The 72,089-nt window shown below is 33.5% G+C and overlaps 2 protein-coding genes and 1 pseudogene across 2 annotated transcripts; 1 reads left to right on the top strand and 2 right to left on the bottom strand.

The window, feature by feature from the left end:
• Positions 1-15,564: 15,564 nt before the first annotated feature.
• On the bottom strand, positions 15,565-15,927 carry LOC149182155 (cytochrome P450 750A1 pseudogene; annotated as a pseudogene).
• Positions 15,928-28,947: 13,020 nt separating this feature from the next.
• Positions 28,948-29,557, bottom strand: LOC149182156 (putative germin-like protein 2-3). Its single transcript, XM_089414463.1, has 2 exons — positions 29,188-29,557; positions 28,948-29,042 (listed from the first exon to the last, which is right to left on the bottom strand). Exons 1-2 carry the CDS (start codon positions 29,555-29,557, stop codon positions 28,948-28,950), a joined length of 465 nt encoding a protein of 154 aa, XP_089270589.1.
• A 75-nt stretch (positions 29,558-29,632) lies between these two features.
• On the top strand, positions 29,633-30,316 carry LOC149182157 (putative germin-like protein 2-1). Its single transcript, XM_089414465.1, has one exon. It carries the CDS (start codon positions 29,633-29,635, stop codon positions 30,314-30,316), a length of 684 nt encoding a protein of 227 aa, XP_089270591.1.
• Positions 30,317-72,089: the final 41,773 nt, after the last annotated feature.

Raw genomic sequence — 72,089 nt, forward strand, 5'->3', positions numbered from 1 at the left:
TTGTTATTTTCAGTCACCAAATGTATTCATTGTAGGTCTCACTCTTGCAATCCCTCTAACAATTTCATAGTAATTTCGTTGTACTCAAACTCACTTCTCTCTCTCCTTTTCTTAGTCTTTTGTTATCTTAATATCTCCCCCTTTTACATTTTCATTGTATCAACACATTCACCAATTGTTAGCAATGCATCTATATGGCATGAACTCTTCCACAAGTCCTACCTTTACCATGGGTATCAACCCATGATATTTACCCATGGTATTATGCTTTGATTGAGCCCTATGTTGCATAACTTGCCAGTATAGTGGAAAAATTATCTTCACACATACAACCTTGTCTTTGTAGTGCAGTTGGTGGTCTTATGTGTGTTATGGTCAGTACTAGACTATAAATTGCTTAAGAAATGGGAGTCTTGAGCTAGTTCATGGATAATCTTGGACATGAACACTATGCTACAATGAATATGGTATTCAAATATTTGAATGATACTCTAAGTATTCCATTTTTTATCATAGTGATGTTTCAGGCGACCTACACTCAATTGATATAAAGGGTTATGTGGACTCTAATTGAGTAGGGGCTGTAGAGAAAAGGGTATCTACGAGTGGTTATGTTTTTCATGTGTTTGATGGAACAATGAGTTGCATGAACTGGTGACAATTTGTGGTATCAATGTCTACTACAAATACAAAGTACATGGTAACTACTCATGCTTGTAAGGAGGTTACATGGCTAATGAAACTTTCTTTAGAAGTGAAGTAAAAAAAAAATATCATGATTTGATGTGATAATGATTATACCATTTGTCTAGCTAAAAATATAACATTTTATGCAAAGATAAAGCATATAGATATCTAATACCATTTCATTAGGGATATGGTAGAGGATGGAAATATCATAGTTGAGAAGGTTGACACCTCGTAGAATGTTGTAGACGCATTGATGAAAATAGTAAGTACAGATAAGTTTGAGTGATGCTATGTATGAGCCCCAACAATTAGCTTGCACTTTGATGTGTTCTCACATTTTCCCTTGAAAAGTATATGACAAGTGGAAGAATGTTGGGAAATATGTCATACATCGTGCATTGTTGCAAAGAGTTTCTACATCGTTACTAAAAATGATGCAGTGTTATGGAGAACTTCTATATATTTGCTAAAAACCTTGAAATGTTGCAGACAATTTCCACAGTGTTGTGGAGGACATAACAACAATGAAGATAATTTATGTAATGTTGTAGGGATCATTATAATTTTGCATGGAACGTATGCAGTGTTGTGGAGAATTTTATAGTGTGACAAAGAACTTCAATAGAATTATAGAGAGAATTACGATGTTGTGGAGAACTTTTGTAGTACCTCAAAGAATCTTATAGAATTGCAAAGAACTTCTACAATGCCACTAAGAAATTCAACAACTCTTTAATGGTTGTAAAGACGTTGAAAATATTTCATGTATAATGAAAGGAATAATTCAAGGGTTTTGAAGAAATATTGTGAAGGGAATAATTTAATGATTGTTAATAAAATATTTCAATAATGATATTTATTTCAACCATGGGAAGAGGATATTTTAGCAATTATAAAGAAAATATTTCAGCAATGTTATGCAAAGAATATTTTAGCTATTGTGAAGAGAATAATTCAATGTTTGCCAAGAAAATATTTCAGTATTGTTGTGTTCAGAATATTTCAACTATGCAGATAATAATTCCAATAATTATGTAAATAATATTTGAAATTCTATTCAACGTTTGAGAAGAAAATATTTCAGTATTGTTGTGTTCAGAATATTTCCACCATGCAAAGAATAATTCCAATAATTATGTAAATAATATTTGAAATTCTATTCAATGTTTGAGAAGAAAATATTTCAATATTGTTGTGTTCGGAATATTTCTAATATGCAAAGAAAAATTCCAATAATTATGTGAATAATATTTGAGTGATGTTATTAGGAATGTTTTATAAATGTGAAATTAGTAATTTTAGCAGTTGTATAGTAAAAGCCCCAAGAGTTAGCTCAATCGGTCAAATCAAGTGCCTCCCCAATGGGAGGTCACAGGGTCAAATCTCGAAAGCTCTTGGGGTTAGGTCAGTAAATAGGCCTAGGGGTGTTGATGCCCTTCGGGTGGCGTCCACTTAGTGTTTAAAACCTTGGATGTAGCGGCTACCCACTGACCCGGGTATCCGTGAACCAGTAAGTGAAAAAAAGCAGTTGTATAGTAAATATATAAACAATGTTGTAAGGAACATTTTCTAAAAACGTAGAGAATAATTTCAGTGATTGTGTAGTAAATATTTCAACAATGTTGTAAGGAATTTGTCGACAATGTACAAAGAATAATTTCAATAATTGTGTAGTAAATATTTCAACAACATTGTAAAGAATATTTTATCTATGAGTAGTGGCAAAAAATAATCTATTGATAGTTTTCCCTATACAAAAATAGAAAACCATAAGTAGTTTATGATTTTATTATTCATTATAAATTAAGTGTCGAATTGGAAGGAGTCATGAGAGTATTTTTTATTTCATAGTTATGGTGCCAAATTTATCCAAAATTAAGTAATTGTTAAACACTTTTAGAGAAAGTGCACAAAATTTATATTGTAATCATTATTTGATGATTAATATAGAATATACTTTAGAGTCTCGGATTTTTCCCACAAGGGTTTTTGCCAAAATAAATATATTATTATTAATGGTGTGTTATTCATTCTATATTTTTGCAATTGTTTTGATTTGAATTTTCTACTCATTTGATCTCTCATAGATCAACATTTCATATATTTGCAACTATTTCAATTGAATTGTTTATACATTTTATCTCTTATAAATCAAGACATTCTCCAATTCAACTTAATTCAATTATAATTACGCAGGCACTCTCCAACCCAGTATGTAAGAGATGTTGTCATTTGAATTGGTCTAATTACACAAATAAAAAATAAATAACCAAAATAAATTATACTTATAATGATTAATTAAAACATTTTTACTCACTTAAATTATGAGGCCATAGGGATAAAATAAAATTAAAAATAAAAATAAAGTTAAATAAATTAAATTATGGCACTTAGGTTTTGACAATCTATACATGTATTGAGTTTTTAAAACCTTTATATTAAATTATAATTTAGGGTCGAGATTGTGAGCCTCTAAAGAGTTTTTAAAACATTTATATTAAATTATAATTTTAGGGTTAAGGTTGTGAGCCTCGAAAAATTCAACTAGCCGCATATTTCACTTAAAAAAGAATTATAACCTATATATGTATTAAGTTGTCAAAACCCTTATATTAAATTATAATTTTATGGTCACTGTTGTGATCCATGAATAATTCAACCAATTGCATTTTTGGGATAGAAAACACTATAACCTATACATATATTGAGTTTTAAAAATTCTTATATTAAATTATAAATTTATGGGCAAGGTTGTGATCCATGAAAATGCAACATGGCGCAATGTTAAAAGTAAAAAGATTATAAACTATATGTGTATTGAGTTTTTAAAACCTTTATATTAAATTATAATTTTAGAGTTAGGGTTGTGATCCACCAAGAATTCAACAAGCTGCATGTTTCACGTAAAAAACATTATAACATATATGTATATTGAGTTTTTAAAACTGTTATCTTAAATTATAATTTTACTTGAGGTTTGTGATCTGCTAAGAATTTGAGCCACAAATGTATAAAAGTATATGTAGCTTTGTATCCTCCTTAGTTTGTTTATAGGGTTTCATTACACCACAACTAGAATAATAATAATAGGTTCAAACTAATAATACTTTAAGATATTAAATTATAATATCTTTGAGAGGTGCATTCTACAACCCATAGTGATGGGGATGTGACATGACGGGGGTGTGTAAGTATGTCACGTCATGTGTAAGTATGTAAGTCTCCAATAAAATAATAATAAAATATAAAAATTAATGTCGGCCCAAAAAAAATGAAAATAACCATATAAATTTAAAAAATACTGCAATACAATTCAACACTAAGAATCCAAATCTTGCATCATGCTCCAAAATCTTTTAATATTTTTTTAGTTAAACGTTTGCAAAATGAATATTTAAGAGGAAAAACCATATCCTATGAAAACACATGATTGCTTCTACCTTTAGACCTTTGAACACCATTCATAGGTCCCTCAAATCCAAGACTAGTTGGATCCTAAAGACGTGAAAGGTGTCTATTTAATCCCTTGTTCATGTGGAACCCCCTACATTGGAGAAACAAATCACTCTATAAAAGGATTGGTGATCATGTTGTTCATGTTGGATCCCAAAGACATCAAAAGGTGTCTATTTAATCCCTTGTTCATGTGGAACCCCCTACATTGGAGAAACAGACCACTCTATAAAAGGATTGGGGATCATGTTGGTCATATCACACCATGTTTGTTAGGATTGGTGATCATGTTGGTCATATCACACCATGTTTGTTTAGAATATTCCAAAGTCCTTGCAAGGATTTACCACTTCCATCATCAGAGGCTATCGAAGTTGAAAAAATGTCTATCACGAGCTATCGAAATTGAAAATATGTCTATCACAATGAATAGGGATGATATCAAAATTGAAAAAAAAAAAAATCTATGAAGCTAAATAGGGATGATGATTGGAAGATTAGTAGTTGTTGAATCCAGACTCTTTTTCAGTGAATTAGTGTCTTTTGTGCTTGTCTCTCTTATTATTTATACTTATTATTTATTAGTATTATTATTTATTTACTTTTACTTATATATATATATGATCATAACTATAATAACTTATTATTATAAACTATATTTTAAATTTAGTAATTATTTTCTATATTATTGTCTTATAAATGATTTAATGTTTATATTGCTTATTTTATAAATTATTTAATGTTCATTTTTAATTAATTTATTACTTCCTTCAATGTTCATCTTTCGACATGTTTTTCATCTCTAGAAGATATAATTGCATGGTTGGATTAGTACATTCATCTTTGTCTTGATGGTCACCCACACTTCGTGGTTAGAAACCCTTCAGAAGAAATAATTGCAATGTGATATAATTGCATGGTTGGATTAGTACAATGTTTTGCATCTCTACAAGATATAATTGCATGGTTGGATTAGTACATTCATCTTTGTCTTGATGATCACCCACACTTTGTGGTTAGAAACCCTTCGGAAGAATAATTACAATGTGATATAATTGCATGGTTGGATTAGTACATTCATCTTTGTCCTAATGATCGTCCACACTTTGTGGTTAGAAACCCATTGCAATGTGAGATAATTGCATGGTTGGATTAGTACATTCATCTTTGTCCAGATGATTGCCCACGCTTTGTGGTTAGAAACCCATTGAAAAAAATAGTTGCAATGTGATTTACCGAATGATCACCCACACTTTGTAGTTAGAAACCAGAAATAATTGCAATGTGATTTATCGGAAGGATTCTCTTGATAAACATTACAAATATAAATATTTCCACGTCAAAGTCGTAATATTTGAAAATATAAATTTGATGTAGTTTTATTATAAATTTTATTATCGTGCCATGTAAAAAACATCATTAACTCTATTATTATTATTAGATTTAATAACTTTGGATTAATAATTTGAGGAAAGTTTGCATTTCTAGAGATTTGATCATTTTTAACACATGATAAATTCAGAATGAAATAAATCTAAATTGATTTTATTACATCACAAACCTAACTATATCTTAACTATAGCTAAATAAATATCAATACAAACACACTCATAAATATATTATACTAAATCACTATAAATATATATTAAAACCAAATTTTATAGACATTCCATTTTTAACCGTTTAAGAGTTTAACACTGCAATATATAAATGAGTTTAAGAGTTTAGCCGTGAATTAGAGCATAGAATGGAAGTATGCAGTTTCTTTATTAAATTTTTTGAATTGAAATAATCAAGTATATTTATAAATATTTAAGTTTTATTTTATGATTTAAAGAAGTTAATTTTTTTAACAAACAATTATTTTAAAAATGGATAACTCATTGGAATGTTCAATAAATATTAATGATGCCGAGCATAAACAATGTTTAAAGTAAATATTTCCTCTTAAAAAAAAAAATTAATAATAAATACAAATCTCATTTTTCATTATTTAAATATTTCCATTCATTGTTTCATTTAAAAAATATGCTAGTATGTTGTATATTAAATGGGAGTTGTCTTTAGTGCGACTTTTTGGAGATTCCGGTGACAGAATCCGGCGGAAAAAATGAGGTTAAATCTTGATTTGTATTATTTAAAATGGTTTTTTAACTGCATATTTGGATTCAGCACCCTGAAAAACCCTTGGGATGCTTTGATTGTGCAAAAATTAGCTATCAAACTTGCGATTTCAATAAATTGCTGCCGGATTTTGACTAGAAAAACCCACCGGAAAAGCTTCCAAAAAGTCTCTTTAAATACAACTCCTATTAAATGTGATAATCATGACTTTTAAATTAAGAAAAATATTTTATTTATTCCCCTTATTTTATTTTATTTGGGTGGGGTTGGAATTAGAAATCGAAGTCACCTGTCAAGTTTGGCGTTTATAACAGATTGTTAAACGTTTTACCTATTTCAAAGATTTTTGTTGATCGGTAAGTCGGAGCGTTGGTCTGTTAGTCGTATTAAATTACCTTGGAACGGATAATTCCAACCCTCACCTCTTTTATTTTAATACTTTACTAACTTTTGTAAACATGAGAATTTTGAATTTCAGCGAGAATATATAAAACATTTATATATAGTTATTGACATTTTATATCGAGTTTATATGTTAGGTTATATCTGCGAGCACAAGATATAAGGTATTTAGTTTTTCATTAATTTGTTATTAGGTTATTTTATAAAAAAAAAGTTAACTTTATGAAATTAAATTTATTATCTTTAAATAAAATTTATTTCTATTTATCTCAAATATGATTGGTTGAAATGTCTCCCCTCTTATTGTGTAATGATGGCAAGAATTGACTTTTGTGTACTCTATTATTAATTACTATGTACAATGAATATAAATAATTTTGAAAAATAACATTATATATTAATCACTATGTACCATAAACACAAATGGTTTGTATTAAATTCAAAATTTTCATTTTCTCAATGGTGTAAAGTATTGAATATACAATTTTTATGGATTTTATTTTTTAATTTACAAAAAAATAGTTTAAAAAATATAAATTTGAAAAAAATATGTAAAAATAACATGTCTACAATTTGTAACTCTTATTATATCAATCTATACTCTATTGACATGACATGTGTACTATAATATCAGCATACAAAAAAAAAAACCATCATTCAATATTAAATAAATAATTATTAACTTGTTATCATTCTCTTCAATGTCAATTATATATATATATATATATATAACTAACATTTATCTATCCAAAAAAATGTTTAATTATATTTTAAAAATTAATAAAAAAGTTTAAACAAATATTCATATAACTCATTTTACAATTTTATTATTGTTTGGAGTACATACAACACATCATGACATTAAAACATTTTATTAAACTAAGCGATAAGAAACACTAATTACCCTACCTTGTTTACATTTTAAATCCACAGAACCAACTAATATGTTCCATATGTTTAACTCTTGCTTTGAAAGATTCGTTAATATAGAATTGAGGCTTTTCAAAAACCTCAATGTGTGGAACATATTAAGTGGATCTATAGATTTAAAATGCCAATAACCTTTTGATATTGAGAAATATTAATTTATGAAGCGTAATATAAAAGTGGAGAACGTGCTAATCATAGAGATAGAGGTTGACGATGTGTAAGTTTTTGCTTTAATCTACGGGGTCCACCATCTCCACCTTTCAAGTTAGATGTACAATCCAATTTCATGTGGAGCCCACGCATAGATGGAGAATAGTGTAGTGTCCGTTGTATAGCGAAATTTTTGTATGTGGTCCATTGTCTAAGTGGAGTGAGGTAGATTCATGAATGTATAGATGTAGATTCTATAATGTATAAAGGTTAATGGATTTGGGTTAACAGTTTTTATGTCCTTCTCACTTCATGAAGGTATTCACAGTTGGACTAAATCGACCTCTCAGACATCTCAAGGGTGCGGAAACTTGGTTCCAGCATCCCCCCATACTACTTCGGGTGAGACCTCAGTCCATGCTCCACGGACTATTGCTAAAAGGGCCACTAGAGCGAACTCTTGGTCTCATCCAGGTCCTTAGGTACTTTGGTCTTCACTTTTTGTAGGGGGACATAGGCGGGCAGTTTTGTCGCAGGGTGATTCCCGGAATCGCCCCGCCACCCCTGTGGGATGTTGGGCCGCCGGGGTGGGGCGGCGGCTGTCCGCAGCCCTCCGCCCCACCCCGGCGACCCAACGGCCCGCGGGGGTGGAAATTTATATGTGTTGAATAATGTTTAAAGGTAGATTCATGAATACCTTGGTAGAGTGTATAGATGTAGATTCGTAAATATGATTATATTGGTTATCACATTTAAGGTATTTTAGATTTCATTTTCTCTATATACCTTATGTTTTATATTGCAGAGTATATAAAGGTTATTAGATATTGGGTATTGCACTTTGTGGCTTGTATTTATTATTTTTTGTTATTAGGTGTTTAGATATCGTTTTTATGTGGAATTTTTTTCCGCAAGGAAAAATCATAATTTTCATTAATGAAATAGTGAAATTACATGTAGTAGATGTTATGAAGCATATAAAAAACTGTGTTGATCTCTCAACATATCATAATTGTTCATCCAAAATAAAACTGATATATCTAAAATACCTAGCTATATATACATCATCATATATCGGGGCATAATAAGATATATGTCTAAAAAAGTGTGAAAGATATCTGAAAAAGTTATGTGAGTGAAAAAATCTCCATAAAAAATATTAGGATCCCTCTGTTATACCATGCCTTCATCTCTAGAAATATGATCTGTATATGAACGACTGTAATATTGATAGTGTTTTGATCCATTATGCTCGGTAAATAACCAAGCACTAAGGTCTTGTTGTGAGCCCTCTTTGGATAACTGATTAGAAATTGTGTTCCTCTTCCTGTATATATGTAAACAAGAAATATAGTCAAATTGAGATTTAATCATTAAAGTATCATCCAATAGATTTATGTGTGTGTGTGTGTAAGAATGAGACGTCTGATTGAACTATTCTATGACTAGTTTGGAGTCATAAAAAACTTGTAGCTGCAAACACCCTTTTTCGAGGAAAAAGAAAAGTATAAGCTTCAATTTGTACAATTTTGCGAAATTATTTGTTCCAACGACAAAACCAAACTTCATCTTATAAAAATGTTTGTTACTTAGATAAAAAACAACACCTCCCCACATCTCCCTTGTTGTGTTGAGCCATTAAACTATACCCAAAGCTTTGAATGATCAATACTTTCAATGAAAATAATGTGAAGGGGACACATTGGTAATATATATATATATATATATATATACACTCTCTTCAACTTCAATCTTTGTGGAATCATATCAGTCGTAAATGTAATGGAAATATTAGTGTGATAATATCTTAGGTGGATAAAGAAGTGAAAGTTAGTTTAGGTGTATGCACAGTGACTTTTATAAATAAAATTTACTTTGTAAAAAATATCTATGAAATACTCTTCAACTTATCTGATATCTCTGGTTTAATACTTAAGATATATGAAGAAATATATATTATTATATACATATATTATATTATTATATATAATAATATATATATATTATAATACTATACTATATATTATATAATATAATATATATTAATATATAAATTAGTATTATAATATTATATTATATAATAATAAAGTATATATTATAATTAATATATAATAATACGTAATATATGAGTCATTTATTAAATTATTAATATATATTTAATATAATCTAACTCTGAGTGACTAGCCTTGCCCTTGCCACATATCACAAGGTATGGGCTTCTTATGGTGGGGACAAGCCAAATAGAAATTTCCATACTAGTGGTCTATGCATAAGTTTGTTGTTTGTGCCCATATTCTTTAATATATATTTATAATAATCTAATTCTGAGTGACTAGCGTTGCCCTTACTACACATCACAAGGGATGACTTCTTATGGTTAGGACAAGTCACATAGAAATTGGTACACTAGTGGTCTATGTATAAGTATTAAAGTTTGTTGTGTGTCTATATCTTTCAATAAAAAGGTTGTTGCATGACATGTGTCTTTAAAAATATTGTTGCCTGGATTCACCATACATGTGTCTTCAAATTCAGAATTTTACTACATTTTAAGGCAAGGTTGTTGAAGTTACAAATGAACATTTTCTCAAGTCTACCATCATATATAATTACATAATCTATTCAATATGTAAGCTGTAACTAATAGATGGATGTACTTTTTTCTATTTCTCATTTTAAATATATATTAAATAATTAAATTTAATATACACAAGTAAAGAGTGTTTTTGGTTAGAAGATAATTAAAATAAGGAAAAACATTATTTATTTATAGAATTTGTATGGGAGGATTGAACTATCTATCTTAAAAACAAAAAGAAATTAAAAAATAAAATAAATATATATCATATACTATCTTAATAATAAATATATATACTTTTATTATATTTATATTATATTCACTAATGCATATATTATTCTTAAAAAAAATCACGAGTTTGAAGTAGAAAAACTAATTGAAATAATTTTTAGTTTTTTTATTTTTTTATTTTTTGCTTTTAATTTTCTATTTTCAATTTAGTTCCATAAAATTTCAAAAATTTTACTAATAAAATAATATTAAATAAAAATTTTAATATATCATAAAGATAAAAACAATATTTCCCAAATAGTTTACATAAATAAACACATAAATATTTATGGTTAAAATATGACTAATGATGAATCAATTGTTATAATTTTTTTTTCCTTCCAAATAATTAATATGGTAAAATTACTTTATTAAATTTTAAAAGTTAATTTTTTTTTTTTTTTTAATAATATTATCAACATTTAAAATATATTTAAATTTAGTTTAGTTTATATATATATATATATATATATATATATGGAAAATCTTGAGTAAGTCAAAGGTATCACATTTAAGGAACTAAACTAGCAGAGCTTAAGTTTGAGGCATCATGGAAAATTGACTCCATGACCTTCCAATAAAGAAGGTATTTAACAACCATAATTTTTTTATTTTTTTCAGTAAAAGGAACATCAGTTTTGAGCCCAGAGACTTATTCTACAATCCAATAATCATCAAAATTGAAATTTTGCTCATGTCTGTCAAAAAAGAGAAAGAATTAAAAATTAAAAAATCTAAAAGTAAACAAAAAAACACTATTCAAACATTTAAATAATGTAAGCTCATAAAAAAAATTACACGTGAAGAAATTGAATCCATCTTAACTTATGTTAAATCTGTATTTAAGATGAATTTTTCATTAACAAGAATAAAAGATACTTCATATACTAAGAATTTGTAATATCATACTACTACCAAAAATGATCATCGCCCAAAATAAAAAACATTACATATACTAAGAGTCTTTAATGTCATACTACTACTTGAAGCTATCATCGCCAAGAAACTAAAGACGCCAACTTAACAACGAGAACTTCGTCAATTAAAATAGCCACTAAATTTTTATTATTAAAATATACCATTTATAAAAACATATTATTTTTTTTTAATGTTTAGTTGTAAAATAATTATTATTAGTATAATAATACTATTTCCATTAAAGACTGTCCAAAATTTTAAGCAGACACTTGAACCAAAGCAAAATGATAAGAAAATAATGCAAAAACATCTCTAAATATTTTGCCAGAACAGCTTCAAAATTCTTTGTTTCTCAAGTGGAATTCTTTGACGGGATTGTTAACGGACGTGCGTCATGTAAAGTGATGCAAAAATATCTGGAAGGATGTGTGAACAGATAAAAGTAATTGAAGAATATTAGGTTTTCTTGCCGTTGAAAAAAAACACGGAAGAAGCTTTATCTATTTGCGACTGCTGGTGGGACGAAAATCTAGCTTTCAGTAAAAGATACTGTGATTAAGGAATTTGTTTTCCATATGCACCAGTGGTCTAGTGGTAGAATAGTACCCTGCCACGGTACAGACCCGGGTTCGGTTCCCGGCTGGTGCATAATCTGTTTAGGGTTTTATTGAACTTTTATGTTTATTTATTTTGAAAGAAAGAATCGGTTGCACTTTCATATTGTGTGTCTGTAGCCGTGTGGGAATCTGAAGAGTATACACAAACAAAGCAAACCGTCTCCATTGGGAATCGCAATTTGTAAATTTGAGAAGCTGAAGTTATTTTATTTCACACACTTCTGTTGTTGTAGTATAGTGTTGAGCATTCCCGCCTTTCACGCGGGTGACCTGGGTTCGATCCCCGGCAACGGCGATTTATGTTTCTTCAGCTATGCGATATGCTCATCCTTTGTTGACAGCAGCAATCAATTTCAGTTTTATCCTGTTTTGATGAATGCAGTTCTGTTTACTCGGGTGACCCGGGTTCGATCGCCGGCAACGGCGGTTCATTTATTTTTCTGTTATGCGAGCCGCTCATCTTTCGTTGACAGCAGCAATCAACCGAATGGAAATCTCTATATTGTAATGATACATTGCATAACTAACATCAAATTTATAAAGAAAGAGAATTGGGTATGAAACATGTATCAGCGTGTTGTTTAGTAGTCTTCCATACTTGTAAGTACGCACTTAGTTATTCATATCCATGTTGGAGTTAGAGTTTGATGAGAAATTTCATTCATAATCATATTTGCTAACTTATATGCTAAGTTATAGCAAAAGGTTTTGTGGTACCAAATTTTTTTATTAGGAATACATAACATTATTTATGGTATAGAATATTAAATTGAATAATTATCTTTATAAAATGTTTATCAGGTTTATAAATATTTATCAAATGTTTAGTTTACTTGTTTAGTTTTCACGTATTAATTTAATTTAAGTTTTGTTATTATTATTTTTTAAGCGGATTTACTTTAAAACTTGATATGGTATCAAAGAAGGGGTAATGCTCTTACTAAAATCAAGGCACACAATCATGAAATTTGCTAAGGGGTGATACTCTTACTAAAATCAAAGCACACAATCATGAAATTTGTTAAGTTTTGCAGTGACTCTCTTGTTAAAAAAAGACTATCATTGCATGGATTGAATTCTTGGCAAGGTTTAGGTAAATTACATGGGGTGAATTATGACTCTTAGAAAAGTCATTAGTCATAGAATGTACATAATGCAAGAAAATCTCTAAGTGGAGACACAAAAGATATACAATTCTATGCACAATAATACAAGGAAAGAATATATGACAATATACTCTCACAATGGAAGACAAATTGAAATAATGTTTTGGAAAGTGAAGGCTATGAAATTGTAAAACAACTTTGAGTTCTTATGCATCAATAATATGTCCCACATCAACCATCTTGAAATAAAGTTATGCACTATCATGTTTGGTGATTTTGATAGTGTGGAAACATATTTGTCTTGGCGCAATAAAATTTGTATTGGCGTTACATCAATGAGGTAAATGTCAAAGTGGATCCCAACTACATTAGCATGCTTTTCAATGATCTTAGACACGAATATGGAAAATTTATAGTCAACATTCATTCAATTCACCTCTCCATCAAGTCTCTTATAGACTCCACGTTTGAGTAGGTGTGTTAACAAACCATAGTTTGTCTTTGAAATTTAGCAAACTTGCTCTATAAATCAAACTAATACTAGATTTATCACTACCCCACCAATATCATTCATGAGACTGGTGATGTTAATAATATACATAGTAATAACAATAAATGCCTGCATAGGCAAGAATGGGAATGAAAAGGAATCGAAGTCTTCTATGGAAAGGTCAAAAAAGGTAGATAGTGTAGAGAAGATCATGAGATACAAAAAATGCCACAAGAATCATGTGACCAACATTGGGACATTTGAGTCTACATCTATAACTATGTATTATAATAATCTATAATTTTATAATCTAAATCAACAAATGGTTTATATTCTAAATTGAATTAAAATGAAATAAAAAACATACTTTTGAAACAAAAATCATACTTTCGAAGATTGATTTATTTATAAAACAAAATAAATTTCCCATTCATTTAGAGTCCTAGCAACCTGAGTAGTTTGGGAATTTGATCTTGGTATCAATATTTCAATTTGGTTGTTAGAAAATTAACTGAGTAGTTTGGGAATTTGATCTTGGTATCAATATTTCAATTTTGGTTGTTAGAAAATTATTTAGCATTAAGTTCACGTTGCATATTAAAACTCTTTTAATGGTAGAAGGCGTGATTACCTTTCATTTGAAAGTATTTTTTATTTATGGATTTTGACCTATCTCGAGTTAAGAGGAAGAATTCTGGCATGTTAAGATAAATAGAGTATTTTATTGTAAGTTTATAATTCTAATTTACTTATTATAAGAATTATTTAACCATGTATAATTTAAATATAATTTTAAAATGGAAAGTGAAATGTATAGGGAGTAGAAATTAAGTTTATAATTTGTTGGAAAAGTGTGAAAAATATTGTGTAATATATATTTATATAGTTTATTATAAAAAAACTAAGAAAATTGATATTAACTATTAAAAAAATAAACATATTATTAGTGTGATGTAATAAATATAATTTAAAACTTTATGATGATAAAATAAAAATTATCATTAATAAAAGTTTAATGTACAATGGTCCAAATGCAATAATCAATATACTAGAAGTAACAAAATAATTAATGAGCCATAAAAAAAAAACTTGCCTAAGACTATGGTTCATGGATGTGTTTTTATCCATTTAAGATAAATGAGATTTCTAATCATTGAAAAACTTGGTTAAGCTATGTGTATTGAGAAACAAAGAAATTTAAGAAGTAAATATACATATATAAGACAAATGTTTTTTCAACAATACATGCTTAGATGCATAATTTGATAATGAGATAAAGAGTTTAAAATATATATTTAGGATATAAAATCTATGAAGCCATGAAATCTGTAGAAAATATTTTTTTTGCTTGAATAACCCATCACAAATTATATAAAACCTATTTAATTAAAATCCATTACATCTTTAAGATCTATCCATGATCAATATAAATCACCAAAAATCACCTCAAACAGACAAAACCACTTGTATTTACAATCATTTTTATCATAAAAAATTGTTAAATAAATTCTAATTTTCTTAAATAATTTGATTATTCAAACTCTATTATACTACTTTATAATTATTCTCACCCAGATTATTCTGTTATCAAATATTTCTTGCATAAAAAAACAAATACTAAACAATAACCTTGCATATTACACTTATTTAAACATAATGAAAATATCAAAATTACCCTCATATTTGACAGAACAACTAAGCACAATACATCACCAATAGTGATCACATCTCACACAGCCACTCAAAACAATGCATTAAAGAAACTACTAGCCTACGCTAAAGTTGGCGGGAAGACGCAGGCTACTAGAAACCTAGATCTTCTTAATTTTCCAAATTTTAAACACAATTCAATGGCAACCTCAAGTTCGAGAACACAAAGAGAGGGATTTCTCTTGAGAGTGTCATTGCATGCGCTTCCTTCATATCCAGTTGGGACGGATCACCTTCAACTCTCCAGTTAAAAATGTGCAACAGCTGAGCCAATGCAAGCGAAATAGTGGGAATAGCCATAGGGGCCCCTGGGCATCCTCTCCTTCCTGCCCCAAATGGAAGCATCCTCAAGTCTTGTGTACTTGTTATGTCCGTATAATCATTATGTCCACCGAATTCCTCCATAAATCTTTCCGGTTTGAACTCTGAAGCATCTTTTCCCCATACATTAGGATCCCTTCCTATCGCCCACACATTCACCAATAACATTGTTTTCTTAGGTATATGATATCCTTCTACTCCAATAGCGGCGCTCCTGGGTATAATTGCAGAGTCTCTTTCACCACACTGTGGAGGTATTTCATGCTTGCCACATCTGACTGGTTAACTTTACCATGGTTGCCAACTGTACATTCAATTTCTTCCTGTGATCTCTTCATTGCATGGGGATTTCTAAGCAGCTCACTCATTACCCATTCTATGGTAATGGTCGTCGTCTCCATTTCGGCGGCGAACATGTCCCGACAAATTCAATTCATTTCTCATGTTAGTAGAAGGCGTGGAGTGACTGAGTATTAAGAATTAGAAAACTGAAAGAGGGAATGATGCCCGAGAGACTTACAAACATAACTGCCTTGATGGTTTCTCGCATGATTTGGGCGTCCTGTTGCTCATTCTGGATCTGAAGCAGCACATCAACGAAGCTTTTACAATGTTCTGCTTCAACCCCTGGCTAGCCATCAGAGGATGAGTCCATGCGATGCTCCATATGGTCATGTATGAATTTATTAGTGAATGAATCGAATATTTTGTTGGCCTCCTTCATTCATTAATGGATACCTTGCAAATCGAGCCAGTCCAAATATGGAATAAAATTTCTAATGTCAAAAGCTCCCGCTGAAGACACCGCTCTTGCTCTTGCTCTTGTAGAATTGCTCTTGCAGGCGGTTGTCATGGTTTTAGAAGAGCTTGAACCGAACCTAGATGGCAGCGACGGATACCAGAATGCTCACAACCATGATCCCCATCCCCATGGCCATCTCTGCAACAATTATGGGAGTCTGAATTGAGGAACGCTTCTTGGCCCAGACATTTAATGAATCCACCCCACCTCCGAGCAGGGTCTAGTTCCAGTGCAAGCCGAGCAATTGTATATGCATTTCTAGTCACCAGCCGGACTAGGACCCAAAGATTAACACATTCGAGCGAGACTGATACATTCCAGCGAGGCACTCATGGCTATACGACACACAGAGCTTTAGCGATATCTAACAAATACTCTGGTATGCCAGAGATGATGATGAATATTCATAAGTCCCGTAGAGAATTGCAACAAACTAATATCGTTTTTCCCGTAGAGAATTGCAATGAACTAATATCGTTTTTCAATCCGATGGTCAAGGTTATTTCTATCATCTAACACTTGAATCAAACGCTAAGAAAGACACAAGTGAATTCATTTCAGAAGGAAATGCCTTACGGCGTAAATATTATATTATAGAATTTGACAATACTATATATATATAAAATACTGGTTTAATCCAATATTAATAATAATTATGTTAGAATATTTGTATTTATTTTAATACATTATAATTAAAATACTTTATAATGGTCATAGTTTGCCTTAATGGAAACCAAATCTTTTGACTTGAGATGAGAGTTCAAAAAGTACAAAATGATAACCACTGACACTAATTTTTTATGGCAACGAACATAGACTTAACTATGGAAATAAAAGTCAACATCTAGGTGGCGAAACATATTATCAAGAGTCAGATGAAGTAGCCAGAGTTGGGTCTTGAGTGCTTGTTCCAGCTAGTGTAGGAGGTTTTAGTTCACATTGTAGATGGATTTAAGTTGAGCAAGCTAAGCATCCAAACTAGCCAGGCAAGAGTATTGGTATTGCTGCCCCAACTTGATTTCATTCAAAGAAGATATTATATGATTGCAATATTCATGTTTCTCCTTAAGGACCTTGCCTAGGAGTGTTTTCATCTTCCAATGGAGGGTGATGAAGTTCATGTATTAGCTTTGTCTTTTCCTTGGTTTGTCCTAGATTAGAAACCTAATTGGCTACCTTCACTTGAATTTTTGAGTCAAAGTAGACTTGTTACTCACTAGTAACCAAGGCTTGAAGTTGTCAAATTTCCTCTCAAATTGCTGGAGGAGTGGTGGAGTGGAAAATGACTGTGACATCTTAGGTTTCGACTCATGGATGACCCTGATGAGCTATTGATGTGGTGAAATGCACCACCAACAATTATAAGGGGATCTCCCTGGTATGATGTCCTATTTAGACCTCACACCATTTTGGATAGAAACCCCATCCAATATGTGGGCCATACTAACACCATGTTTGTTGATTTCCTCTTGGGTTATGAATGAAGAGATGTTAATTTGAGGTTAAGTTTGAAATATTTGGAGTATGAATATGAAAAAGTTCACATATGATAAACTTGAAATACATAATAAAGTAGTATAAAAACACATCAGTAAGACCAAGTATATCTCAAGAGTTACTTTCCAGGTTCTGAGGCAAGATCTCAATGAAATTAAATATCAGTTTATTTCCTAATTGTTTCTAGAATTTCAAACCATTTCATTTTGTCAAATGATTTAGTTATGAAAAGAGTAAATTATTAAATTATAAGTTTGCGGTCAACAAAAAGAACTAATGAACTCGAGAAAGGTGGGCCTTGGTGGGTTCATGTGAGTCTAGGAAAATTGTGGTGGAATAAGGCATGTTGTAGACCAACAACGTCTAAGGTTGTGTTGCAAACTTCACATTCCAAACATATTAACCATAACATGGCCATCAGATTGGAAAACCTTTAAACATAAATTTTACAAATAAAAAATTTGTAAACTCCAAACAAAAAAGATAATTAGGTTAAAAATCAAGATATTCCCTCCAAGGGCCAGCCAAATACAAACCACACAATGTTAAAACAAGCATCTAGTCCCTGTGAGAAGGTTTCTTCTTGGAAGCCAAGGCCATGGGGCTTCATGAGAGGTATTCCCAAGAGTCATAAGAGTTTTAATACCTTTGTGACTAGTATTTGACACTCTGTGGGGTCATGGAGTGAGCACCATCATAACCATGCAAGAGTCACCACACAAAACTCCAAATGTTGCATGAAATAAAAATATGGTATTTTTGTTAGCTTTCTACCTTGAAGCAAAGAGGCAAAAGCAGGGAGAGTTGGGAGTCAAGACAACAAAAGTTATAGTAGCATGATGGCTTCATACCCAATTTTTCTGTCAGCAATTGCTTCACCATTTTCTCTTTAAGTCTTAACAATGTATAACAATGTTGGCTAAACATTGTTATCCTAGAAGGTATCAACAAATTCTTTGTGGGACCTTCCCTTTGTTTGGGCCATTTTGTAATAGTTTAACAACTTCTTAATATATGGTGGAACAATTAGGTGTGGGAAGAAAAATATATTCCTCCATAGAGGTGAGAAAAAGGGACCTTCCCTCTATTGCAATTTTTGTAAATACCAGTTGTGTGAAATTTTCCAACATATGCAACCATTGAAATAATGAAACCAAACTCAATCTACTGTGGGGTGTAGGTGCTACTAGAATTTTGTTATTGTCATATGCTTTTAACTTGAATTGTAAATTATCTTAATTTAGGCATTTTCCAGTCATTCAAGAAAAATTGACAAAAATGTGAAGCCATTCAAAATCCGCTACTTGCAAAACAATTGTATTTTATGTTATTCTAAAAACACCCCAATCACATATACTTGTTGGTTCATCTGTTTAATGGCAGTTTCCATGTGATGCTTCCATTTTCAAACCTTAAAAATAGTTAAATTTTTATTAATCTAAACCTTAATAAAATTGATGTTAAAATATACTACTCAAATATTCTGAAGCTTGCACCCCGATCGGGGTGCATGTCGGAGGATGGCAGTGCTAAGAAACCACGACAAACTATGGGGAACTGGGAATAATAAATGAGATAAGAAACTAGCTAGGATCCATGTGGGAGAGGACGGACATGAAAAGGGCATAGGAATGGATTTGGCTTACTGGGTAGAGGGGAATGGGATGGCACACCACAGAAGAAAATTTGTCAGGCTGAAGCTAAGCCCATTTGCATGGCCTTGGCAGGGGCCTGTCAACCACATTGGATATGTGAGGCAACGGAGAGGGAGGAGTGAAAATCCAGAAGGGATATGCAGTCTGGCCATGTCTCAAGACTGGCCCACCGCCCACCTTGCCCCCTGTTCTTCTCGTAAATGGGACAAGACAAAGAACGGGGAGAATGTTGGCATTAATAACCCCAGCCAGGATAGTAATATGTTACAATGCTTGTAGATAACATCTCTTTCTTGTGAATAGGTATCGAACTATGTTGATATGACTCATACATCAAGAGGATGGGGCCGTGGAAGATGAGGCCAGGAGCCTGGAAAGGATAAGGACTCGAGCACATTGGAACCCCGCAGAGGAAGGAAATTAGTGGAGCATCTTATCAGTGAAGCAGTTGCGGCATACCGAGAAGGAACAAATGAAGGCATTCAAAATTTGTTAGAAGAATGGGAAGAAGAAATCAAGCAGGGCAATGAGACAGAGGAGGAGATGGAGAATTGGAGGACAATAGTCCTATATAAATTATCACTGTAGATCAATCTCATTATGCAATGTACTAAAGCAAAATACTTAATCTACATATACAATCTAACTTGCGGAAGCTTAATCGATTTGAGAAAGATCAAATAGAACATATATCACAAAGAAGAAGAAACAATCACACATGAAACATAGAAGAATACTCTGGGGAAAGCCTCAGCTAAAAACCCTGCTATCTGTTTTATCATACAAGTGGAAATAGCTCAGGATTACACAAAGCTTTAGGTCTCAAGCTATCCAGCGCTCAGTACAATTCCTCACTGCTGCTCATAGATAGAATAGACAACACATATGCCTTCTCGTCTGTCCTCCAAGCCTCTTATTTCCTTGCGCAATTTTTCCTAGTGCTCTAGCTATTACCTAGTGTGATGTTGATCACACACACTGCTCTCACCTTTGTAGAAACTGCGCAATCCTCAAGGAATGAATTCCTTCTGCATGCAAGAGATTTCTTCATGGGAATATTCTTGCAACTGATAGTACATTGTCCCTGCCTTTAATCTCAACTAGGTCTTTGTCTGAACTGACATGCATGAGTTATTTATGGGAGAATATTTAGTTATCTGGAGTACACTAGTTGCATGCATGCATGCATTAACTGACTGAACTCACAATTAGTTCCACAAACTGTTTGGAACTAATTTAACTGGACTTAACTCAGTTAACTGAGCTAACTTACTACAACTCCAATACAACTCATCCTTATCTCCTTAATTAAGGGATAACTTCCTTAATCAAAGGGATAATTGTTGCATGACTTCACAAAGAATTCATGTTTGAATTTCTCCAACTAATTAACTCAAGATGAATTAATTAATTATTTTTCAAACAGCTGGTGAGACTAAATTCGAATTTTAATTCTCAATTTTAATTCAAGGACAAATTAAAATTGGAATATATCCTAAAATGCTATCTATAGCAATGCTATTTTTAGCATTTCTATTTTTAGAATTTCTTGTTTCTATTTTCAACACTCATTCTCAACAAGAAAGGGATTATCTGCCACCCTGATCATGTCTCTATGGACTCGAATTTACACTTTGACAATGCCTTAAGTCAAAATGTTAGTGTCTTGCTACTCGGTCGAAATATACTACAAAACATGATCCTCATCACCACGCAGTTTCTGAGATTATGATACCGAATGTAGATATGCTTGGAACTGTCATGAAATACTGGATTCTTAGAGAGTTTGATACAACTCTGATTATCAAAATAGATCACAGTTGGATACATCCTCTAATCAAACAAACCAACTAGAATTTTCTGCATCCAAATGGCCTCACATGCTGCTTGACTTGTAGCCATGTATTCAGCCTCTGCTGAACTGAGTACAACTAACCTCTATTTCCTGTTGTACTAAGAAACTGTAGCTGAACCAATGTTGAAAATTCCTCCTGATGTGCTCTTCCGATCTGATGGACTCCCTGCCCAATCTGCATCTGTGAAGCCCTGTAGCTTCACTCCCTCTAAACGTCTGTACCATAATCCATACTGAGATGTGCCTCTGAGGTATCTCAAAACATGCTTAGCTACCTTCCAAAACATCTTGGTAGGCTGAACCATATCTTGACTCAGCTGGTTCACCGCATAGCACAAAACTGGTCATGTGTTCACTAAGTACATTAGTGAACCCACAAGATGCCGATACACAATAGCTTCTACTACTCCTAAAGTAGCATCCTCCTTCCACCAGTTACCTGCTAGAGGAGTCTGCATGGGCTTGCACTTCTCCATGTGGAATCTCCTAAGTGTCTCATTGGCATACTTGCCTTGAGACACAAACACTTCCCCATCCTTTTGCCACACTTCCATGCCTAGAAAGTAGTGCATGAGACCCATGTCTTTCATCTCAAACTCTCTTGCAAGGTCCTCCTTGCAAGACATGATCAACTGATCATCACCTGTCAATATCAGATCATCAACATAAAGAACAATGGTCAACTGCTTACCTTCCACCATGATGTGGTACAAGTTCGCATCCGCTTCACTCTTTGTGAAGCCCAACCCAGTGAAGTAGTTGTCGATCCTGGTGTACCAAGCACGAGGTGCTTGCTTCAGCCTGTACAAAGCTCTCTTGATTCAACACACATGCGACTCACGATCGAAGGTCTCAAAACATTCCGACTGCTCTATATACACCTCTTCCTCAATCTTGCCATTGAGGAATGCAATCTTCAAATCCATCTAATGGATCTTCCAACCCATCTATGCTGATAGTGCCAACATCAATCTAATAGATGAGTACCTTGCTACAGGAGAAAAAGTCTCATCATAGTAGATCCCCTCGACCTGTGAGAAACCATTGGAAACAAATCTTGCCTTATCTTGCTCCACACTACCATCAGTAGCTTGATTTACCTTGTAAAGCCAACGGGAACTCACAACTGACTTGTTCTCCAGTCTTGGAACCACATCCCAAACACTGTTCCAAACTATGGAGTCATACTCCTCCACCATAGCATCAACCAAAATCGGCTGTTGCACTGCTTCCTCAAAGGAATATGGCTCGGTCTCAACACATTTCCCAAAAAAGGCCATGTATCCAATGTACCTATCAAGTGACCTCCTTTGTCTGCACTGAGAAGATGTTTCTCCCACATTCTCTCTCGCATCCAAAAAAAATCTATCAGCTTCTCTCATGCACTTCCACCCATCTCTGGAAGACTCTGCTTGAGTGAATGTCTCCACTCCTAGAACCTCTGCATGCAGCTGCTTTGCATCAGTCTAAGGCTCCTCCTCCGTAGGAACCAAAAGTTCCTCCACATCCTGTAGTTGGAGCTCCCTCTCAAGGGAAACTCGCATGGTCTTCTGCTCATCAACCTTGAGATCTCTGCGAACCACTGTCTTCTGACTAGTAAGAAAATACACCCAATAGTTGTGAGGTGTATCAGTGTACCCCACAAGTATCCCCAACTCTGCTATCGGCTCAAGTTTCTTCCCGGCATCCTTGGTCACATGGCAATAAACTGATGAGCCAAAGATTCTGAAGTGACCCACATTTGGTCTCTTCCCGGAGAAAGCTTCCTCTGGTGTCTTCATCCCAAGAATGCGATGCGGGCTTATATTCTGCAAATAGACCGTTGTGTTGCATGCCTCAACCCACAAATGAAGTGGTAGGCCTTGGTCATGTAGCATCACTCGAGCTACCTCGAAAATCATTTTGTTCTTCCTCTCAGCCACCCCATTTTTTTGTGGGTTATAAGGTGTCGTCAACTCCCGTTTAATTCCTTCTGCAGCACAGAAGTCCTTAAACTCTTGAGAGACATACTCTCCACCATTATCGCTTCTCAAGGCCCTGATCTTCTTCCCTGATTCTTTCTCAACCAAAGCTTTGAACTCACAAAACTTTGAGAAGGTTTGATCCTTCTTTTGCATGAAATAGATCCAGCATTTACGAGAAAAATCATCCATAAAAATCACATAATACCTTTTTTTAGTGGTGGAGGCTGTCAAGAATGGTCCACACACATCTATGAACTTTCTCCAAGATTGCTTCAACTCAACTGTCTTGATCATGAAAGGAAAATTTTTCATAGTTACCCAAGGTACAACCTTTGCATGTGTCCACTTGCTCAAGTTTACCTTTGGGAAGTCCGGTAGAAATCTGCTGCATTATCTTTAAGGCCCCATGATGCAAGTGGCCCAGCCACCTATGCCATAACTCACCAATATCTTGGCTTTGCACCAATTCTGCTTTGGAACTCAATGCAACATAGTGATCTACCTCCAGCTTGTAGAGATTCTTCACTCGAATCCCAATCCTCTTAGTCTGACCTGTGGTTATGTGTCTCAAGAACGCCTTTCCTTTACTGAAGACTACATCATAGCCTTTGTCTTCCCACATTGCGACCGATACCAAGTTTTTCTTCAGTCCAGGCACATACTTTACATCAGTCAGGGTGAGAGGAGCTCTATGCTCCCTATGAAAAACAACCATACCTTCACCTAAAACACGGGACTTTCCATCATCACCCATCTCTATGGGCATCTTGAGGTCTTTCTCATCCAAGGTACTGAATAAAATCTTATTGCCGGTCATGTGGAATGAGGCTCCACTGTCCAGGTACCAAACACAACCCACCATCAATGAAACCATGCATGCGATGAGGGTAAAATCCAATTCGAACTGAGAGGCCAGTGCCTCACCTTCTGATCCTTTCGAGGATCCCTTATTGGATTTCTTCAATGGACAATTAGTTGCATAATGGCCCACCTCATGACAATTAAAGCATCTCACTTTAGATTTGTCAATCTTCTTCCCACCATGGGAAGAACTCAATTTGGAATGGGAAGCCTTCCCTTTCCCTTTCCTTGCCTTACTTGCTAAGGCTAGATTTTCTTCATCATCATGCTTAGATGAAGAACCATCTCTGGTGCTCCTCCTAATCTCCTCCTGCATCAGATCTGACCACAGTCGTTCCCAATCCAGCAATTTCTCTCTTCCATTCACTAAGTCCTGGTAGCTATTCCAGCTCTTAGGAAGACCGAGGAGAGCAAGACTCACCATATCATCATCAGCGGTCATTATTCCTACACTTCCAAGCTCATCTCTGCAGGTGGTGAGCTTGTTTAGATATGTAGAAAACGTTTCAGCCTTTTCACACTTGATTTTTCGAAGCTTGTCCTTGAGCGCCAGCTTCCTCTAGTTGTTTTTGTTCTGATATAGGTCCTTCAATGTCTTCCACATTGAAAACGGAGTCTCCTTCCCATGGAGACTCGAGACAATATGGTCTCGAACTCCCTCCAGAAGAATCCTCCTCGCTCTCACCACACACTTCTTCTATTCCGCCAATTCTTGGGCATTAGCTGTTGTTGGCTTAGGGACTTCTTGATTAATGAAATCCTTCAAACCATTGTCTTCTAATACCTCTTCCATGCGATCCTTCCATGCTATGTAATTTGAGCTACCATCTAGGGCATACTCGAGTCTCAAGCCATTGAACACCATTAGTGAACTTTGGGATGTGATAAGAAATCTATTTTGTACCTGCAATCAAGAACTTTGAACTTTGAACTTTTCCCTTCTCAATATGTTGTTCACAGATCTAATCACCTTTGCTTTGATACCATGTAGAAATTCTCACTGTAGATTAATCTGATTATGCAATGTACTAAAGAAAAATACTTAATCTACTTCTACAATCAAACTTGCGGAAGCTTAAACAATGTAAACTTTGAAACGGGAACTGATACTGTTACCCGTTTCGTAGAGATAGCAAAAAAGTGACCTGATTTTGAAAAGGGGTGATGCATAATGAACATGTTTTTTTTAGAGCATAGTTTTTGGAAGGAATGTCATGGGAAGGATAGTTTTATGTACATTACGTTTTAGAATTGTAGTGATTTTCATGCTGATTTAAAAAAGTGAGTATTCTGCATCACCCCCTTTTTTTAAAAGACATGTTTTTTGGCTTTAAATTTTCTAATGTATAAAATGTAAATAATTATTTTGTAAATTTGATCATTTTTGAAGTGGTCGTTTTCTTCACATTTTCTTGTTTTTTATTTTTATTTTAACTTTTTTTTTAGTGAGGTTTTTATTGTTTTGAATTTTTAAATTAGGAGGTCGATATTTAGAATTTTCGATATTCTATATATTTATACATCCTTAATTAATTTTTCACTCCACATGAAATAATTGTTTCTAAAAAACAATATTTTTTAACAATGGACATAAAAATAACCATTTTTAACATAAATATAACTAAAAAACTACACATTTTGACAATTTTTTGCTAGAATTGACATGTCAAAATCACAATTTTTATACGATAATTTTAACTAAAAATGGTTAAATAATAGCTTTTTTTATGAATTTCATGTCAAAAAAATAATAATAATCATTTTTTTTTTCAAAAAATAATGATTAACTTAAAAATCAATGCGAAAATCACATATTACAAATATTGAACGTATAACAACCCTAATTGAGTGTTTATTCTTCTCATAAAATGTCAAAGTCAAAACATTGCAAAGCTTGATTTCCAAGCATAACTTAAATTTAATCAACAATGTCACGTAATCCAAACTCTTCATCCTCTAGAGTTTCATCATTGTCTTCTTCTACAATATTTTCTGTTTCCTTTTGCTCATTTTCCTCTTCTAATGGGTCTTTGATGTCTATGAATCTCCCAATGTATGTCTTTCCAAACATTCCATGTAATGGTGGTTGGGGTTCCTTTGCCTTTTTTTCCACACGTGATTCACTAAAGTCCCCTTTCTTCAACCCAATTCCTACATTGCATCTAGAAGAAATTTAAGAGCATTAATTCTTTGCTGAATGAAAGGCTGAAATGTTTAGAAATTTTCTTGAATAACTATTTCAAATACCATTTAAGAAAATATGGTAATGCAAGCACATACTCAACGCCCATGTCACTTTTATAAAATAGAATGTATTTATCATTCTACTCAACATTCATTTTTATCAAAATTCAATATTTTCACAAACATGAAATCACTTTAAAACATTTTATATCAATTTTATACCAATTTTCAAAATTAATAAAACAAACTCAACTAATTTAATAATGGTGAATTGTAATATATAAAAAGAACTCACTACATATCATCCACTACCAATGTTAATCAAGTGAAGAAAAAAACACTATAATTCATCCAAACACAATTAATTTTATATTTATTAAAAAAAATCAAAATTATATATGTTCAAGTCTACATGTGAAATTCATTGAATCATTTATATGATTAAGACTTGCTTACACACTTGTTTCCCTTGTAATCAATTCATCTCAACAGAATTATTAGCGAAAACAAATCTTATCTATGCAAAGAGATAAAAGATAAGCTTCTTCGAAAAACTTTTTTATTTCCACCAAGTGATTTGTCCATTTATCAATTTAATAATGATGTGTGGAATTAAACCATATTAATTTATTATAAATTATTGAAATTTTTATTTATTAACACCAATCTAGTCAAAACGATCCCAAATCTCCCAAAAACGATTGTTTTGACCTCATGCATTCAAACAAAATGATCCTAATAGACCCCAAACAAAATGAATTAAGTGAGTTGTTGACTCAGCCTAACAAATCCTAACTGACATAGCCTGATCACATTCCAACTTCAAGTCATTAACTAAAATAGTCGAAAGACCCTCACCCTATATCTCAAGTCTTGAAGCACTTGGTTGCCTTCATTTACCAAACATTGCTTGCATACGTTTGGACTTGATTTGGATTATAACAATTTGCTTAGCCAAAGAGAGCAGGGAATCCATTTGTGATTATTTACAGATTTGCAAACGGAAAATGAAAACTATTTTATGCAATCAACGAAGAATTGCAAATTGCAAATTACAGATTTGCAAATGAAAAATATAAACTATTTTATTATGTTCTGATGAGATAAATAAATATTTGACATTTTCACCATTTATGACAATCAAATTTCTGCCCTCCTCTATTCTTATTTCATTACCTTGTTTTTGAATCTTGAACATTGGTTTTGTCCCATCCTCTTATTTCTCCTTAGATATTAGCACTTCTAGGTTTTCATAGGCTTCCACCCCCTTATTTTATCATACCCATATTTCCTTATTTTCGCAATACACCTCTTAAAATATTGTGCCATGGAATATCAATCATCTAAAAGGAACTTTCCAATAGTCCAAATGTTGATTGAATATTTATTTTCCCCATTACATGGATATGTCCTTTGGATGGAGTTCCAAATCAACTAATAGTTGAATAAATATCCTATCCACCATGGATCAATACTCTTATTCAAGGTTGATGTATTCCAATGAAGTCCATTTCCAATAATTTCCAATATATCTCTCATCTAAAGCTCCATCGAGAGACCAAGAAACAACATCCAAACTAGTCATATGAAGAAGGGTCTAGTTTGAGGATTGAACATTGAGTTGAAAAAAATGTTATAAATCAAATGCCATACCAAACTCTACATAAAAGTTGCACAATGATCATTGAGTACCATGAACAAGATCCCGTAAGAATGTAACATTTATATACATAATTTCATTTCTCTCAATGCAACAATCCCTTTTAATTTCATAATTTTATTGTCAAACACCATGTATATATGCTCTCAATGCAATAGTCCCTTCTATCTTCTCATGAGCATGCATGCATATTTTCCATTTCCAATAATGGAACTTTGATTTCACTGCAATTCAAGGACTCTTGGCAGTGACTATGAGACGACTATATTGCAAAACAATGATATTAGGTTTATAATCCTCAGTATATAATTGCTTATATATAAACTTTTTTTGTACAGATTCTTTAAGTTCATAAGAGACTTGCCCAGTGAACATAATTGGACACAAGTTCATATGATTGTGTTTCTAGATTTACCCAATATAAGTTAGAATTCCCCTCAAATTGTAGATAGATACTATACTCTTTTTAACGAAGGAATAGTATGAACATTTTAGTTTGAAAGCATAAGCTTACTTCCTGTTCGGTTGCTCAGTTCAACTAGCATCACCAGTAATCTCTTGGAATCAGTTTTTTTCTCTCACAATAATTTCTCTCCCAGCAACCTTGGAGATGAACTTAGTGGCAATGTGGCAGTCATTACACACACAAAGGTTCTTCATGATACGGATGGGGGTGCGCGGGCTCGTTTTCATCACTCATATGGGAAGAATCAGCGAAGACGATTCTGAGAATCGCTGGGTGGTGGGGCGATTCTGAGAATCGCCCCGCCACCAATGGTGGTGGCGAGGCAGTGGCGGGGCGATTCTCAAAATCACCCCACCACCTTAGTATTCTAATGTTCAGGTGCATGATAAAAACACCTTACTACTCCACACATACAGGCAGGCAGCCAATGCGGTTTTTTATTGTTGCAATTATTATTAACCTAATAAGGCAGAGTTTCAACTACCTCCCAAGCTCTTCCTGATTTGGTCTACTTGCTCTGTAGTGACGGCAAATGACTTGGCCAGAATATCGTTGGGAATGGCAGGATTGGAAGCGAAAGCGGCAAAGGGCACGTACAGAAACCCTGGATTTTGGCTGCTAAGTGCGTTGATAGTGACCGCATTCGTGGTTCCCACGTTTTGAGCGTAGTGCAAGGCACCCTTCGGAACCACGAACACATCGCCAGTTTCCAGCGTTTGAGAGAAGAGTTTGTTCGCTTTTGGTTCCACGAAGCCAGCCAAGATTGTGCCTTGGACCACGTAAGCTATTTCACTTGCTCTGGGATGGATATGTGGACCTGTCAACCCTCCCACGCCTATGTCTATGCGCGTCATCGTTATTCCAAGAAAGAATTTTAGCATAGCTAACTCCGATCTGTGTTTCAGCTTCACTTGAGCTTCCTATTTGCAATGGCGTTACGTGCATTCATCTCCTCCGTCTGCAGAGCCACTATGGGCATCCTCTTCATATTAGCGGTAATGAAGGGAGTGAGGGGAGATCCAGAGTTGTTGCAGGATTTCTGCGTCGCAGACACCCAGTCAACCATTTTCACTAACGGACTGCCGTGTCTGGATCCCGCGAAAGTGACTGCTCAACACTTCGTGACGTCGGTGCTGCGCAAGCCAGGGAACACATCAGGCTCACCCACGGCAGCAACCTTCACTGGGGTGAATCCGCAGAACCTGCCGGGCCTCAACACGCTGGGAATAACCTTGGCTCGCATAGACATAGGTGTGGGGGGCATAACAGGTCCACATATCCATCCCAGAGGCAGTGAAATATCTTACGTGTTGCAAGGCAAAATCTTGGCTGGCTTCGTGGAACCAAGAGCAAACAAACTCTTCTCTCAAACGCTGGAAGCTGGCGATGTGTTCGTGGTTCCGGAGGGTGCCTTGCACTTCGCTCAAAACGTTGGAGACACGGCTGCAGTTGCTATCAACGCACTTAGCAGCCAAAATCCAGGGTTTCTATACCTGCCCTTGGCCACTTTCGCTTCCACTCCGGCCATTCCCCAAGATATTCTGGCCAAGTCATTTGCCGTCACTACAGAGCAAGTAGACCAAATCAGGAAGAGCCTGGGAGGAGGTAGCTAAAACTCTACCTTATTAGGTTAATAATAATTGCGAAAATAAAAAACCGCACTCGCTGCCTGCGTGTATGTGTGGAGTAGTAAGGTGTTTTTATCATGCACCTGAACATTAGAATACTAAGGTGGTGGGAATCACCCTGCCACCACCCCACCACCACCACTGGTGGCGGGGCGGTGGCGGGGTGATTCTCATAATCGCCCCACCACTCGGTGATTCTCAGAATCGCCTTCGCCGAGTCTTCCATTATGAGTGATGAAAACGAGCCCGGGCACCCCCATCCGTATCATGAAGAACCTTCGTGTGTGTAATGACTGCCACATTACCACTAAGTTCATCTCCAAGGTTGCTGGGAGAGAAATTATTGTGAGAGATAAAAACCGATTCCAAGAGATCATTCGTGATGCTAATTGAACTGAGCAACCGAACAGGAAGTAAGCTTATGCTTTCAAACTAAAATGAAGCCAACTGTATTTTTACGTCAAATCACTTTCATCTCTCCTTCCTTCAACACATAACGCCATAGAATGAGTTGCCCTGCTAACGAGAATAATAAATGAATATTCGTCATATATTTAGTTCCTTGTCCCTGCACTACGTCCAATTCACTGCCCCTCAGTGCTCACTCACACTGACACATGGCCCTCAAATCACCTTCCTCTCACCTTCCTTCAACGCGTTACGCCATAGACTGAGCTACAGCTAACCCCGCCAAAATAATAATGAATGCATATTCTTCATCTATTTAATCCCCTGCTCCCTGTCTTCTCACTCGCACACATCCTCTTCTTTTCCTCATACATTCACGCAAATTTTTTCTCATTTTTGTCTTTTTCTTCTCTCTCTGTGCTTCAACCAACGCCATGGCCGAGTTATGAAGCGATGTTGCAACCCACATCATAAACGAGGTTATTGTTGCTCCACTCATTCGAAAAATAGAAGATGTTATTCACTTGGGTCGAAACAGTGGGCTTCTGCAAGATCAGTTAAAGTGTATGCAACTTCTTTTACAAGCTATTGCAATTGAAGAGGCAGAGAAGCTCCTGTTGTCAATTTAAAAAACTAAGGTGGTGGGGCGTGGTGGCGAGGTGATTCTCAGAATCGCCCCACCACCCGACGATTCTCAGAATCGCCTTCGCTGAGTCTTCCCATATGAGTGATGAAAACGAGCCCGGGCACCCCCATCCGTATCATGAAGAACCTTCGTGTGTGTAATGACTGCCACATTGCCACTAAGTTCATCTCCAAGGTTGCTGGGAGAGAAATTATTGTGAGAGATAAAAACCGATTCCAAGAGATTACTGGTGATGCTAGTTGAACTGAGCAACCGAACAGGAAGTAAGCTTATGCTTTCAAACTAAAATGTTCATACTATTCCTTCGTTAAAAAGAGTATAGTATCTATCTACAATTTGAGGGGCATTCTAACTTATATTGGGTAAATCTAGAAACGCACTCATATGAACTTGTGTCCAATTATGTTCACTGGGAAAGTCTCTTATGAACCTAAAGAATATGTACAAAAAAAAGTTTATATATAAGCAATTATATACTAAGGATTATAAACCTAATATCATTGTTTTGCAATATAGTCGTCTCATAGTCGCTGCCAAGAGTCCTCGAATTGCAGTGAAATCAAAGTTCCATTATTGGAAATGGAAAATATGCATACATGCTCATGAGAAGATAGAAGGGACTATTGCATTGAGAGCATATATACATGGTGTTTGACAATCAAATTATGAAATTAAAAGGGACTGTTGCATTGAGAGAAATGAAATTATGTATATAAATATTACATTCTTACGGGCTCTTGTTCATGGTACTCAATGATCATTGTGCAACTTTTATGTAGAGTTTGGTATGGCATTTGATTTATAACATTTTTTTCGACTCAATGTTCAATCCTCAAACTAGACCCTTCTTCATATGACTGGTTTGGATTTTGTTTCTTGGTCTCTTGATGGAGCTTTAGATGAGAGATATATTGGAAATTATTGGAAATGGACTTCATTGTACATAAACCTTGAATAAGAGTATTGAACCATGGTGGATAGGATATTTATTCAACTATTAGTTGATTTGGAACTCCATCCAAAGGACATATCCATGTAATGGGGAAAATAAATATTCAATCAACATTTGGACTATTGGAAAGTTCCTTTTAGATGATTGATATTCCATGGCACAATATTTTAAAAGGTGTATTGCGAAAATAAGGAAATATGGGTATGATAAAATAAGGGGGTGGAAGCCTAAGAAAACCTAGAAGTGCTAATATCTAAGGAGAAAAAAGAGGATGGGACAAAACCAATGTTCAAGATTCAAAAAGAAGGTAATGAAATAAGAATAGAGGAGGGCGGAAATTTGATTGTCATAAATGGTAAAAATGTCAAATATTTATTTATTCAAGAGAAAAGAATTTGAAGAGCCCATAAGCATCTTAAAAGGAAGCTAGATACAATAAATCAATGAAACACAATATGATTTATTAGTCTCGTAAATCCATTCTTTGTCGATTTTGGAATATGGTGAGAATTTCATGGATAAACCCATAGATTATACAACATGGGAAATCGATTTGTATATTTTAAAGATTACACATACACCTACTGATTTCTCAGTAAGTGTAGTCTCAATCTAATTACAAGGTAGTTTTGTTTTATTTTGATGAGTTAAATTGCATTGTAGTTTTATCTTATTTTGATCAATTAAATTGCATTGTAGTTTTGTTTTATTCATGTAGGTTTCCCATTTATTTACTGTAGTTTCTGGTGAGTATAGTTTGGAGTATCTTTTCCTCACTCTGATAAATATTTGATTTAGGATCAAACATAATATGATATCATTATATAACTGAATAATAATAAAATAATCAAATTAATGACTAAATGATAGATATAAGATCAAATTAATGACTAAATGTCAAATATAAGATAGTTGGTAATAGGGTGTGTTGTGAAGTCAATGTCAGATATAAGATAGTTGGTAATAGGGTGTGTTGTGAAGTCATTAGGGTTATTATTGACTCCTTAAATCTGACTCAATTATTTCTAAAAGTATTCTTCCAATATTAATGAGTTTCTATGTCTACAATGTAATCACCACAATGAAATAATAAGCATTTACTACCAACTAGATGTTCATAGTCCCATAAAAGGTTTTATATCCCTCGTTACTTCCCCTATTGGGGTGCTTTTCATTTATTTTATTTCTCCCTTTTCTTTTATTTAGATATGAGGATGGGTAACATCTAATTGATAATAGTGGGGGAAGCAACGCACTGAATAACCATATTAATAGGGGTGTCTCCTTATATTGGGTGTAAATTCTTGACCTAATTGACTTTTTAGAATTGTTGCCAAGGGAGATGTTTTTATGCTGTTGTTAAGATATTCGCAGTGAATTTGATAAATGTAATCCTTTCTCAGTGGTAATTGATGTTAATGGAGGTCCAAACTTAGTTTGCTCATTTTGGTTGTGTTTCCCATTGTGGTATTAGTGTCCATGTGCTCCTCATGAGTCACCTGCAACAAAATAAGACAAACACAAAATACCATGTAACTATATTTAAAACGCCATCAAAGTTATTATTGTGGTTCATAAGATGACAGTGACAGTGACCTTCCTTTAAAGGTTTGGAAAGAAATTAAAATAGATTATTATTATGGCCTTAGATACTCTAATCAAAGTAAATCGAGTGGTCGTAGGTAGCTCATCGTATTCTCCCTACATGTGGGGTATGATTTCACTGATGATGCATTATTAGGATTGTGATTGACACTAGAGTTATCTTCTGGGACCTTCCTTGTTTTTTCCAATTATTTCATTCTTGAGAGAAAATCCTCTCACATCTAGGTTTGGGATTTATTGATAGCAAATGAAGTTATCCTACCTTCATTTCTCGGGAACACATTTATGAGGGAGTAATAAGGTTCTTGAGGTGTAACTGAGTTGCTTTAGAACAAATGAAACTTGCTTCTGGGATTCCTTGTGAACTTTTTGTGAACATATTTTATGGAGAGGGTGATCAGTTTAGCGAGGGTCATTAGAGGAGATTCACTGTAATCTGACTCCAGTTCCTCTTTTTAGTGAAATCCTGGCCTCCTATGAATTTGTCATGCTCAAAATTAAAATAAGGATAATCAGGAAAATGTGCTTGATGTGATATGGTAAATTTGTCCATCTATGTTTAGGTGTAATAACCATGGCATGTAATGGTTGAAAAATTTCCTCATAAACAACTTTGTTTGGCACATAAAAATTTGGATTCACTAGCATTTTTTAAAAAGTTTGAAAATAGACCCAAAAAAAAAAAAATTCATCGTTCCAGTATCATCACTTTTTCGTTTTGAAGTTATATTTTTCACGAAAATTTCATATAAATTTCGTAGCCACTGCCATTTTTAAAACATGTTCAAAATTGACCCCTAAAAAATAAAATCATCGTTCCTATATACACACTTTTCATTTTTAGCACTGTTTTTGATGTTTTTTTGGGATTTTTTTGCCAGAGTTCCTGTTTTGAGTTTATAGTTCCCGTTTCAAAGTTTACATTGTTCTTAATCGATCTAAGCAAGATCAAACATAATACATATAATAGAGAAGAAGAAACAATCACACATGAAACACAGAAGAATACTCTGGGGAAAGCCTCAGCTAGAAACCCCACTATCTATATTATCATACAAGTGGAAATATCTCAGGATTACACAAAGATTTAGCTCTCAAGCCATCCAACTCTCAGTACAATCCCTCACTGCTGCTCATAGACAGGATAGACAACACATATGCCTTCTCCTCTGTCCTTCAAGCCTCCTATTTCCTTGTGCAGTTTTTCCTGGTGCTCCAGCTATTACCTAGTGTGATGTTGATCACACATACTGCTCTCACCTCTGTAGAAACTGTGCAATCCTCAAGGAATGAATTCCTTCTGCATGCAAGATATTTCCGCATGGGAATATTCTTGCAACTTATAGTACATTGTCCCTACCTTTAATCTCAACTGGGTATTTGTCTGAACTGACATGCATGATTTATTTATGAGAGAATATTCAGTTATCTAGAGTACACTAGTTGCATGCATGCATGCATTAATTGAATAAACTCACAATTAGTTCCACAAACCATTTGGAACTAATTTAACTGGACTTAACTTAGTTAACTGAGTTAATTAATTACAACTCAAATACAACTCATCCTTATCTCCTTAATTAAGGGATAACTTCCTCAATCAAAGGGATAATTGTTGCATGACTTCACAAAGACTTCATGTTTGAATTTCTCCAACTAATTAGCTCAAGATGAATTAATTAATTATTTTTCAAACAGCTGGTGAGACTAAACTCGAATTTTAATTCAACAACAAATTAAAATTGGAACATATCTTGAAATGCTATCTGTAGAAATGCTATTTTTAGCATTTCTTGTTGCTATTTTCAACAAGTCCCTGGCCCTGGGAATACTAGAGGAAGGATAACCCAATTCAAGCAGACTTTATACCTCTACTGACTAATGAAAATCCTGTTGGGGAAGACCATGGAATAGATCTCAGTGGGGATGGCACTCTCTCTCTCCAAGGCATGCCGAGTTACAAACAGGATCTACAGAGAATCCAATTCCAACTCCACAAGCATGACATTAGATTGGACAGAATCCAAAGGCACATCCCATGCATCACAGAATTAACTAATATGCCTAGAGAAACTATCAGGGATCTGACACAGGTGGAATTAGCATCGGAAGAGCAAAAGGGCTAGTCAGTTTACCTTGTTTCTTTTTGTTTTATATGCGGTTAGCATTTACTCTACGTCATGCATGTTTAAAGATAGCTAGACATATAGAGTCTGGTCATGAAACAAAGACATAATTAGCTTGGTCAGAAATATTGAAACTTTATTGTTTTTGGATGGCTTACAATGAGGATAGAAGGCTAACAAACTTGGTTTCCCACTAGGCAAGTGGAGGCCACATAGCCAACCTATGTGGTGTAAATTTTCTGATTATAAATAAAAAATGAAAGGTCCTGCCAAGCTTAACAAAATAAAAAAATTATGAAGCTTGCAACCCAATCTAACCTAATGAATGGAATTCCAAGTGATGTGTCCATGAAAACTCAGGAAAGTTATTACTGAATACTAAAAGCATGAGCATTTAGGATGTCTACCTAAAAGGCATAACACTATATACCTCCAGTCATGTCCTAGAAATGCTAATGAAATCAGAAAAGAGGAAGCAATTGGAAAAGATAAAGTTGAAGATCAGTGTCACAAGGATTTCTATATACATTTATAATTTCAATCTTTTTACAAATATTGTATAATAATTATATTATATACATATATATTATTATATTATATAAACAATATATATGATTATTATTACTATATATATAATAAGTATTAATATATCTATATATATATATATATATATATATATATATATATATATATATATATATATATATTAGATATTATATATAATAGAATTAATTCAAAATATACTATTATGTATTATATATATAATTTTATACTATATATATTTGGATCATGTATTGTGTCATGGAGCAACAAGAAACAACCAATTGTTTCTTTGTCTTCCACTCAACCTGAGTACAAGACCTTATATAGTGCAACCTGTGAAGCAATTTCACTAAGAAGAATTCTCGAATACATGAGAGAAAAGAGGGAAGGGCCAACAATCATCAAGTGTGACAACCAAAGCTTTATCAAACTGAAAAACAACCTAGCTTATCATGCAAGATCAAAACACATAGAGACTCAACATCATTTTGTATGAGAACAAATGAAATCAAAGGAAATACATTTGATCTATTGTAATACAAATGATAATGTGTTAGACAAGATCAAGTAGAGGTTTAAACAGAAGAAGTGAGACTTTGGATCTATGAATCTGAAGGAAGGGAAAGGCGCCCACAAACCGCAGAACAAAGGAGAAAGCCAAGGCGGGGAAACCTACGACAACCCGTCAAAGACACAAGAAAATAAAAATTCCACGAAGGGAATGAAGGACACGAGAAAGTGGTGTGAGTTCCATAAGAGCCCCACTCACAACACGAGTGAGTGTTGAGCCAAGAAGCCACTGGTGGCCGAGATGAAGGCTTCTGAATCAGGTGCATGTTCTGACTCTGAGTCAAAACCCGACAAGGGTAATGACAAAGGGAAGCAGATTATTGATGTGGAGCCCACTGCCACCATTTCCACCACCAAGATCCATAAGATTGAGTCAGGAGATCGAGAGGAATGGGAGTGCCTCTTCCACTCAAAGATGTGGGTGAAACGGTTCTCCACTGCAGTTTATTGTCAACAACGAGAGCCAAAAAAACCTATAATTTATATTGATATTATTATATAAATATTATATTACTAATTACTATTACTTTACGAATATATATAACAATAATAATATATAATATATTATTATAATATTATATATATTTATATTATATTAATATATTATATATTAATATATATTATTATAATAAAATTATATATATAATTCTAGATATTATATAAATATGTTATATATATTAAAAAGACAGTTTTTAGTGGTCCAATTTCATCAAATTTTTTATCATGGTTTAATTCATATTATAATTTTGGCATTTTAACACTAAGTTTTTTTCCCTTGGGCCCTAGGAGGAGGCCAAATAAGACTTCAAATCTTTTCATTTGTTAACAAAAAACTTTGTCAATATTTAATTGGTTGTAAAAAGTGAATTGAAACATGTCGAGCCAAAGCTTTAGATTTAATCATTTGAAACTTTGGATTTAGTCATTTGAGGACTAAATATTCATGTGCATATCGATGAAAATTGATTATTATAGTCCCTGCTACATTAGGGCAGGGACTAACAAGAAGAGTAGAGCATTAAAGAACGAGGAGGAGTAATTTGACTCAACTAAACAAAAGAAGTTTGGTTTCAACTTTAATGTTGAAAAAATCAAGAGATGGAATATAAACCAACATGAACCCAGAGGAATGATTTGATTCAAATAAACAAAACAAGAAGAGTAGAGCATTAAAGAACGAATAGGAGTAATTTGATCAAATAAACAAAAGAAGATTGGTTTCAACTTTAATGTTGAAAACATCAAGAGATGGACTAATAAAAATTATTGCGGCATAACCTTTGGACCGTCTCTAGCTGATTGGGAAGAGGTATGATGGACTCTCAAAAAATCTCAACGATCAAAAAAACTAAAAAGTAGGGTGTAAAAAAGTAGTTAGTAAAAAAAGACTTAAGTAGAGAGTAAAAAGGTAGTGGTGGACACATATGATGATGGGTACTTTTTATCGATCACACCATCAATAAGTCCATGCTTCACAACTTTAGTTGTAAACATGTAGTTGTCCCTGTCCATATCATTTTCAACGTGCTCAATGGGATACCATGTTCTCTCATATATTATCTGGGTCACGTTGCTCTTATGATATATAATTTCTTATTCTTGAATCTCAACATCAATAACCAGCTACTCACATAGAGGCACAAGCATGGTTGGAATTTCAAAACAAACCCACCTATCAAATTTGATGGTTTTCACACCTCTCCAAGCCATTTGCACAACTTCAACGAGGAACCCTGATGGTTTTGTAAATCTTTAAACTATTTTTGACAAACAAATCACCCCGTGACGAGAAATTTTCCTGTCGAATTCCATCCCTACCTGTCTATATATATATATATATATATATATATATATATTATATATATATATATATATATATATATATATATATATATTATATTATATTATAATAATATATTTAATATTATTAATTAATATATGTATGAGGAATAGGAATAATTATCATGATAATATTATATATAATTTAATATTATATATAGTCTAATATTATATATATTATAATAAATTTTCCAGGTATATTTATTTTGGTACTCGCGTAAATCATTTGAAGCCTGGTAGAATGGATTTGTGATAAGAAGAGTAAATTTCTTAGAATTAAGTTGCAGGTGATTAACCATGGTGTGGAGGAATCCTTGATAAACAAAGTGATAAGAGTGGCCTTTGAGTTCTTCGAGATGCCCTTGGAAGAAAGGAACAAATTTGTTTCTAAGGACATGATGAAGGTAGTGAGATACAACACCAGTTCCAATCATCTTAAGGATGGAGTATTTCGCTGAAGATATTTTTTTAAGCACAATTGTCATCCCCTTGACAAAATGTTTCCACTATGGCCTTCAAATCCCTATAATTATCAGTGAGTCTCTTTGAAAATTGAACAAGTCATCCTATGAATGAAGTTGATACTATGTACTGATTCAGATGAGCATGATAACCTGCAGGAGCGTGATGTTAGCATACAACCAAAAGGTGAGGTGGTTAGGTTTGAGGATAATGAGCGCAATAGTGGAGAGCTTGGGATTGCCCCACAACAAATATATTGTAGAAAATGGTTTTCGTGACGAGGGCAGCCAACTCATGGTTCTCAATTACTATCCTGCTTGTCCAGAACCCGAGCTTACCTTGGGCATACCACCACATTCAGATTATGGGTGCATTACCATTCTTTCCCAGGATTCTGTTGGAGGCTTTCTCAAACCAGAATATTATTACATATTAATATTATCACCCTTATTATATTAATATCTTATATATATTTTGTTTTTCAGTACCTTAGGGTTTACAGTCATTAGTGGTTGGATCCTTCGTTATCGACAATGAGAATACATCAGCGTCTCCTGATTGATAGATTCTTTCAAGTGTTCAACCTAAACACATTTATTTGCACTTGTTAGATTGTACTGGGTCCCTTGACACTTATTATTATTATTGATGATTTGTCTCGCATTTGTTAATGATATACATCAATGAATGGTAATCAAACGATTTGTCACATGATATATTATATATATACCATATATAATATTAAATTATAATATATAAATATATATTAGTAATATATATAAAAATAATTGGTATATTATATAAGGAATTTATATATATATATATTATATATATATATATATATATATATATATATATATATATATATATATATATATATATATATATATATATATATATATATATATATATATATATATATATGTTTAAATTGGATCGTCTATTATATAACTATACTAATATATATAAGTTAGCAATAATTCATAAACAATTCATAATCCAAAGTATAAATAATTTCTAAATGTATTATAAAGCAATGAGAATTCATAAATCTACACCATAAAATTCAGAAAAAATTAGGTCAATTGAAAGCAATTAAAATATCTCAGCAACGAGACTATTAAACAAAGTTCACTTTGAACTGGATAAAATCTATGTATACATAGTTAATAAAATTTTAGACTTGAGATTCTAGCTAACTTGTTTCATTATATTATAATATTATATTCCTCAATATATATATATATATATATATATATATATATATATATATATATATATATATTGCCCCACTCAAATTTTGTGATGTTCTTTTAGGAAAACCCTATATGTAGAAATGTCATCTTATTTATTGGTCAAAACCTCATAGTATCATTGTTACTCTAGGATTTCAACTTACAAGATACCAAATTTAGTTTTAACTATTATAATTTCATAATCTTAGTTGTACAGTATTGGAAGCTAATCTCTTAGACTACCAAGTTCGTCCACTTCATATTTTGGTCAAAAGGTGTACAAAAGGTCACCTTGACCACCATAACTTCAACACAACTATAACGAAATTCTCCACAACTCTATTGGCCATATCCTTTTTCAAGTGTGCTTGGATTTCTAGCCATTAGCCCCTATTGATGTAACTCTTCCTACAATCAACACACACACACACACACACACATATATATATAGTTATATTATTAAATAATAAATATATATTATATTATATTATTATAATATAATTCGTATATTAATATATTATTTTAATAATATATAAATATATATATATATATATATATATATATATATATATATATATATATATATATATATATATATATATATATGGTTATTAAAAATTAATATTAATTCTTTGGTATTATAATTGATAATGTTTAAATTATGAGATTGGACCACTAAAAATCATTTTCTCCAATATTCAATATTTGCAGCAAAGCACAGTTTCCCAAAGAAGTTGGAATAGTCCATATCAAATGATTATATGACAAGTCAATCCATTGAAGATGTATGTTATTACACAACTCCTTTGGAATGGAACCCTTGAGAACATTAAAACTAAGGTCAAGCATTCATAGTGTTTTAAACTACCCAAACTCAAGGGGGATTCTTCTAGCCAAGACATTATAGGAAATATTTAAAGTTCGCAATAGACAGGGAAGGTGGGTGTCATTCAATCGCTACGAGGGAGTATAATGGAAAGAGTTCTTTTTGTGTTTGGTCTAGACAAACCACCCTTCCACCAACACACATTATGTGAGTTTTCAGCAGTACAAATCGAGAGTGATCCATAAGGACCAGATATGATAATAATCATTCAAAATCATAGTCATTGAAATTTTGTTAGCCGCATATTGGTAAAAATGTAAACAGAGAAAAGGGGCTTACTAGATGTTCATTGAAATTTAATCCTGCAGACCAATAATGGATTTGATTTTTGATAAAAGAAAGTGAGAAACTGGGAAACATAAATTGGAAAAATAAAAGAAAAGGAGAAAAGGGGCCTACTGGGAAAAAGAAAACACTGTAGGCTGAAAATTCTTCTGGACGTTCATTGAAATTTAATCCTACAGACAATGATGGATTTAATTTTTGGAAAAAAGAAAATGAGAAACTCGGAAACAGAAATTGGAAAAGGAAAAGAAAAACTGGATTTGTTGATTGATTTGATGTTGGGAGAAAGAAAGGGGGAATTATAAAAGGAGAAGGAAAATGTATTTGATGGTTGATCAGGAGAAGAAAATGGGAAATTAGAAATAGAAATCAGTAAAAGAGAAAAAAAATGGGTCATTTGACTCTGACTCCAAACATAATTACAGGAACTTATTGACTTGACATGGGAAAAGAGGGGAGACCACTACCAGGAATTATATAATTATAATTATACTAATATAATTATATAATTAATATATTAGTATAATTATAATTATAATCATTATAATAGTATATACTATTATTATAACCTCAGACCTTGAAGTTTTCTAGTTGAGGTTGGAGTAAAGGGAGGCAAGGAACCACAATGTCGAGATGTTGAGATGATGTGGTCTAGTGGGATCCACCTTGAGCACAAAGTATAACAGAGTGAAGTCGCATGTCTCGAACCTTCAAGCCTTGGTATTTTCCACTAAAATGGGAATAAAGGGAATCAAGGATAGGTCGATGTCGAGGAGCTAATCTGAACATGGTTCCAGGGTGGGAACCCTACCACCAAGAGACAAACTGCCATTTTTGATCGACCAGAATCACCCCCAATTGCATATTCAGAAAAGGGGATTCTCTTTTTTCCATTCCATGCCTCTACATTTAGTGTTTTATCTTATGGGACTATTCTGAAGAACCTTATGCCGATCGGGCGGGATTTTATCACCTTTATTACTGCCCGACTTATTATATCTTACATGCTTGGGATGGGGTCTTCAAATATTCCATTTTCTCATTGGAAAACGAGCTTCTGGCAAGGCACCAGGAGGAACATCTATCAATTCCAATTCCTGCATTGGTGCGGTAGAGTGGAACCTCATATGCTCGATCCATAGAGAAAGAGGGAGTACCAAGTCATTCAGGAGTGGAATATTCCCACGTATCCATCAATCAGTCATCCCATTTCATTCCCGTTTGACACCCATTTAGTAGTGCTTTGGGCAGTTATCCGGTCATTCCAATCTTTCGTATGCGGATCTGTAATATCTATATCTGAATGAGACGCTTCAGGCGATTCATGCATGCTATGAGGAACTGTGTCAGTATGATGTGGATCGAGAACTGTGTGCCTTGCTAAGATGATGTTTCTAGGTCATGTTAACCTAACAAATTCCACGTGGGTGCCACATGGACAATGTGATGACATGGCTTCTCGTAATAGGTCGAACTTGAATGATCATAAATTTTGATTTGGAACTTGAATTGAGATAAATTTTATATCATTGGAAAGTTGTTGACAAGTTGGGAATGAAGGTGGATCATAATTAAATTCCACATAATGAAAATATGAAGTTTTTTCCAACCCCATCTTCATAACTATCCTTTGAGAGCAGGTATAGAATGCAACCCCTCCCATAGATCAAGAATCCTTAAGGGGGTCGAAGAGGGTGGTTACAAGCACAATATGCCTAACATACCATGGTTTAGGTTTCATAAATGTGTTGATTGGGATATTGATATCATGGTGACTCTCTTTGAATTTATTGAATGATTCTACTTGAGTCATCTCTAATAAATGTTTCACGCACTGATCATATTGACCTTATGATATTTGTTGCCACATCACATTTCTTTTATTTGTTAAATCATGAGAATTTGTCACATAATACTCACACACCATGTATTTAACGTCTTTTGGAAGTATATCCTTGTATGGTTGCCTATGAATAATGACCTTATAAGTAAGTTCATCATTCTCATCTAATTGCAATCTAAAATTTATACGTTTGCATAATGTTTTGGCATGGTTCTCAAAAAAAATCCCATGTATGCCACCAAATACTTTGTTGTAGTCATTGGTTAAACACCAATTGCTTATATTTCTCTATGTGCAAATTGATTTCAAATGATCATGATTTTCCAAAATCTTTCATTGCATTATTTAAGATTTTCGATACATCTTATTTTTACCTTTGTCTATTTTCTTAACTTTTTAACACCCAATAATGAAACATCTTCTCTTAAACTCTTAGACATTATCGAACCAAGTTTCAGCATGATCAAAGTCACATTGAAGATGCCCCTCTACGTGGGCTAGCCTTGCATCGAACTTATCCATGAAAAATGTTGATTCCTAAAATTTGATCAACATGATCAGAATCACATTGAAGATGCCCCTCTACGTGGGCTAGCCTTACATCGAACTTATCCATGAAAAAAATGTTAATTCCTAAAATTTGATCATCTTAACAAGGCTCACAATTCTCAATCAAAATTTTTGTGCCTTTAATGTTCATATTATTTAAGGTATTATTATTAATATTGATACCATCTCCACTACCAATTACTTTTGAAATCTTAGATAATGCACTTGTATATTAAAAAATACACCATGCACACATACACATATATAGATTAAATAATTTATTCAATTCTAAAATTAATAAAACGCTTACGGTAAACTGTAAACATGTGTAAATTTTATGACGTATATAATAAATAACTTACAAATACACATGCTTGGGTTTGTTTCTCTGTGAAGTATATTTGTTTTAGTCACTTTGCTTTCCAACAATATCTGCATCCATATTAAATTGTAAATCTTTATCTACAATATCATGACTTCATTTCCATCGATATTAAGATGCAAAGTATATTTGTTTCATTCATTTTGCTTTCCAACGATATTGCATCAAATATTAAATTGCAGATCTTTATCTTCATGACTTCATTTTTATTTACATTGCATCTCCATTTTATTTTCTCGTTTTTGGGATATATTATATATCTCTTTTAATTTTCATTATGATATCAATCTAACATTGTTATTTATCCTAAATTATCACTTTATATATAGAATACATTATATAATATTAATATAATTAATATATATATATAGATATATATAACTAAATATATTAAATGTATATATTCTTATTAATATATATTATAGGATATAAGTGGTTGGTAAGATAAAATGAATAATGAGAAAGACCATAAAACAAGACAAATATGATGTTGATTCTATAATATATAGGGAATTGAGCAAGAGAATCTCTTTAATCTTTATTTTGTTGATTTTTCATAAGATATTATGTCATGTATATGCATATATGTATGTGATGTATAAACATGTGTGTGGTGATAGCATGTTGATTGAAAATGATATGATGTGGCATCAATGAAGTGTATGATGTGAGGAATAATCATGGTTGTTGTGTTTCTAATGATGCAGTTGCTCAGGAAAACCACCTTATGGGAACATGCCTTATAGGTCTACACTCTTCTTTCACATGAAGGCCTTGGTAAGATGAATTGCCTAAGGGTTGTTAACCAGTGAAGGGGATGTCTGATCCTAGAAGGGCGAGTATGACAAAAGAAGAAAAGAGAAGAGAAGAAAATAATATAAGAGAAGATGAATAATTTAATTGAATCTTCTATGTGCAGGAATGCAAAGTGGATTTCTTGAGTGCGTGAAGGGTTCCTAGAGACCCTAGAAAAGAAACATGAACTCCTAAAGCCACAAACTCTGGAACGTCCTTGTTTGGAAATAAGCCACCCTAGAGGTGGTGGCATGAAACCCGAGGGATTGATGGGGGCAGTAAAGGGGCACACCACTTGGGCGCAATCTGATGGGGGGCGTGAGTCTATAGGTTGGAGGTTGTTGGGGTTTTGTACCTTGGCCTTCGAAAGGTATTGGGTATGTACTTGATGATGGATAAGTAGATGCCCCATAAATTCAAGACCTCGTCTACTCATACCGATATGTATTGATTCAATTTGCATGCATTATTTTTTGTTATGAATATACGAATTATGAATCGAAATTCTTAGGAATAGAAGACTTGTTTTATAGATATGAATATACTATGCTTGTTTATTGGTTGGATAATGTAGGTGCATGTTAAGCAAATACGACCGTTGGGAGACATTTTACACCAGTGGAATAGATTATGGGACATGAAGAGAATACTAGTGAAGACAAGGATTTAATGGCAAGATGTTTATTTTTTAAGGCAAACGAACACCAAGGATAGTGTTATTCTAATGGGAATGGGAATGTAACATACCTAATTCCACCCATGAATGATTAAGGTAATAATCAAGAAATGATATGTGCAAAAGATCAAAGAGCATATGAAACAGGTTTGAAGACCATAATATTTAGGATGGTGAGTTGAATTTATTTTGCAGGCTTGTGTGCCTATGTATTTATGTTTATAGATTTAGGGGGCTAGTATGCCCAGGTATATATATGTTGTTTTGGCTAAGTGTCTAGAGGGTCGATATTGTAAGTACAATGTAAATTCTTGTACATATATTTTAAAAATAAAATAGACTAGTTGTGGAGTCCACTCCACAATAGAGAATATGTGAGTGCAATGCAAATCCAGAGTGGCAAAGGCAACAATTTGATGTGTTCATTGTTGGAATAAAAGGGCACCTAGAGCCCACGTGACTCCAGAGGGTGCCACATGGTAGAAATAGGCCATGCATATTTAAAGGAGTTTGTTTTCCTATGAATTGAGGCATGTATTGTTCCTCATTCATTCAGATGGATTTATCAAGGGCATGGAGTTGGAGTGGTTGATTTTTTGTTATGAACCAGTTGGTATTAAGAACATGGTTTTATAATATTAATATATAATATAGTGTTATATATATATATATATATATATATATATATATATATATATATATATATATTATATATATATATATATATATATTATAAGTATATATTATATATAATATTAGTAATTATAATAATATTATAAGTATTATATATATATATATATATATATATATATATATATATATATATATATATATATATATATATATATTAGATGAACTAGATGAGAAAGATCTTTAGATGCACATCATGCTAGGGGAAGACAAAAGGTATAACATAGTTGGTATTGGTACAGTCACCTTTCAGAGGGAGTTGGGCTCCCCTCTCAGGCTCAAGGATGTCATGTTTGTTCTAGGCCTAAAGAAAAATATCATCTATGTTGTAGTTTTGAAATACCATGGTTATGATGTGATCTTCAACAAAGGAAAAGCATTCTTGAGACACATAGCCATGGGTAGGTGAAGTAGATCGGGGTTTGTGTGAAGAACTTGTATAGGCTAGATGTGGAAGATTGTGTTGCATTAAGCACTAAGGCAAAGAAAGTGCAGGGTCGCGATGTCAGTGAACTTTGGAACAAAATAATTGGCCATTTGCATCATGGAACCTTAAATATTATACAACAAATAACCACTGGCCTCCCTAAAGGAGCACTTGAGTAGTAGGATGTATGCAAAGGATGTACATTTGGGAAGTATACAAAATCCACATTCCATGATCAGGACAGCAAAGCACATGCAATCCTAGAAAGGATCCACTGTGATGTCTGTGGACCTTTCTTAATAGCCTCCACTGCCAGACACAAATATTTTGTCATTTTTATTGATAACTTCTCATGGAAGTGTTGGATCTTCTTCATGCGGAAGAAAGATGAGACATTATCCAAGTTAATAGAATTCAAGGCACTGGTTGAGAAAGAAACCAACAATCCAATAATTATATAGAGAAGTAATTATAATATAGGTATAAACAAAGTTCCACACCAAAACTACAACCATATCACCTTGGATCTTTATTGATGTCATTCATTGTAAAATTTAACAATGTGAAAATTTGCAGCGGTGGCCCGATCTCCTAGTTATACGGGTAAGAACCTTGGTTGGGTTAGCCTAACCTCATCGGTACCATCCATATTCAAGGACTTAATTTTTTAAAGCATGACGATGGTTGATGGCCAGTTTCCCCTCCCAAATCATCCTTCAGTTATAGCAAATCCTCAACTCAACGACGATTAAAATAACCGCCAAGTAAAATATTGTAAATTATAGACATGAGAGAGACGACCACTCTATCCCACTCTCTGTTAGTTTGATCTGACATCCATGTTTAGCTCAAAACTCTCCAATCTAGCTCTATAGCCCATTCTATATTAGGTTTTACTCTTCTTCAAGGAGACCCACTTTTGTACCACCATGAATGGAGTTTTAGCTGCCAATATTACGTAAAGTGGGCCACTAAAATCTAACAATGGTCTTAGAAGCCTTGAATCCGTCAACAAATCATGCAGGGTTGCGACCCATTCACGGGAAAAATTACCTTCTATCTCTTTATATTATGAATGTCTGATCATTGAAGATGATTACAATCGAGAGTTATAGTAATAAAGAAACTTTGCACAAGCTAACTTATCACAAGTTTCATAAGGTAAACATTTGGCAACACAATCTATGCATACACTCATCTCGTAGCATATAAAGTATCTTACAGATCATGAGTATAGAAACAACTTTGTGGTGTTACCAGTCATTGAAATCATAAACACACATAGTAGCTAGAAATTATTGTAATGTAATAATCCTCAGGAATCAAAACATGAACATATGAGATCATACAACAATATTTAACATAACAAGGTTTTCATATCCTAAGATTCAAATATGCATAACCTTTATATTTATCTGAATATATTATTATGGATGATAACTAAAGGAGATACTTCCACTCCCCACCCAACCATAGGCCAACTACACTATAATTTTCTTGCAGCTGACCACCCCCGAGTCAGATCCAAAGTATAAGGGGATGATTTATTAGGGAAAATCATACCAAGGCTTGGAAAAACCCATGAGATGGAGTTCATTGTCCTAGTGGTTTAATAACTACTCTCTAGCAATAAGCACCACAGTGACTAACTTACTTCTCTGAGTTCAATCATAGGGCTTCACCTAAGGTCCAGATGGGATATTTCTTAGTTCAAAGTGTTTTAATCCACTATTCAAGTGGTTTAAGAGTTTCCTTTTCATAGAAAGCACCATAGGGGTCTATATTCATTGTGTAGGTGCTTTAATAGGTGTCTAGAAAGCACCACATTATCTCAAATTTCCCTATCATAGTTTTTTAACATAATAAAAAACTTTATGAGTGAGGATACTGCGAGAAGGATTGGACTGAAGTTTGTACCAGTGCAGGCACAAATGAAGGTAGTGAATTCTCCTTCAAATTCTGTCATTGGTGTAGCTGAGAAGGTGGATGTGACACTTGGTGAGTGGACAAGGAGAGTCGATTTCACTATAGTGCAGATAGATGACTATGAGGTTGTACTAGGCATGGAGTTTATGAAGGAATTTGAAGCTATGGTTGTTCCCCATTTGAAGAAACTGTACATTTACGATAGATGAGAGGATGTACCTATCAGTGTTCCGACCGTAGGAGTAGCTAAGGCCAGGTGTAAACTAACAACGATGAATATGGAGAATGGGAAATGAGATGAAGAGTTTTATGAGAAATTGTCTGTTGCAGAGGCAAAAATTATGGAGCAGTCACAGGTTATCAGGACATTATCGGATAGCATCTTGGATTTATCTATAAGGCTGGAGGCAGTGGAGGATGATGATGACGATGAGTATGTGAGGCCAAATGTTCAGACGAAGCATCAAGAGGCATACTTGTAGATATTAGAAGTGGAGGATCTGGATAGGTGGATTGAGTTAATCAGTGAGGGAGAGCCTTCAGGATCTACTTCCTCCTCATCTTCGTAGACTATAATGGAGATGAGGCTCATTTTTAGTTTCTCATGGCATTCAGTCTCCAACATTTTGAGCAGACATCTAGGGGTGAGATGACATAGATTGTCAGGTAGCATGCAGTGGACAGTCATGATGATATAGGGGCATGATTTCTTGTGGAGGCGATGCATGGTTGGATTAGCTATCCAACAAATCACAGACATGAGGGGTACCAGCACATGATTCCTTACAGAGAAGTGGCATATCTATGGCATGAGGCAGGTTGAGAGGTGGACACATCTGGATTACCCATATACACATTTTGTGTGGATTGATGGTCTTAGCGGTAGATGGTTGTTGGGATGGAGAATTGTCGAGGACGATAATGACTTGAGGTGGGGGAGGATGTAATGCCCATGTGTCGTTGTTGTGATGCGGTGAGTCGGGTGGACCGACCGAGTGCATTTAACTGACGAGTTAGTAGGAGTCGACGTGGGCGCACGATAGGCGAGAGACGAGCTAGGTAGTTCAACCGGGGAGTCGAAGGCGCACCCGCATGGTGCAACAAGCTGAGTGAACAAGCCAAGTAAATGACCGCATAAGAGTCATCGAAAAAATGGCTAAGTGTTGGAAGTGATGGTGAGTTTATATGGAGGGCGGTCCCACACATGGGCACCCACACCATGGGCCGACGTTGGTGATGGGCGGTTCAACCAAATGGTGGGTCGGCTTGGTAAGTCGAAGCCCCAACCAAAGGGATGAATGCCATATAAACTAGTAGAGGGATGGTGGAGCAAAGGCATAACGAAATCTTCAAGTGTTTATGTGAGCAAGTGTGCGAGCTAGCTTGGAGAGGTCTAAAACAGAGGGCGAGGTGTAGGCCAACTTGTGGGCCGAAGCATGGAGCCAAGGTAAGGTGAACGCATATCGGGTGAGCTAAGGTAAGGTGAACGTGGTGGTACAAATTCAGTCCAATCCTTCTCGCAGTTACTCCTACGGTTGGAACACCAATAGGTACATCCTCTCGTCCTTCATAAATGTACAGTTTCTTCAAATGGGGAACATACATAGCTTCAAATTGCTTCATAAACTCCATGCCCAGTACAACCTTATAGTCATCTATCCGCCCTATAGTGAAATCGACTCTCCCTGTCCACTCACCAAGTGTCACATCCACCTTCTTAGCTACACCAATCACAGAATCCGGAGGAGAATTCACTACCTTCATTTGTGCCTGTGCTGGTACAAACTTCAGTCCAATCCTTCTCGCACCATCCTCGCTCACAAAGTTGTGAGTTGCCCCACTATCCAGTTTTATGACTCATAATATAAAGTATTAATAAATTTTAAAATTATATAATATTAAGTCACCATTTATAAAATGAAGTTTTGCCCCCCTTTTATAAAACCTTCACATTATATACCATAACATGTTTTAGGTGTTTTTGTTAACTGATAATAAAAATATATATATAATAACATTTAAAATGGGGTGGAGGGTCATGTAGGCCCCAACCAAAACCATAGGTGGTTTTGAGCAAGCCCTCCCCCCCTTCAGTTTTGAAATTTGGGGTGGGGCGGGGGCTCTCATTTAATATGAACCATAAATTTCATGCATGGGCAATTTTAGCAAACAATTCCATTGAGCCCGCCCCTCATCCCCCTTCTTAAACTTCAACAAGGCAAGGGCGCTCATTCCGTCGATTTGACGGGTCAACTACGTATACACCATTTTGGGTCATTGATTGTCCATATAGCATGCCCATGTTATACATTAATTTATCGCACTCCCTGTCTCACACCTTGAGTTGTCGAACTTTGCCCAAAATGTCGCAAAGTGACAAAAGATCTCAATGAATTCACCATGAAAAGCATTTATCAGAGCATCCCTAGACAAAAGAATAAGAAATGCCTTGAAGTAATTCTGGAAGAGCTTGTCAAACAACCTTATTTGCAAGACCAATTCTACTTTTAGCAGGAAATCCCATGATTAATTAAACAACGATTTCTCTTTTGCATCCATTAAAGGAATCGATTTTGCATTGAATTAGTTTTCATTTCGAAAAAAATATTTTTTCGTTAAAATTGCATTAGATCACTTGCATGAAAAGTTATTTTTTGGAATTAATTATTGGAAATAGATCACATTTTTCAATAATTGAAAACTAAATGGCGCATTAGTTGCATTAAATCATTTAAAGCAACAAGAAAAGCATAATTCATATAAATGCATCTTAGGAAAATTGAAAATATTTTTTACTTTTTGGCATTGCATTTGGAAAGCGAAAGTGAAAGTTAGTAGAGGGAATCTTGTTTATTGCATTTTGCTTGATGCATTATTGATTGAAACCTCTTCCTTTGATTAGTCTAGCTTTCATTGAATCAGAAAGTTTATTTTTTTCTCATATAACTGCATCTTAGGTGTTCAAGTGGCACCGCTTTTAGCCATCAAAACATAATTTAAGATAAACTTAAAATTTACCTCAAGTAACCTAAGGAGAATTTATCATTAACAAAAAATATTTAGAGGTCTAGGCTAGAGATGTGTTCCGACGTCCTTAAACGTAGGAGTTGTTGTTATTTGCCAGCGTTGTATCTTGGGGTGAAATCTCATTTCACGTACAGAAGTGTATAGGACCGTTCTCCAGTACTTTTGGATATATCAAAGGCACTCCACGCATGGTAAGTATATGAGAATGCTCTCATCGAACGGTTACGCATTAAACAACACTACTAATAATATTATTAATAATAATTATTATACATTAATATTATATATAATATAATATTATAATAGTATTATTATATTACTAATTATTTATAATATATAATATAATGAAATATAGATCGACATATTCCAAAGGGTAGGTATGATAAGGTGGCAGAAGAAAGTAAGACTCAGTTAGGGTTCTTGCAAGGAAATTCCTCTTTGTCAAACATACAACAAGTAGGTTCTGAAGCAATTATTGCAACTAAAATTGATAGAAAGACCTCATCGACAACATAGGCTGGTAAAATTTCTACAATGAATGTTGTTAGTGATATTCAGACTAATCCACATATTCCAAAGGGTAAGATGGCAGAAGAAAGTCAGACTTGGTTAATCTTCATGCAAAGAAAGTCCATGTCACAAGATATATGTCAAACAGGTCCTCAACCTATCTGGAAAGATAGGAATGGTGCAAACACCTCACCAACAACAGAGATATTAATATTATATCTATTATTACTATACCAATAATTATAATAATATTATTATAATTATTAATTAATTACAATAATATAATATAATATAATATTATATTATATTATATTATATTATATTAATTATATATATATTATTAATATATTTAAATTATAACTAGGAATCAATTGTCTGCTTCACCTTGAAGATCCATCTCGAACGCACTATTGATTTATATGTCAGTCTTTGGACCACTTCCCAAACACTGTTATTTGCAATGGATTCGTATTCCTACACCATTGCATCAACCCATACATGTTGCTATATTTCTTCCTCAACATAGGATGGCTCAATCTCTATAATCTTAGTCATAAGATCCATGTAGCCAATGTACCTCTTGGGTGACCTCCTTTGCCTGCGCAAATTTGAAGGACTATGATTAGGTAACCAATATAGAAGCACAAGACAACTAACATGAAACATGAGAGACTTCTTAATATTACTTCACATGCCATTTAAGAGGGAATAAAGTGAAGATGCTAATTCTTGACTAAATCATCCTAGAATAGAGGTGGAGGTCACTATATTAATGTCATTAAAAATACTATCACATCTAAATTTGAAGAGAAATTGTGATGTGATAAATAAATATATCATGAAAAGGGAAGATTAATATGCTGCAAAGAGGTCAGTAACCTTAATCTAGAATATGGAAAGTATAATTTTATTATAGTTATCTTAAAAAATAAATTTAACATTATAAAGATAAGAATGAGCTCTTACCAGCACCATATTGAAAGAGAGTAAGACACCTTTTAATAAAAGAATTTATCATGTTTATGATATTAAAAAAGTGGAAAATAAAAAACATTTTCTAAAATTGATTTTCCTATACTCACATCATATGTAAAGTTCAAAAATTATAATAATAAAATTTAGAAAAAAATTCGAAACTTTTCAAATATAAAAATAAAAATTTAGAATAAATTAATTAATTCCTTGTCAGTTTTTTTAATAAAAATTAATCTTAATAAAAAATAGTAATCATATTCATTATCATCTTTTATTAATATTAAACTCCAAATACCTTGTACTAATATCCTTATACTAATTATAATATATAAATAATAATATATAATATATAATAATTCTATAATATATAATATATAATAATTCTATAATATATATTTTATTATTATTATTTATTATTATTATTATTATTATCTTTGTGGTCGCACATATTCGAAAATGCTTTAATCGCTTATTAATTGATGTTTGACCTAAAAATTAAAGACCAAGTTATAAAGTTAACTTTATAAATAAAATTAATTTTTTTTTCTAATAATTTTATTTTATTTTTTTACATGTTGATTGATTCATGAGATTTGGCTCTTATTCTGTCATCATTGTTTCTACCACCATCTTGCATTTGCAATTTTCCATACTAGCTTCGAGGTACACTCCGCTATTCGTGCCAGGAACATCATTGTTTCTGCCACCACCCTACATTTGCTCGACACCGTAATGTTCCAAACTGCATCCAAGTACACTTAACTATTGTTGCAGAGCACGCATATCTCCACCAACATATTTGTTGACGATCAAAATTTTCTAGTGAGATCAATGGTAGCTAATCTCGGATCCATGACAATCCCTTAAAAATAAGTTTGTTGTAATAATAGATCCTTTATTTAACACGGTTTGAATTATGCCCAATGGTGGTTAGAGCCAACAACTAAGTATACAAGCCATAAATGATATCAGGTTCTAAAATATCAAGGGTTAACTGCGTGGAGAGAGCACCAGTCAGACGTGGCAATATGCCAATTGTGGAATGTGTTATTCAGTTCACCATTAAATATAATCTCTAACGTGATATTCAAGGATCAAGGTGGTGAAATTAAATTGACAATTAGTTCCTGCCAATATAAAGTTTTGGCATTTTCACAGTGAATAACATTCGTGTTGCGGATTTTGGAAAAATATACATTTGTGATCCTTGTTTTATTCTTATAAGTGAAAGCAAAAATCACATCACTCAAACAATCTCATCAATTTCTAATGATTCAGTAATTGAATTATTTAATTCCCACATCATAAGTTTTGCAATGCATTTGAATGCATGGGAGTTGATTTGGTGAAGGACCTTCAAATTCATCACTTATGTTCTTTGTTGTAAGATCTTAATCCCATGTACCGTAATATAGTTTATTATTTAAAAAAAATTCATTTTAAATGTAGAGATTATAAGGCCATACATTATATGTTTTACATGTTTTGGATTATAATAGACATTATATGTTAAATAATGTACCCTTTTATTATCTCTATTTATTATGTTATTTTTCTTAGCATTTACATTTTTTTTTTTACCCAAAAAACACAAAGAAAAATAAAATATATACATGACCTTTCCCATGGTTTCGTCTTTTAGTTAATCAAAACATATTTTAGAGGTATTTTCTTCATACAAAATATTTTATAAATTATCCATATCACATTCATGCTTCTAGTGTGGTTCCTGGCATATACAAATAATAGATTAGAATGAACAAATATGATATTAAAGTTTATATGAAAAAAAACATCCACAAATAGAGTTCTTATTATCTTTGATGCAATATGAATTATTTTGCTACTTTAAATGTAATTTTTATTAATATAAAGTTGTATATCTTTATTGTTTTTTACTCTAATTTAACTATATTTAGAGTAAGCGAGAGTAGCTACTTTGTAGCCCTTGTTCAAATGTGAAATAGGTTTATACATTTCAAAATTCAGTAATTAAACTAAGTCATGGGGAACACTAGCTATACAGCCTTATTATATTAATAATATAATTATAATATTATAATTATACTAATAAATAATTATTATAATATAATAAGACCACTAGATTATTATATATATAATCGATATAATATATATTATAATTTTAGTATATTATATTATATATTAACAATTTTAAGTATAATTATAACATATGTTATACTATTATTATGGGAGATTGAATTTTCTAAATTTAACTCAAATCCACAAGTTTTCTCAAGCTTCAATCATTAATATAAATCTCGCACCAGTATAAACCTTTGTCTGGTATTTCTGGGACTGAGCCTTGGCATTACCTTTGTCTGGTGTTTCGGGGACTAGGCCTTGGCATTAAAGCAATGATGTCGGCCTTCAACGTATTAATTCCGAATGTAGAGAATGAGATCTGACATGAGATTGCTTAGTCCCCCAATCAGTAAGTTGTCCACTCATTTCTACTTTCACGTTAAAGGTTTAAAAATTATTATTGTTATAATCCTATCATTTATGTCAACAATCTTTATTATGCCTTTTGATATGATGAAATTCTATCTAATGGAAATTCAAATTCATATGCCTCTTGACATGATGAAACTCTACCTAATGGAAATCCAAATTCATATGCCTCCGAATTTATAGGCCTCTTGATATGATGGAACTTTACCTAATGGAAATTCTCATTTTGTATTTTTATCTTTTGTAAAATTAGAAATTGTAAAATTAGAAATTGAACAGTAATAGATCTTTTTTTTTGAGTTCAATCACTTGTTAGATGACTGATAATAGAATCCCCAAATACATCAAGTGCCTGGTATTCTTAAAAATGACTAATTCTAACATTCGCTACAATACCAAATATTCAACTTAGTTAATTGTAACAATCCCCTAACCCCAAACCTATTGAAACTCTATTTTTAAATCAAATCTATAAATAATCTCTCTCCTACCTCCCTTATAAATTTTGTATTTTTCTGAAATAAAATAAATTACATAATTTTCATTCACTGTTAAATGAAAATCATAAGTTCATTTTAACTTCAAATAAAAAAAGATTAGAATTATTGCAGAATCAACTTTCTGACCATTATAAACCTTTCTTAATTTTTGACAATGTGGATGGCATATGAATCGTCCATTGAACAGGCAGAGTCATATTTGTTCATTATGAGTACTTTTAAAATAATCATCATTTCAACCATCATATCATTGCTTTGATTTTCACATTATATTTATCCTTTATAAAAAGAATTTTCAAAATTTGATTATATAATTTATCACTTTATGAAAATAAAGTTTGTCCACTATTGTGTTTATTTCGAAATTATATAATGGTTTCTTTACTTTCAAGTACATGTTAAAAAAATAGAACAAATATTCGTACACATTTAAAACAAGTATTTATAAGTTTTGGTGATATAATCACGTTCATCCCTTTATAATTTTTCGCTATACCATTAAATTCTAGTATGCCATTTTTTATAATAAAAAATTAAGTAAATATATTTAAATCTTTTTATTCTTTATTTATTTATAAATTAAAATAATATTTATAAGTTTATTGTGTCGATTAGATAGTGACATGATGTTTTGTTAAGACACTTTATGAAGTGAAGGTCACTGGTTCCAAATTTTTTAGGCAAAAATCCAACTATGCTAAAGGTAGGAAAGGTCTAGAGAGAATATGATCCCTAAATGATTTTGATGGCTTAAATACTCTTGGGTAGCAGTTACTCAAATCAAAAATTAAGTGTGCTAGTAATCTTAGGACTCATAATCTAGCAAACAAAAAAATAGAAAAAAAACCAATTTTTTTACACATCAATTTTTCATTTTTTTCACCATAACATTGAATTCTAGCCTATTATCTTTATTTATCCATCTTTAAAGGATTATATAACTTTTTTTAATTCATCATTTTGAATTTAATAATTGATAATGATGTAACTAATTTTACCAATAGTTTTTTTTATTTGAATATATAAATTAATATTTTACTATTTTTAATTATATTTTTAAAATGTGAGTTATTTTTCTATTATAGCAAAAGATGATAGTGTTATTTTAGTAGTTTGTTACATCAGAAAAAAAAAACTAGAACAATAGTTTATTGCAAAATAGACTATATAAGTTTGAGGAAAAAAAAAAAAAACTTAATTTTTTTTATAGATAATGAAAAAATTACATTTTATTGAGGCATCATTGTGTATTTTGAAAATCTTGACTATAAATATTATTGGTGTTACCATTATGGATAATGTGTTGTCCTTGATGGCAACCTACTTGACAAATATGTCCTTAATGTCAACTTGGTTATAATATAACTAATGTAGATGACAGGAATATTGGTACAAGTATTGTAGATATGAGAAATTGTGTTGGCACCCTTGTTACAAGTTTCACTTCAGAAAAAATGGAAATGGTGAAGTTTTGAAAAGTATACGTGATCCATGTGAATAAGAGTCACGTATACGCAGGTTATATGAACAAAAGTTAGGTACATATTCGAAACCATGAAAAACAGGAAACCATGAGATATTACCATGGTAATTTCCCATAGTATTGTGACGACAACGTTTGTCAGTAATTACTAACATTATAACCGAGGGATTTTCCTGTGATATTGGCAAAGGCAAAAGCTATATAAGGAGAAGGATATCAAGGAGCCAAGTGTGCAATGTAATAGTTTATTCTTGTGTGATATGATTTGGAATAGGTGTGCACCACAGAGCAATGAGAAGGATTAGATATGAAAGATATGAAGTATATGTTTGATTTATTAGTTTGTTGCAAAAATTTTATGTTTGTGTAGTTAACAATGCTAGATTTGTGTTCATAGTGGTGGTATGAGCTAAATGTGTTTACAGTAATATGTGACTTTGACAGTGAAGTACATGGAATGTGTGTTGTGTCTGCAAAGATGATTTGATTCAGTGATTTAAGATCTGTATGTAGGTTTGCTTCTGGGTAGTTGCATACATACGCAGATTTTTTTCATATTATACATGTATATATTATGAGATGTGTTTTTTAGTACACTGAAATCTATATGCAGATGTTATACATGGTAAACATGTATATGCATAGATCTATTTTATGGAAGTTGTGTATATGCTCTAGGGTTTGCAATTGTTTCTTGGTGATGACATTTGATGAAATTTGTTCTAGTTGTTGTTGTTCATCAATGATGTCTTGATTAGAATAATTAATATTTGACTGTGTTAATTGATGGTTGGTTACTTAAAGGTGACTTCCCTCGGTATGGCATGACAATATTGACACTGTTGATTATTTATACTTTTTGATCTGGTTCTATGACTACTAATTATTATAATTCTATAGGTTCTATTTATAGCAAATTAAATAGAAAGGAATAAAACCTAATAAAAATTATACTATTAATATATATTGTATATAATTATTAATATTAATATAAGATTAATATATAAATATATATATATATAATATTATATTATATATAGTAATAATATATATACAAGTAAGATATAAATATAAATATTATAATATTAATTAATATATATTATTAATAATTATTTAATAATAATAATATAATTATAATATATTATAATTTAGCTATTATTATGATTATTATTATTATTATTATATATTAGTTCTAGGGCTTTAGGAATTAGTAACTTAAATCGCCGACTTCGGGGCTCTAGAGCATTTTTTCCAACCAAAGCTCCAGGGACTACTAACTCAACCCACCAAGTGCTCTAGAGTGTTTGTCCCAACCTTCAGCTCCTGGAACTAGTAACTTAACCCAAGTTGTTTCAAGACTTCCATAGCATTTCCAACCCACAACCATTGGGAACCTAGCACCAATCAAAAGCAAGTAGAAAACCCACAAAACCATGGATTTGTAGGAAATGGCAAGGTAAGGTTGAAACCACTATCAATCGAGGAAAATATCCATGCCAATGACAACACATAACCAAGGAATCAAACACATATTCCATGCATCCAAAAGCCAACAAGGAAATCACACATGTAACATGTTACCTGCAAAGCAATCCAGTTGTAATTGTTGATCCAAGTGTTTCCTTATATATATTAATATACTAATATAATAATTATTAATATAATATAATTAATATATATAATTTTTTTCTATGTAAGACTAATTCTATTAATAAAAACAAAAATATAATTACAAAGAGGCCCCACCTCAACCGTTGTCACTGAAGTTCATCAAGAAGGTCTAAACTGCCCCAGATTTGGGGAAACCAGTTTGACATGGCAAAAAGACCATACATATATCCCGAGACCGTCACCAAAGGAAAACCATGCATAAGACCTGGACCCATGTTTTAAGGCAAAAACCAGAAGAAGATTCAACACAGCACCACCTGATGCGACTGCAAAATGACAAACCCGCTTATCATTCATACAAACAGCAAAAACAACAAGTGATTGGACCAAACCTGTCAGCAGCAGAAGTCTGAGTTGGCACGTGGGTGGCAATGGATGCCACGTGGCGTCATTTGTTATCATCTTGGTCAGGTGTCTCCTCGACAATGAGGCAAGCGTACCGGTCCCAGTCTTCATCCTCCTCCGCCACGTCGCCTTTCGCTACGCCACCTAGAGGCTCATTGCATGCTGGGTGTCGCTCGAACTGTCAGCTAATTCCACTATAATTGAAGCTTTGACTGAGCTGCCACTAGTTTTCTGAATGTCACCAACGTGAACTCCTTCACCATGCAGATGGCCATGCCTAACTCCCCTGCTATCATCCTTCGGACGTTTCTCAGAACCACGACCCACTCCCTGATTTCTCTCCTCCTGAGAAGGCGCTTCAGAATTTCTCGCCTGAGCATTGTTCTACTCATTTTATTCAGAGAAAACTATAGTCACATTGGTTGTAATGATGTGCCTGTTCAGGCTACTCTGGAACCTGAACTAGGTCGAGTGAGGGACAGAGCTAGGATGCAGAGGAGAAATTGCAGTGTGGAGCTGAAACTCACTGTGCGCAACCATTGGGTCCTACCCTTGCCCCCATCCACTACGTGTATGGGGATATTGTCTGTGAGGCGAACTGGGAGGAGGCGAATTCTCATGGGAATGAGGGGGAGAGGCAGGAACAGAGCTCTGCGCTACTTGTGGGCGAGCGCTGCCACCGCGGGTGCCTCCTCTGCGACTCCTCATGTGGTGACGGACCATATCAGTGTGGTTGGAATGCAATTCAGCTGGACAAGAGGCTGGGAAGGAGAACAAGTTGTGAACAGAGGGCTCCTGTGCAGGATTCAAAGGGCAGTGCCTGGAATGGGAGTAATGGTGCCCATTTCCGAGGTCAATATAGCAAAGAAGCCAACATTGGCTCCCGGTGGCAGTTCTGCTGCAAGAATTTCCAACCTGAGGCGGACAGATGCTGAGGGAAGGAGGATAAACAGAGGGTTCGAGAGGCTCCGTAATACTTCCAACTGTGTCTGAATCTCGACCTAAGGGGCCATTTAATGTTGCGTGCAGGATGGTCTGTGTTCGTCTCAGGTGAGCATGGAACAGAGCGCTGCCCAACGTCTAGCAGGTTCGAGCACCGACGGTCCGTTGGGTTGCCATTAATGATCTTGGATTTCACCCACATCTGGGTGAATTAATATATATAATTAATAATATATATATATATATATATATATATATATATATATATATATATATATATATATATATATATATATTATATTCTTTAATATAATATTACATGAGATAATTAATATTATTATTTATATTAATTATGCTATAAGGCATTCCCCTTTAAAAAAAGACTACCCTAAATGCCACCTTGTACTATTCTACACCTTTAGATTTGATGTTAAACGTTTTAACAATAGTCAACCGTCACATTAATAATTAGTTAATAGTTTTAAGTTAATATTTAATTAATAGTTAATAATAATTAAAAAAAATTAACTCCACAGTTTGGATTGAACAAGAAGTGAAACGGATCATAAATTCATAGAGAAGCAGCGTGGCGAGTAGACCAGCAAGTTGAATTGAGAAGCAACCCCTCGAAGAGGGCAATAGACCATAGTTATGAAGGTATGGTAACATGCTATAGCTTTGGTGATTCATTTAGTTTATTTTATTATATATAACACTAAATTACGAGCCTTGCAATGTTGAAAATGCAACCTTTATAGTACATAACCAGAGCTGTGCATCATAACACTTTGTATCGGCCAATTTAGCAGATTCTACTTCAACCCAATTTTTGCAAGATCTCCATTGCCATTGCTACTCCAAAAAAAATCTCTTGTGAGGCTTAAATGGGTCAAGCACTCAGTGTTTGATCATATAATCCAAAGGGATGTTGATTTGAAGGTTGTTTGCATACTCAAAGACATTGTCAAAAACACCCACACAAGTCATTTCCAACAATTACGATTTCCAAGAGGCAGAAGGAGTTGGGTCTGACCTTCCAGGTGCTGAGGTTTATAAGAAGATACCATAGATTTTTTAGAATTTTCTTGTCCTAAATATGATATCCCAATGGTTTGGATTGACCAAGGAGGCCCTTTAATTTGATGAAGAAGAGCAAAGAATCCATGAACATAATGCATGAGACCCTAGGAAGAGATTTTGCAAGCTGCCCATCAAACTCGTAATCAACGTTTCAAATGTTGAACCATTGTTGGAATCCATGAAAACCCTCCTGACCTATACATGGTGTGTAAAATATATCTACTAACAGCCCAAAGATCATCAATACCAAATATTTCACATTCAGAACTTAATATGTCGTTTAAGATGACATACCTTGACTAACAGCGGAAGACGTAATGGCTGCCATCTTCTGTCTTCTGTCTTCTTCTCAGAATTCGGTTTCTCTCCTCTTGCCCTCACTTCCTTATGTGTTTCTTGATGGAGAAGAATACAACTCTTGTGGGGAGAGAGAGGACCCAATCCTTTATATATATCATTTAACTCTTAATCTGGTACGTCCATCATATACCAATTCAACGCTTTAATGCTTTAATGCATGCTTTAATGCTTTAATGCTTTAATGCTTCAATTATAGAATGATTTATTTATGACTTAATTAATCGGGTCACATTCTGGTTTAGAAACTGCAGATTTCTAACATTCTCCCACTTGACCCGACTATTCATAATATTAAGTGTTGAACATCATACTATGATAAATTGCTGAGAGTTATGGCGGTTGTGCACTATTAATTCAATGCATTCCCTTCCATATACTACAATACCAGCAATCCATCAATTCATACTCATAATTTATATAAAACAGCATAATGGTCCACATAATGTCTTATATCATAATGATTAAACATAATATCTTTATAAGACTCTTTCTTGTTTAAAATTACATAAAATACGTACTACTTCATTAAAACAAGAGACACATAATTGTATATCAGAAACACATAAAAGAGCTCAGAATGTCATACATCAATTATTATTAATACAACCAAGACCCATTCTTTGAACATGTTCCTTAAATTGTCTTGGTTGTAACCCTTTCGTCAAAGGGTCTGCAATCATAAGTTCTGTCCTGATGTTCATGATTGACACTCTTTGTTTCTGAACCTCATCTTTCACAACAAGATACTTCAGATCTAAGTGTTTGGCACCTTTAGAGTACTTGTCGTTCTTTGAGAAAAATACTGCTGCAGAGTTATCACAATAAATTTTCAGCGGCTTGCTAATGGTGTCGACAACCGCAAGTCCTGAAATAAAGTTCCGCAACCATAATGCATGAATTGTGGCTTCAAAACATGCCACAAATTCTGCCTCCATAGTGGATGAAGCAACGATAGTCTGTTTCGCACTTTTCCATGATATGGCACCTTGAGCAAACATAAACAGGTAACCAAAAGTCGATTTCCTAGTATCGATGCATCCAGCAAAATCTGAATCGCTATATCCAATCACCTCTGATTCATTGGATCTTCTATACATGAGCATCTTTCGTGCCTTGTAAGTACCTCAAAACTTTCTTTGCAGCTTGCCAATGTTCCCATCAACATAAAGGACCAGAAAATAAACTTGCTCCCACTGATCTTTTGGTATATACAGTGATCAACCGTATTTTCCTTAAAACCAAAAGATGTAATAATGGTATTGAACTTAATATACCATTGCCGGGATGCTTGTTTAAGCCCATATATTGACTTCTTAAGTTTACACACCAATTGTTCTTTACCTTCTACAGAAAAACCCTCAGGTTGATCCATATAAACATCCTCATCAAGATCTACATTCAGAAAGGCTGTTTTCACATCCATTTGATGCAACTCCAAATCATAATGAGCTACTAATGCCATTATTATTCTTAGTGAGTCCTTTTTCGAAACAGGAGAAAATGTCTCCTTGTAATCAACACCATCTATCTAAGTGTAACCCTTAGCAACAAGTCTAGCTTTATACCGTTCGATATTACCACTAGAGTCGTGTTTGGTTTTAAAAACCCATTTGCATCCGACTCTTTTACAGCCATGTGGTAACTCAACGAGATCCCAAACTTCATTCTGTTGCATGGATTTCAGTTCTTCTTTCATGGCATTAATCCATTCCTTTGACTCTTTACTTTCTACAGCATGTGAAAACGAAACTGGATCCTTATTGATTCCAATATCATAATCTGATTCTTGCATATAAACCACATAATCATCAAAAATAGCTGACCTACGATTTCTTTGAGGTCTTCTTAATGCTACTTGTTGTGGTTCATGCATATCAGCATCAGCATTATGTAAGTCATTTCCTTCAGGAAGTACTTCTTCATTTATATGTTGTTCATTATCATCATGTTGTTCTACAACAGCTGGAACAACATTTGGAGTAATAGTAGATGGAGGAACTATTCTAGGCAATGTAACATTTACCCTTGTTTCCTTTATTTCTACTATTTCCCTTCTAGTACTCCCACTGACTTCACCATTCTCAATGAATCTTGCATTACCAGTTTCTACAATTCTTGGACTATGATTAGGACAGTAAAACACATACCCTTTAGATTTCTCAGGGTAACCTAAAAAATACCCACTGATCATTCGAGAATCTAATTTCTTTTCATGTGGATTATAAATTCTCGCTTCCACTGGACAACCCCAAACATGCAGGTGTCTGGTTTCCTGTTAGTCCACAACTCAAAAGGAGTCTTTTGAACAGCTTTACTAGGAATCCTATTCAACAAATAATTAGCGGTTTTGAGAGCATACGACCACAAATTCTTAGGTAGTGTAGAATCTGACATCATACTCCTAATCATATCCATTAATGTCCTATTGCGCCTTTCTGCTACACCATTTTGCTGTGGTGTACCTGGCATTGTGTATTGCGCACATATGCCATGACTTTCGAGGAATTTTGCAAATGGACCTGGACACTGGCCTGACTCATTATATTTACCATAATATTCACCACCTCTATCAGACCTTATGATTTTCACCTTTTTATCTAATTGCCTCTCAACTTCCTTTACAAACGTCTCAAGGACATTCACAGATTGAGATTTTCATGAAGCAAATAGACATAACCATAACGGGAAAAATCGTCAATGAAAGTGATGAAATACTTTTCTCCATTAAAGGCTGGAGTATCCATAGGTCCGCAAATATCAGTGTGTATTATTTCAAGAAGCTGGCTGCTTCTAGTGGCTCCTTTCTTATTATGTTTGGTTTGTTTACTTTTAATACAATCCACACATAATTCTAGATCACTAAAGTCCAAATTTGACAAAATTTCATTACTTACTAATCTCATCATTCTTTCTTTGGATATATGACCTAGTCGTTTATGCCACAAGAAAGCAGAATTTTCATTCAACCAGCTACGTTTACATCCAACATTATTTACTACATTCAACAAGGAATTCGCATAAGTGTCATTCAGTTTCAATTTATATAAACCATCAATTAGAATACCAGAACCAACATTATCAGTATTCTTATATAAATCAAAACAACCAGATCCAATCACACATCTAAAACCAGAAATATCCAATTTACTTGCGGAAATAAGGTTTCTAGATAATGAAGGTACATAAAGGGTACTGTATAAGTCTAATACATATCCACTTTCTAGAATTAGACGATAAGTCCCAATGCCTTCAATTGAAGATTTCATTCCGTTTCCCATAAAGAGAAAACGATCTTCATTTGGATTTATGGTTCGGATCGTAAGAAATCCCTGCATATTGTTGGAAACATGAGTTGTAGCACCAGTATCAAGCCACCATGTATTAATAGGAACTTCAACTAAATTTGATTCAAAACATACGAAATATAGATAACCTTCAAATCAAAAATGAAATAACTATAAGCTCATAACTAACGCGATTCAGATGTAGACATAATAGTATAATATAGCACTCCTTTGGGTAGATACTATCTTATACTTAACATAATTAAATACCAAAACATAAGTAGGTAATAAATATATTCAATTAAATAGAACTGACATCTTTGGATGATCAATATTTATTTAATCAAAATATCTATTAAACCTCATCATGTCAACTAGTTATAGAACAGGACTTTCCTTTGGGTAAGTTCTCAGGTTCTATCATTAGTGACGCCAGTGTTAATTGGTATTATTATAACTGGCAATTTCTATCAATAATCATTATGTCACTTATGCACTAAATGATTATTCTGATTTTGACCACTTTGGTGATTAACAAAATCATAAATCTCATGTGCATAAATGATTTATAACACATACTTTATGCAAAACAACATTCTGATTTTGACCACTTTGGTGATTAACAAAATCATAAATCTCATGTGCATAAATAATTTATAACACATTTTACATTAAGTACAGTAAAAACATTAGGGATGCTGATAAACATAAATGGAAGGGCTGATACCCTGCATTTACAGAGCTGTTGTCCGACACAGCTCCACTCATCAAATATTATCCCGCAGCAGCAGCAGAAGGAATCTATTATCTACGGCAGATCAACATTCGAGGAGCGGAAGACCATTGGCAAGGGATGTTGCGAGACTACCCAATACGGAAGACTCTGGTCGGTTCGTTGATATTGCACCAGCGCAAGACTTTCAGATGATACCAACCGATCGAACTTTCCCTTCCATAGCTCGATCACTACACAGGAGGGCCGGAAAGCAGTATCTAGTCAACCCGCGTAGGGAGGTTTACGACGCCAATTCCTTCTATGATAATCAGTAATGCTGCTACAATAATTGTTATTTCAACTACTTCTAAGTTCTTTCGTGAAAGCTTATGTTGTGTGTATATTATTGTTGAGGGAGATCCAAGATCGCATTCGCCCTTGACTCAATAAAATATTTGTATGGCTTTACACGCACAAGACATGCATTCGGTATTTTGTACTTTAATGTGACTTTAAAGTAATTGCAGGCCACATTCGAGAGTTATCAATCCTCCACATCAAAATCCCTCAAAGCTACCAGAGAGCCAATACCTTCTCTGCCAGTTATCTAATGAAAGCGAAACCTGAAACATTGGACTCCTACACTGTTCATTGAAGGACATTCAGGACTTTAGTAATTGAGGTAATTCTAAGCAAAACAGGCCTTTTCGCATTTCGTCTCGTTTCAAGGAGAGAAAGCAAGACAATTTTGCAGATGAGGATGGCCTACGTTTACATGCCTGCTCCATAGTCACGATGCAGATCGAGAGGGTAAGTTTGGCATCACCCGCAGGAGACAGAGACGGAGGAGAACAAAAAAAAACAGCGCGTCTGGCTTCACTTGAGGAATACAAAGTTACAAAACATTAGGAAGGGGTCCGCATTAGAGAGAATCAGCTGCGTTACCGTATTCCAAGGCGAATAGTTTAAAGGTATCACAAGGAAGACTTAAAGGATGATGCACTTAAGGGTATCCGATGGTCGGATCACGAAACCATTAATTCTTTTTGGCATTGAAACCATGCATGCGCAGACAATTAAAGAATGCACACTCGCGTCACATTATTTTTCCCTTCATTAATTTGTAAACACTGCAAAACTTGATTAACTTCAATCATAGGAAATATTCAGTTATTGACTTGGCTCTGATACCAAATGTAAAATATATCTACTAACAGCCCAAAGATCATCAATACCAAATATTTCACATTCAGAACTTAATATGTCGTTTAAGATGACATACCTTGACTAACAGCGGAAGACGTAATGGCTGCCATCTTCTGTCTTCTGTCTTCTGTCTTCTGTCTTCTTCTCAGAATTCGGTTTCTCTCCTCTTGCCCTCACTTCCTTATGTGTTTCTTGATGGAGAAGAATACAACTCTTGTGGGGAGAGAGAGGACCCAATCCTTTATATATATCATTTAACTCTTAATCTGGTACGTCCATCATATACCAATTCAATGCTTTAATGCTTTAATGCATGCTTTAATGCTTTAATGCTTTAATGCTTTTAATGCTTTAATGCTTCAATTATAGAATGATTTATTTATGACTTAATTAATCGGGTCACATTCTGGTTTAGAAACTGCAGATTTCTAACATGGTGCAGAGCTCCTCTCACTTCTTCGTTCATCGATGAATATTCTTTCATCAAATGCACTTGGCCCAGCTTTACGTTTCCACTCTGCAACAATTTTCAACAATGTGATAAAAGATGCACGTGGCCAAGCTTTACATTTCGGCTCTGTAACAATTTTCTTGATTATGAAAATTTTCAAGAATGTGATAAAAGATGCACTTGGCCCAGCTTTATGTTTCAGCTCTGCAACAATTTTCTTAATTGCGATAATTTTCAAGAATGTGATAAAAGATTGGAGTGAAATGGTTGATCAGTCTGTTTGGGGATTGAGATGTCTTCATGAGTTTCGGTTATGTTGTTGGGAAGAAGTAGAGTTTCTTTTGTTGGAAGGTTTTCAATTTGGAATGAGCACTGACATTTTGGCTATTATTAGTAATCTTTTCTTTCAACATAGTTTCATGAAATTCATAATAAACATAGAATTAATAATAAAATGGAATATTAATTAAACTTTTACTAAACAGAATTTGACAAAAAAGAGCAGAGAATCAATGAAAAGAATGCAAGAGACCTCTATGAAGAGATTCTGCAAGCTGCTCATGATGACCCGCAGCAAAAAACTTTCATTGAAGAGCGGAGAGCCATTAAAGTGGGATTTGGGTATGCCACGTGATTATGTAAATACCTTAATCCGAAAGTGTAGTGATTATTTCAGCATTGTAAATATGCAAGATGGGGACCTGGGGTTGAAGCATTTGAGATGGAATGATGAGCTTGTTATATCTGCCCTCCAGAAGTAGGTTGATGATGATGCCATAGGTGGAAAGCGACTTACAAGAACTTCAAAGCCCATACGCACTTGACTTATGAGATGAATATAAGTTAATCTTCCAAAAGGGTATAGATACCTGAACAAGCTGATTTCATGGATGGATGAATGGTAGAGGCTCCCATATGTGTCTCCTTACAAGGATCCTTCCAATATTGATCCTAAGGGTTCTGTAATGGAGAAGCGTGTTGTAAGTGTCTAACACGAGTTGTTGAGCTTTACTATTCATAATAAACTTCAAAGAAACAATCTAAATTGCTTCTGTGAGGATATAAGTTTCCCTGAGAGGTTTACAAATCTTTTTATGTGGTATCCGGGAATCTCTTATTATTCTCTAAAATGTTCTACCTCAACAGTGGTGCTCAAAGAGGGATATCAAAATGGTCAGGTAGGGAGCAACATCCTGTTCTGAGTTTGCGAAAGAAGATATCCCACTTGATGAGGAAGGGGATATTACCCAATAAGGAGGACTCAGACAAGAGAGCAGTGGATGTTCTGGAGCCCAAGCCTGACAAACTTCCATACAGGGATGGTGGAGTCAATGGTCATCGATATGAGGAAGACGGATTTTCTGACAGGAGTTTCTGAGTAGGCTATGATACTTTTGATGACTGTGAGTGTAATGACAAAGATTTTTTAGAACATAGAGGATGATATATTGGAATTTTTGGCAATTTTGCAAGTAGATGTGACTAGCTCTGGGTGAGGATGATATATTGGAATTTTTGGCAATTTTGCAAGTAGATGTGACTAGCTCAGGGTGTCTACATTTTTCTTTGCATTTAGTATATGGTGACAATATACCTTTATGATTGGATTGTATCAGGTATAGTGGCTTTGTTGTTAAAACAGGGAAAAAAGGGTCAATAAAGGATAATTCTTTTCAATGTAGAATATACAAAATAATACTGAAAAAATTCTTTGAGAATTGTACATGCTTACATGTTCAAGGCATATAAGCTTCAAATGTTGATGAATTTGTCATGGAATCATTTCTCATGCTTATAATATGTGGTTTGCAGAAAAATCACTATCTAATGTGGTTAACATGCATTAGTTGTGTTGCTTGAGAGGCACAAGAGTATTAAACATGGGGCTATATTACTGATCATGCACTAAAAATTAGGGAGCACCTCCAATTCTACATGAGAATTTGTCATGGAATCATTTCTCATGCTTATAATATGTGGTTTGCAGAAAAATCACTATCTAATGTGGTTAACATGCATTAGTTGTGTTGCTTGAGAGGCACAAGAGTATTAAACATGGGGCTATATTACTGATCATGCACTAAAAATTAGGGAGCACCTCCAATTCTACATGCATGGAGCTCAATGGTCTCCACCCGTACGTGCATGGAGCTCAATGGTCTCCACCCGTAGGTTAATAAAAATTAAAGCAATTCTTATTGGCATTGGACAATATAAAATTTATTAGGAATAAATATTAATAAAAATTCTTATTATATAATAATAATTATTCACCATAATATATATAATAATATAATATATATATATTTATATACTAATATAATATTATAATAATATATTATAAAATATATTAATATATTATAATAATTATATTATTATTATTATTATTAATTAATATTATATTAATTATAATATATTAATATATTATATAATATATAATTAATATAATATTATGATATACATGAGATGAAATCAACAATGTTAATAATCAAAACCATGATTTAGAAGCCTCCTTCCAGACAAAGTAGGTTGGTGGCAACATTCATCTATAAATAATAATCTTTTTGGTTTTCTCCCATATGGATTTCCACTTAAAAAAATTTGTATTATGTTCAGTGTGATGCTTATTTAAATGTTGTGTATATGATTTAATGTGTTAAATAGTGTAAAGAATTATAGAATACAGATTTAACGCCCCTCAATATTCAACACTATTTTCACTCATTGAATAAATAAGAATTGATACATTTACCTTACTCTTAATTTTCTTCTCTTGAATTTCCCCATGGTTCTTGTTTATTGAATTTCTCCTTTCTACAGGATTTAAGATAACTAATTTATATACAATCTAACACATCCAAGGAATGAAATATTAAAACAAATTAAAACTATCTATCAATAGGTAACAAACATAATAATAGTAAATAATATATATGAAAATGTATAAAGGTGTGCCTTATCCACAAGACACAAATATAGATAACTAATTTATATACAATCTAACACATCCAAGAAATGAAATATTAAAACAAATTAAAACTATCTATCAATAGGTAACAAACATAATAATAGTAAATAATATATATGAAAATGTATAAAGGTATGCCTTATCCACAAGACACAAATATTCATATGAAAGGGCACCCTGCTTAGTATTTATAATGAGGCCCCTCATTTGTAACATAGATCATTCTATCAATTATATATCTATTAGGGCATTTATTACAAATATATTTTTTCGTCAATGTGAGAGCCATGTGTTTTTTGTCACCTAGTAAGAGCCATGTTTGGCTACCACTATATTCTTAGGTCCTAACATCATGGACAAATATTTCAAGGGATTATGGTATTTTCATAAATCCCAAATAGAACTATTACAAGAAATAAAAGGATTACTTAGGACCTGGACAAAATAAAAAATAGAATCTTCACATTTTTCATAATTGATGTAGAGATAGGCATCAGTAAAGGTCTACATGATCGCATTCATCTAAAAAAAATGAGTGCAACCAAGTCTTAGATTATGAGAACATGACATTTAGATGTAGCATATGTTTTCAAGTAGAACACTTGTCCACAGGAAAAAAAGATCCAAAAGAAGAAAAAAAGGTGGGCTCATAGCCAAACCAATGGAAAGTATCTAACCCTCGCCCTTTTGAAGAAGAAGAAGAAGGGAACGAGGCAAAAAATCACAATGAGGATCAACATGCACAACATGATAACCAAGTAGATGGAAGGGATTTAAATGAACTAGGAAATGCAACCCATATCTAGAAGGACACTAAATTAGTAGATATCAAAGAAAACAGATAGTATAAACAGGAAGCACTAATCAAAACATGCATAGGGGGTAAAGAGAACTCATGTATTTGAGATCTCTGACTTAGACAAA

This window comes from Pinus tabuliformis, chromosome 3_2 (genome assembly GCF_031772625.1).
Source record: "Pinus tabuliformis cultivar Carrire ecotype Pingquan chromosome 3_2, CPIR1, whole genome shotgun sequence".
Taxonomy (NCBI): domain Eukaryota; kingdom Viridiplantae; phylum Streptophyta; class Pinopsida; order Pinales; family Pinaceae; genus Pinus; species Pinus tabuliformis.

Coding starts and splice junctions, on each gene's coding strand:
- LOC149182156 (XM_089414463.1), bottom strand. CDS start 29,557: ATGACGCGCATAGACATAGGCGTGGGAGGGTTGACAGGTCCACATATC. Junction 29,043..29,187: donor AATCAGGAAGAGCTTGGGAG/GTAGTTGAAACT, acceptor GGTGATTTTGAG/AATCGCCCCGCCACTGCCTC.
- LOC149182157 (XM_089414465.1), top strand. CDS start 29,633: ATGGCGTTACGTGCATTCATCTCCTCCGTCTGCAGAGCCACTATGGGC.